General features: G+C 29.0%; 2 protein-coding genes across 3 annotated transcripts; one reads left to right on the top strand and one right to left on the bottom strand.

Moving 5' to 3' along the window:
• Positions 1 to 44,586: 44,586 nt before the first annotated feature.
• On the bottom strand, positions 44,587 to 45,892 carry LOC129912119 (endocuticle structural glycoprotein SgAbd-1). Of its 2 annotated transcripts, XM_055990241.1 has the most exons (4): positions 45,520 to 45,892; positions 45,172 to 45,402; positions 44,927 to 45,093; positions 44,587 to 44,853 (listed from the first exon to the last, which is right to left on the bottom strand). In XM_055990241.1, exons 2-4 carry the CDS (start codon positions 45,399 to 45,401, stop codon positions 44,717 to 44,719), a joined length of 534 nt encoding a protein of 177 aa, XP_055846216.1. In that variant the 5' UTR covers position 45,402; positions 45,520 to 45,892; the 3' UTR covers positions 44,587 to 44,716. The 2 variants fall into 2 exon arrangements, with proteins under 2 accessions (XP_055846216.1, XP_055846217.1); XM_055990242.1 differs by having other exon boundaries at positions 45,172 to 45,892.
• Positions 45,893 to 52,886: 6,994 nt separating this feature from the next.
• Positions 52,887 to 53,835, top strand: LOC129909592 (spore coat protein SP85-like). The gene is made up of 3 exons (XM_055986665.1): positions 52,887 to 53,417; positions 53,486 to 53,652; positions 53,723 to 53,835. The coding sequence occupies exons 1-3, from the start codon at positions 52,939 to 52,941 to the stop codon at positions 53,833 to 53,835; spliced, it is 759 nt and encodes a 252-aa protein (XP_055842640.1). The 5' UTR covers positions 52,887 to 52,938.
• Positions 53,836 to 64,452: the final 10,617 nt, after the last annotated feature.

The following is a 64,452-nucleotide window of genomic DNA, read 5'->3' as shown; positions in this document are numbered from 1 at the left end:
GTATTTCAAAATACAGGGCCTATGAAAAAAATCCGCATTAAACTCCTAATTTTTTTTTAATGTCTTTCTAATGGTGTAACTTAAATTTCTGTGCAAAATTGTTAGTACCTGTAATTAGTCTTTTGTCGAAGGTCTATAACTGCAAAAAAAACCTTCATAACTTGGTTTTGAAATTTTTTTGAATTTTTTCAATACTTTTTTTAACTATACAATAAATTTGTCTATCATTTAAAAAAATTCAACTCTTTACGACTTACCGTTTAGAAAATAACCTCTTTTTAAATTTTTATTTGCACATTAGTTTACAATTAAATTACAAAATAGCTATAGCTAAGCTGTTTACCTGGTTAGCAAAATTTTTAGTTGTGTATCTATTTAATTTTCAAAAAATTTAGAAAACAATAAATATTTAAACATATTCTAAAACTATTAACAATTTATTTATTTTATTATTTATTTTTTTTAGTTTTTCTACTCGAAATTGTTTAGAAGTTGAATTCTATAATTCGTACAACATCTACAAAAATAGCTTGAATTTTTCTATTGCAATCAGTTTTTATAACAAAAAATAAAAATAAAACAATTTTTTTTCCTTCCACTAATCTTTTGTTCATTTTTGTATTCAACAACCTACCGTAAATTTATGTAGAAATGTTGCACTTTTTTAATTTAAGATTTTGCAGCTTGTAGAGCATGTGTTAAGTTAAATCAAAAAATCAAATTTCTAAGTTCTCTATATAAAAAGCTGCTATTGCGTGTCCAAAAAAAAAAAACAACACATATTTAAATTTGTTTTAATAAAATAAAATAACCAATTACACATATTTTTATTTAAATATTTATTTATTTTAATTTTGAATTTTACAACTTTTTATTTTGTAACGACCGACGCGACACCGACGACGACGCTTTTCGGAGCTGCTACTCCATCTTTAGGCCGAATAATTCGACCTGAATTATTATTTTGAAAAACTAAAATCATCCTTAGGTAGCAAATTTCAATAGGTCATGACAAAAACAACTTTTTTGCACTACTCCATCGTCGTAATGTTAGTTTTGATTAAAACCTATAATTTTTTTTCCACACGAAATCAATTCTTGCTCTATAGTAGAACATATTGCGTGCCAAAAACTTTGAAAACCAAATACAAAAAATTCAAAATTATGATAAAAACTTTTCATTGTTATTTTTTTTTTTCTTTTACTGCCTTCAAAACGGTTGAACATCTTAATTTTAAATTCCATTTGCATCATTGAACACTTTTGCTTTTGTTTTTGATTCTATTTCTGTTTCTGTTATTTTTGAATTGTTTCTTGGTATAAACCAACATTTCTACCGAATCATTCGCTAAACAAAAATAAAATTTATTTCCGCAAAAGATTTTCAAACGCAATTCGTTCTCTTCCCAGAAGAGAACTTCAAAGCGCACTTGCAGGGGCGCCATCAAACTTGAAACATTATAACTGTGTGTTCATTCTTTAGCCGTGATGCTGCAAGCAACACTGGCAAAATCCAATGTTGATAAATATTTATGCATCAACCAAAACTCAAAAAACCTTCTTATACCTACCTACTCTTATACATATATAAATCTCAATATTCTTTTCGGAAAGCCATTTGCTTTTGATATATTTCTGTCAACGACAAAGTTTATAATATTTATAAATCTACATACAAAGATATAAATGTATGCACATTTTGCGGGTACCGCATATCAAAGTCAACAAAAATACGACCAACTTTTTCATTTAACCATCCGGATCCGGATCCATGCTGTGCTTTGCTGTGCTGCTGCTGCAGGGTTTAGAGAGAAAGAGCGTAATAACGTATATAGTAAAGCTTTGGTGTAACCCACATTTGAGCAGTTTTCAAAAACTTAAAAGCAATAAACAAAATGCAACAAAACAAAAAAAAAACAAAAATAAAAACAACACAAAATTAAACTGAAACTCTACACAGTGATTGAATTAAAATTGCAAACATCCTGCGCTTCTCAAAACACACAGGCAATAAAAAAAAAATTAACTTTGTGCAATACTCGAACTTCTTTGTATATTTGCATAAGCAAAAGGGATCCTTTTAGGAAGTCTTTATGGGACATTATCATCATTTGCATAGCTCAAAGCTTGGCTTTGAAGTTAAATTTTGCTAGTAAATATATCTTTGCAACGAAGACTAGGTTATGGTAATTTTTGTTTTTTTTTAATTTTTTTGTTTGAAACTTTATTACTATTATATGCATATTTTAATAATAAGGATAAAGTTGTATATAAAGTTCAGAATGAGAATATTTTTCTTATTGCGTTATATTCAAAGTGTGTCGGCTATGTTATTGATTTATATATGTAACTATTTAGAAGCACTTTATTCAACTATTGGTGGTAGCTAAAAGATCTTCGAAGAGTGATGGGAACTATCGAATAAAACTATCAAACTATCGATAGTTGTAAAATATTCATTCATTCGATAGTTTTAAATCATTCATTTATTTATAGTAGAGTAACTAAAGCAAATTATTAATGAACCCGACAGAACAGCTCTGATTTTGACGATTTTTTTTTTCAAACGTAGGTAATTAAAAATACTTTAAAGTCTATAGATTAAAAATTTGCCGGTGTTGCCGTATTGTTTTTTAAAATTAAAATTAAATTTTTTTTTAACAAAACCATTTTTTTTTGCTTAAATTTCATAAAACAAATGATAGCAAAAGATTCTCTAGGTAATTTAAGGAAAATATATAAAAGGCAGTAAGGGACAATCTTCCATCGTTTAAGCGATAAATGCAATTTTCTAACATTCAAACACAAAAAAAATATTTTGAAAACAACGGCAACACCTACAATATTTTAAAATACATTTTTAAAAAGCCAGAAGCTCATTCTTATCTCTTAAATTTAAATCCATTAAATTTAATCAAGACTTTTTGAAAAAATGGTCCTCAAACTCAGAATTAAAAAAAAAAATGTTATTAGAAAAATTTAAAATGACTTTTTTCCAAACTTTTTCTAATAAAATATGAATTTATTTAAAAAAAATTTTTGGCCATAAATATTATCAGTTGAATTTCGAAGCAAAAAAGGTAAAATATATCACACTTTTGAAAAAAAAAATGAAAAATTACTTCATTTCAATGGTTTTTTTTTATTAAAACTGAATTTTTGCATTGAAATAATTAATTTTCTCAAAGACTGTGGTAAATAGGAACTTTAAATTTTTGCTATTTAACTTTCAACAGTAAGGGTTATTAAATGAACAAAAAATAATTTTATGTTGAGATGTTGAACTTAAAAAAAAAAATAAGTTACATTTTTTTTCAAAACTTTTATTAAAAAAATTTCTTCGAAAATGAAATACTTTTTAGTTTTTTTCATAAACCGTAATACATATTGACATTTCCTTTTATAATTTGAAATCGGCCGGGTTCCCTAATATTGCCAATTTTTGAGCTTTAGTTACTCCACTATTAGTTACTATTTTCATTTGAATAGTGTTTTCATTGAAATAGTTTTCTTAAACGATAGTTTTTTCATTCAAATAGTTTTTTTTTATTTGATAGTTCAATCGATAGTTTTTATCCGATAGATTATTCGATAGTTTATTCGATAATTTTTATTCGAATGAATAAATCACTATTCGATAGTTCAAATCAAAATTCAAAAGCTTACAAAAAAAATTATACCATTAAAAAGCGCAAAAAGTTTTAAAATAATTTATTTAAAACAATCATTTGTTATGAAAAAAGTGAAAAAATCATTTCCATCACCCAAAAATTCATTTTTTTGATATAACAACCTATAATAAATTGTATACCACCTGAAAGCTTATTGCTTCAGCTCAAAATATATATATCGATCATGTCTATTAGGGATCTACAAAAAGAGCTAGAACTTTTTGAACTCGATCAATTTTCATCAAAAAAAGCAAAAAAAAAACATATAATTTTATGTTCTCACGCTATTGAATCATTTTTTTTTTTTTTGACAACCTATAAAAAATTTTATATCATGTAAACGCTTATAATTTCATTTTTTCATATAACGTTTCAATCTTATTTCTGCGATGCCTAGAAAACAAGTTAGAATTTTTTAAAGCCAACTATGTCGAAATTCCAAACTGAGATTACGGTACTTCCCACACTGCACTGGTGGCTGTTCATGATCAACAGATCTCCACAGGTGTTTTGAGGTATTTCGCAAGTTGTTTAATTTAATATTGTGTAGCTTGTAGTAGTGAATGTACCAAATGACCAAATTTGTATTTGCTTTAGATCAAAAGATAGAACCTGTTGAATAATAAAACTTTATTTTACCGTTATCTCAAAATTGTGACTACAAAACTGATTGAAAAGATATAGTCCAATCTATTATTATCTATCTACAATATAAATTTCATTTATTTATCTGTTGAAGAAAAAAAGATAAAAATAAAAAACGGTTAAAAAAGGTCAAAAAACTTGGGACAAAAAAACTTGTTTTTCCCGTTTTTCGGTCAAAAACCATTTTGAAATACCAATTTTTTGCACATGTATGCGCACAGTCATAGACTACATGTTTTATAAGCTTGAAATTTTTTGAATGGTACAAAAATTAAAAAAAAAAAAAAAAAACCTCAAAATAAGTAGGTGTTTTTCAAAAATTCATATTTCGAAACGCAGAGATTTAAAAAAAAAATCCATATCAGGCCCCTAACTTTTTTTTATTAGGTATCTTTCAAATGACATTTTTCAAATTGTCAAAAAAAATCACTACTTTGTCAAAGGTCTACCTCATGTTTTAGTTTTAGAAAACCATTAATAGCTTGGTTTTGAAATTTTATAGAATTTTTTCAATACCATTGTCAGTCTTGCAATAAATTTATCTATTGATTAAAAAAAATTCAACTCTTTACATTGTCGCGTTTAGAAAATAGTAAATTTTTTGAAATTCTGTTTTACCCCTATTTATACCCTATGAAAAGATTTAATTTTTTAAAATCCTTCAAATGTATTTAACTTTAGGTTATTATCTCTCAAATAAGCTATAGAAGATTTTTGTATCTCTAATAGTTTATTTTGAATTTTGAATTGAAATTTTTGCCGCACTGGGAAAGTGCGAGGCGTCACTTTTTTCATCGATTTATAACACGTTATCACGTCAAAAAAATATCCTTGACGCTTTGAAAGAGTTATCTTAAGCCAATACTACCTACTATCGCGTATTTGGTTTCCTTTCGCCTTGACAACTATCTTTTACTTACAACCATTCTAATACCAGTGTTGAAAATTGTTTTAAACATCAGATCACTTAAAGGAACTTCCTGCAACTTCGCCTTCCTGTACCTTATGTCAACCATCTTTGTCAATTTGCGTTTGTTTTTATATCCATCTGCCATCTCCTTTTTAAATGTTTCTTCTATAACCTAATATACATATCACTCTTTTTATATATATGTCACTAAAGGATTAAAATCTTTCAAAAGGATTTCTTCTTCAAGAACAAACTAACTTCTGTCTCTGTCATCTTCTTTCAAGTCATGGATACGATGATATACCTATTCACACATTACAGTGCAATAACAACTTTACTAGTGAAAGTGGTTGTTGTTGGTATATATACGTTATACGTTATAGACTGCAGCAACTTTGGGTGTGATGCGAAAAACTGAAATCCGCTTAAGTTTCAGAGTGTTTTATGTTTTCATTTCGATTGGCAATATCCTTCTTCCTTGCTTGCAGCATCCTTCGTCTTCGTTTATAGTATATCTTTCAGTAAAGTTTTTTTGCTTGAAATATAGAAACTTTGTGCGATGAGTAGAGCCTTTGATGAATGTTAAACCAAGCACTGATATCCCTCCCCTATCAGTTTAAGGATTTAGTCAAAATGGCATTAACTATGGTGTCTATGCACTTAGGATGTAGGTATTTAATTTTACCATCAACCACACATCCTTCAGTATAGTTTGATCCTTTACTTAAGTTAAACTCTTTTAGAACATTTTCTATCAATATTTTTTTTTCTTGTTTGTTTTGGTTGTATTTTCGATGAAAATTATAGAAACGGCTCTAACGATTTTGAGTTAACAAAATATTTTTTGGAAATTTACTAATGGTACCTGCCATCGAATCTTTTCTTGATTTCTGACTTTAAGACAAAAACGATTTATAGTTGCTTTGATGTCAAAATTAATACAACAAATTAACAAAAAATAGGTAATTTTTGGGTTTTTTTTAAGAAAATTTCAAAATTTTTTTTTTGAAAAATCCAAGAATTTTTTATGAAACTTTGTTCTATATATGTTGATAAATTTTATAAAAATTTTTGAAAATTAATACAAGAATCAAAAAAATAATTTTTGGATTTTTTAAGAAAATTTCAATTTTTTTTTTTGAAAAATAAAAAAAAATGTTTTGCGTTTTGTTTTTATATAAGTACACTGAACCAAATCCTTACGTAAATACCTACAACGAAAAAATTCGTTGAGCCAACGAAAATTTAATTAATTTTCAGCCGATGAAAAATTTAATTGGCTCAACGAAATGGCTTTCATACGTTAATGAAGAACTTCATCAATTAAGGGGTAATAACACCTTGTGAACCACGAAATCGAGCGTCATTTTCATCAGCGTATAAAACAAAGAAGAAATATTATTTTCTTTTGGTGTTTGTTTAGTTTAATTAAGTATATTAATAGGTAACAGAATAGGCTAATGTTAAATTTTGTAATGATGTGAAATTTTTTAAATGGCGGTGTAGTTCAGGATGATAGTAAAATCCTGTGCTCCCATCGGGCGACCAACTAACTCCTACAGTTCTTAACCGATTGGGCTGAAATTTTGTGTGGAGCTTAAAAATACTATTCTTTAGTGAAGTACGTAGGATTTTTTTGAAATATTAAAATTTAACGATTTTATGGTCTTTTTTTCAACGAATTTTGTTTTTGGAATGAAATAATTTTTTCAAACTAATGCCATTTCTTTAAAAATTAATATTTCAAAAAAATCCTACGTACTTCACTAGAGAATAGTATTTTCAATCTCCATTTCAGCCCGATCGGTTAAAAACTGTAGGAGTTAATTGGTCGCCCGATGGGAGCAGAGGATTTTACTATCATCCTGAAATACACCGCCATTTAAAAAATTTCACATCATTAAAAAATTTAACATTAGCCTATTCTGTTACCTATTAATATACTTAATTAAACTAAACAAACACCAAAAGAAAATAATATTTCTTCTTTGTTTTATACGCTGATGAAAATGACGCTCGATTTCGTGGTTTACAAGGTGTTATTACCCCTTAACGAAAACTTTCGTATTTTAATGAAATTTTTCATAAAAATTTTTGATCGAAAATTAATGAAGTTTTACATCAGTTTACGAAATTTTTTCATCGATTAACGTAAAATTTAATTAAAACTTTCGTAAGCTAACGAATTTTTTCGTAAATTTTATGAATATTTTAATTAAATTACGAAAAAATATTCGTTAGCTAACGAAACTTTTCGTTGTACCTATTAATTATTTTTTTAGTAGATTATAGTATATATTTATTGGACTTGTTAAATTATTAATTAAATACAGTCCAAACCAAAAATTGGCTCTTCGACCCGGTGGAGCTCACTTGGACTTATCGTGAGACACCTTGTCAAAACGCAAATATTTTTTATATTCAGCTCAACTTACATAGATTTTTAAACAAAAACCTAATGTGAACTATATCCAACAAGATTAAATTTTTAATCATTAAAACAGAAATGCACACAAGTCTACGTTTTTTTTTTTGTAAGGCAACGATTTTTTTTCGTTAACTGATGTATTTTTTCATAAGCCAATGTAATATTTCATTAGCATATGAAGAATTTTCATAAGGTTATGAAGATTTTCGTTAATTAATGTTGAATTTCATAAGTTAATGAAAACTTTGTTAAAGTAAGGAATAAATTCTTAATTTTATTCTTTAAAATGAGTATGAAATTTTTCGTTAATTGATGAATCTTTTCATTGAATTGGATTTTTTTGGCACTAAAAAGGGAGAAAAAGTGTATGAAACGTTTTCATTAATTGATGAAGGTTTTCATATTACGAAAAATTACATATTTTCGCTAAGCCAACGAAAGTTTCGTTGGGCCAACGAAAATGTAGTGTATGAAACGATTTTCGTAATTTTACGAAATTTATTATTTTCAGTGTAGTTATGTTAATTAATAATATTTAAAAATTAATTAATAAGAAATATTATTTTTATGTACCTAGGTATAAAACATTTTTTTTAAACGGCTCAAAAGATTAAAAAAAAAATGTATCTCCTTTGGAGGTAAGATTAAAAGATAAATTTTACTCTAGTTTAAAAAAAAAAATTTCGTATCATATTCAAGTTTTAGTTAATATCTAATAAAATTAAATACAAAAAAAATTCTTTCATGGAATCTAAAAAAAACTTCAGTATTTTAGGTATCTTTAAGTAGGTATGAGAGGAAGTACCTATACGTGCATTTTATTTTTTTGAAAAATCAGTTTGTTTTACATTATTTTGAAAAATTAGTTTTTGAAATTTCGTTTTTAAGTGTTGATTAATATTTTCTTAAAAATGACATACACAACGGCGTATACAGGGGGGGGGGGTCACGGGGTCATGACCCCCCCCAAGAACTCAAAACTTAAACAAGAAATTGTTGTGTTCTACTAAATTCTTTTGAGTACGATGATTTTCAAAATGTCGAAGTTTAAGAACAAGAACGAAAATGAAAAGTCAAAAAATTTGTTGGTATTCAACCGAATATTTTTGCCATATCTGGGGATGTGGTCATATTTTTAGCGAACGCTATGCTGGATTAGAATTATTTTAATTCTTTCGATAATATAAGGCATTGATAGGCTACAAGTTAAGCTGTGCTGTAGAGCTTTGTATGGATTTAAAATCCAAACAATTTTTTTAATTTTGACTAAACCGAGAATAGATAAGAATATAGGCAACCTCTTCTAAAGGCAAATTAAATATTTAAGCAAGCTTAGGTCACTTAAAATAATCTCGAAAATCGATTTAAGAAAAACTAATAAATATAACTGAATATGTTTTATATTTTAAACCGCTGATAAACACCTGAAAGCTGATTAAATCAGAGCCGAATATTATGAAATCCTTCGTAAGTGATCTAAAGCATTTCTTTAATTAGTAATGCCGTTTGAAATTTCGAAAAAATATCTAAACTATATAGCATAATTTTGTTTAATATTTTCTGTTACGCCAAAAATATTTTTTTGTCCTTACTATTTTGACAGAGGTACTTGAATCCTGTATCGTCTTAAAAGAAAAAAAAAAAAAAAACAAAATTAAAAAAAAAATGTATTTTCAAATGCAATTTTTTTTTTGCAAAACCTTGCGATTCGTTTGCCTGAGGTTAGGAAGACAATTAATTCGAAAGTTATCAGTGTTATTAAACTAAAAAGATTTTATTTAAACTTGTAAAATAATTCTATACTATCGGAAAACAATGCAGAGTTGTTTAAAGGCAAATTATTCAATCGAAGTACTTGTACATTACACTGTATTTTAAGGACAGGATGGTCTTAATTGGTGAAGATTTCAGGCTAAACAAATAAAAGCAAACGAATCACACAACGTTTTTGTTTGGTTATTCTTAGAACTCTTCGGAACTGTTCGATTTGAAATGCAAAACAAACAAATTTTAATATTTTTAATTTAAATAGCACATTTTCAAGTTTATGCCTACTACCAAAACTTTTGTAAAAAAAATTTTGGCATGACCCCCCCCCAAGAAGAAAACCTGTATACGCCCCTGGACATACCACTTTTTTTTTTTTGAAATATGGTCGCCTGAGAATAATTGTTTTAATCCATACGCCACTTTTGTCGTTTTTTAGTTAGGAATGCATTCTATGGTAATTTTGAATGCTCTTTCTAAATCTGTTATCAGATTTGCGTTTTATCTTAATCGGTTTTGTTCCATATCCATCAAAATCAACACTATTTAGAATTCTTTTGTGTCATAATTAAATTTTTGCTGTTTGGGACAACTTTTCAATATAATTTTTGGCAATTTTTGTTTGAGTTTTTTTTTTCACTTGTGCATATGTAATGTCATTGTGACAAAGTAGATTAAATGCTATATTAGAATTACAATATTACAAAACAAAATTTAAGTATAAGTTTATCCCTGTCTAACATTTTGTTTTGTGTGTTTGTTTGTTTTTTTTTTTTTTTTTTGTTTACTCAATGTTAATTTTTTATCAATTCTCAGTCGACAAAATTTTGGAAAAAATTAAATTGAAGCTCTCTCCTGATGACTGAAAAATGAACATGTTCTTAGTGAAGAAACGAATTTGTGTGTGTGCATATTTCTTTGACTCAAGGCCGCATATTTTCAAGCTAGTAAGTTAACCTTGGTCCAGACTTACATAATCAGGTGTAATAGGTAGGTACATATAATGTAACTTCATTTATATCATTAATTTTTCAATTCAATTTTGATTACATTTATTATTTAACTTTCAAATGCAGTTCGTAATAATTCTTGAGGGGTATAAATTATAAAAAAAAAAAATCGGACATGTAAACCGATTACATTAAAACTATATTTTTTAACTCCTACACCTACATTATCTATGTACTTTCATTCTTACACCCAACTAGAAATTATTAAACAAACAGAAAATATTTTTCTCCACATGAAACATTTCCCACACAATTGTAACAATTTTTTTTTGGTTTTCTTTTTGAAAGCATTAGGGATTCATCCATATTCGATTTAACTGAATATAAAATAAAAACAAAAATAACAAAAACATTCACACCCACTTCAAAATATAAATGGATTTATAGGTTTTCTGTTCTGGCTCATATACAATTCAAGTTACTAAGGCCATAATATTATAGTAGGCATGAAAAAAAAATTAAAACAAACATTTTTTCAGTGTTTTAGTCGGTTTTATCAAGTTTTTAAAAACCTTCTGTGTAAGAAATTTTATTAAAATCACTTAAGTGATTTTTTTCTTGTTTTAAAAAAAGGTTTATTGATATTCTACAGAAGGCTTTTCTACAGTAACAGCATTTGAGAAAAAGGGTTGATTATAATTATCACAAAATATACTTGTTTTTTTACGAATACAAAACCTGCCCTATAGTTTGTAGGTAAAAATGGAAACATGTTGGCGAAAAGAGAAAAGGCTATAAAGCATATTCTTGCAATAAATAAAACAACACTTGCAATTTTTTCCTGGAACTTTTGAAGTTGAAGGCTTATGGTATTATGGTGTGAATTTCATGGAAATGCATTTTTCATGGAAAGATGATTGCGTGGTTGGATGAGTAAATTAAAAAAAAAAAATATGTAAAAATGCATAAAATATAATAGGTATCTTTTATTCATTGAAGCACGAGGATTTAAAATAAGATACTTTTTTTGATATATAAAATTGTGGAACGCTAAGGCTTTCATTTAAAAGAATTATTATTATAAGCTCGCGGACATTTAATTTTTAATCTACCTGTATGCCTACTTAAAGGGATTAAAAACTCTTATTTGAAAGGGTAATTTTTCATAATGAATTAAGAAAAACTAAATAAAATTGATGTTTAATATGTAGTTAATACATGGTTTGGGTTGAAAAACCAAACATAGGTACTTCAAGATGAGTATTTTTTTTTTTTTTTTTTTTTAATTAAGTTAATGTTATTTTTATAAGAAAGTTTTTCTGAAATGAAAACAAATTAAATTTGTATCTGCAAACTGTAACATAAACTCATAAAAAATTATGCATGTCAATATTGTTTATAATAGGAATAGGTATTATAAAGTAGTACTCTTTTGATGCAACGAATCCTGATAGTTTCAACATTCAATTAAGATTAACACATAAAACACTTAAAATTAATGAATTAAAATACTTAATTGTATTTATTCATGAACTAAGTGGAGTTAAATGATTTAAATGACGAATTTAAATATTAATGACTTATTATGCGGAAACAAGACTGCAAAAAAGTTTTTTTTTTCTTTATAATGTGTAAAACTTTCAATCAAACAAATTTTTGTCGGGAATGTGTTAATATTGTGTTTTGGATGATTCAACGAAAATGACAGTAAAATAATTACGAAGTTGAGAGATTAAATACAAAATAATATCAGTAATCTTCGCCAATTAAGGCTAATTTAAATTGTTTTTGTTTTTAGCATTAATAAAATATAAAGAAATACTATAGAAACACTTAGAAGTTTAAGTCAAAACATTTTTAAAAATCGTTTTTTTTTTAGGGTTTTATGGTTAATTATTGGGCCTTATACTTTGCCGAGGGTAATTTTTGACAAGATAGGTGAAAAGATAAATTAAAAGCTAAGCATTAGGGTGGGTCAAAAAAAATCAAAATTCTCTTTATTTTTTTTATTTTATTTTATACCCCAAAAAATCGATTGCTAGACACCTCTAGAATATACTCTCGAAATATGAGCTATATATATTTATTAATAGGAAGGTCCTCTGCTTCGCAATTTTCCATTTTTACACCAACCTTCTACTAAAAAAACTCATTTTTTTATAAATCAACTTTTTAGCAAAATTTATTTACATATTCTTGTAGCAAATTGAATGATTTACAAAAAACGTCTTATGCACTTTTTTGTTTATCTAACCGTTTAAAAGATATTTGAGTTCCAAAAATTGAACAAATCTTTAAAAAAATCATTTTTTTCTTAATTTTGTGTTTTGTAACAAATTGAGCAATTATAATAATCAAACGGGAAAGACATATTCTTGTAGGAAACAGATTGTTCCACAAAAAAGATTTAATAAACTAAAACTTAAATATCTTTTAAACGGTTACACTGAGGGAAAAAACAACCTAAAATCAACGAAAACCACGTTGATTGAACTATTTTTTGGAATGATTTTGCGTTGAAGACGAAAATTTTAAAATCGAAGTAGAACATCGTTAGTTAAAAAAGGTTTACCGTTATAAAAAATCTTTAAATCAAAGTTGTTTCAACTTTGAAAAAAAAGCATCAATTTATTAAAAAAAAAAGAAAAAATTAGCAGCCGCTGTGGATCGAACCTACAACTCTTGGGTGTCTAGGCGAATGCTTTACCAACGTGCTATCTCACTGTTGAAAATGAGAGTGATAAAATGCAACAAAAGCTGAAGTCCGACAAAAATAAAAAAAATTCTTATGTTGTTTCAATTTTATTTTAAAAGTGTTTTATGTTAGTTTTTTCAACATATTACATTTTACGTTGCCGTTTTTCCCTCAGTGTATTATTGTTGAAAACGCACACCAAGTGCAGGTTGTGATGTGCTCTGTTATCAAAGACTGAGGTTTCCCTCACTGAATTCCAGGTTACAAATTATAGTAAGCACGTAAGCTTTAATTTCAAGGTTGTTTCTGCGTGTTGTTTCCTTGTTAAGAATATGATAAACATCAAAGTTGGGTATTTTCCAAACACATATAGCTGACAACACTAAAAAACATCATCAACAGTTTCAGTCATGAAGAGCCGATCATTTGACTTTAAAACAGCTAAAACACTACACAAGGATAATGCCGATTATTTTGTGTTTTGTGTTGAAATCATAAAACGGACTCCTTTTTCATGGTTTGATCATTTTACTAAGTACTAAATAAGTAAGAAAGAACCTCAAATACCGGAAATATTATATAAAACCAACCCGTCTGTCGCAAATAATTATAGAGGGATATCGTTTTTGAACGCAGGAATGAAGATATTTACAAGTATGCTCTTTTCCAGATTATCAGAATGGGTTGCTGACAAGAAAAAGCTTAGTGAGCTTCAGGCAGGATTTAGACCTGGCTACTCGACAATAGATCAGGTGTTTTTACTAACAAATATTGCTGAATTGCATCTTCGTCGAGGTAAAAAACTTTACGCTTTTTTTATCGATTTTAAGGCTGCTTTTGATAGTATAGATAGAGAAGCACTATTTTATAAACTATCGAATATTGGTTTATCTACCAAAATGTGCAGAATCTTACGAGCTCTCTACTCTAAGGATTGCATATCTGTTTGGGACGGTGACAGTCTTTCTGAACACTTCAGTTCCTCAATGGGACTTAAACAAGGTTGTGCTTTGAGCACTCTCCTTTTCACTCTATTCATTGATGATTTGCCAGAACATGTTGGAGGTGGGGTGAAGATTTTGGAAGAAACAATACCAGGCTTATTATACGCTGATGACATCGTTCTTTTCGCAGAATCGCCTAAACAACTAGAAGAAATGATATTTAGACTTGAAACTTATTGTGATACATGGAACTTGACAGTTAATCTTGAGAAATCCGATATAATGATTTTCAGAAAAGGGCATGGAAGGTATTCTCGAGAGGAAAAATGAAACTTCCAGAGGCAGGAGATAAAACTAGTCAAAGAATTTAAGTACCTTGGAGTGACTATAACAAGTGATCTATGTATGAAAAAACACCTAAAAGCTAAACTTCAGGAAGCCAAAGCTGCACTATGCATTTCTTGGAAAAATTGCGTCGCTAACAAAGCTGTCAATCACTCAACCAAATACAGACTCTTTCAAGCAGTGGCCAAATCGATTATGCTTTACTCTGCGCAAGTGTGGGGCTATAAAGAATATGAAGATGTCGAAAAATTGCTTCGGTTCTTTTTGAAGCGAGTTTTCTCGCTCCCGGCAACGACTCCAAACTACATGCTTCATATTGAAACAGGGCTACCTCCGCTGTTTATTGATACTCTTAAAACCCACTTCGACTATGTGCTCAAAGTACTAAAAATGAGCTCCTCAAGGCTGATCTTTAGAGTTTTAAACTATCTGATCACAAACAAACTGAACTTTGTCGCAGCTTGGTTTCAAATTTCGAGTTCCGTGAATGAAACACTGGTAATCAATTTACACGATCATTCAGCATTAAAACAATCTCTTTATCAGTTGGTGACCAAATTAGATGAACAATCTCACCAGAGTTTCATCAACCAGGCCAAATCATCGCAATATAGAGATTTTTACAGCAACCTGCAGTATGACCTTGGACCTCTTAGTTATTTTAATGATAAGAATCCTACAGAAATGATATCGCTGATACTACGAGCTAGAGGGGAAATCCTTCCTCCTAATTTCATTCCACATAGACCTGATTTGCCTCTCGAGTGCGACATCTGCAACATGCATGCCAGAGAAAACGTGGCACACTTTCTAGGATCATGTCCAATTCTCCAAGAAATGAGACGAAATATTTTTGGAAAAAACCATTTGACATCAGAGGAAGTTATTCAAATTTTAAATGGGGCAAAAAGTTGGGAAAATTTGTACAAATTTGTTCGTTTGGCGCTCTAAGTTATAGAAAGAAAATACAAACAGAAAGCTTTTGATCTATCAGTTTTGATTTTTAAAATAAGAAATTCAAAGAAAAACAAAAAAAAAAAAAAATTGTTCTTAATATTGTAAACTATTATATTCTATTTGAAAAATTAACACAAAACGCATTGTATAAAATATTATATTATATTCTGTCAATCTGACCGACGGTTATATACCAGGTCGTAATCGACTTGTATTTAAATATTGTATTTATAAATTTATTTTTTTTATGCTTTAATAAAGTCTAATCTAATCTAATCTTATATAAAACCAGAAATAAACCCAAAGATGTAAATTTAACTATAAAAACAAACAATTTCTTAAATATTAAAATTATTTTAAATTACTTTTTCAAAAAAAAAAAAAACTAAATGACCATTCTTCACCAGAAACTTTTTTAATTTTAGTTTTTAATAACCTATACAAAAATAAAAACTCTTCAAAAACTTTGACAAAGATTCAAATATGTACATATATAAAACAATTTCCTCATGCCATCATCATCATCATAGAAACAATCTTGCAGGAAATTGCAATTTCCAAATTATTCAATTGCAAGAATATTTTCCAAAAAAAAAACCATAAATGAGAAATAACCAAGCAAAAACTCTTACCTAACTATTTTCCCTTTTGGAAAATCATAAAATTCCAAAAATGTTTTCTCCCAATTTATATTTTGTTGATTTCTGGAAACTTTTAACACTTACAGTTATACCAGTTTACCTACTAAATCACTAACGTGCAACAAATTTCAATTTACGATTTTAAAAATTAATTTCTTCACACAGGCACACACACACACATATACATAGTGACAGGAAATGGCAATCATACAATATTGGTTGGTATAGGTACAGCTACATAGATTGCCATTCTTAACTTGCAAGTGCACTTTAAATGAAATTTCCCAATGAAAAAGTTTGTAAAAGTTTTCCAAAATTAATGAAAAGGTTACATAGCAGCTGGAACCTGATATATGGTGGAAGGAGTGGAAGGACTTTTCAAAATAAAATTTCCACTGATTTCAGTTTCAGGTAAATGAATACATCAGAGAGTGTGGTTGCCAATCATTATTCAACTCCTTCCCCCTTTCAAAAAAAAAATCAAAAATCCTTAAAATAAAACAACAAGGATTTAGGGTAAACTTTTTTATTTTTTTTTTGCTAAATCTCTGGGATAAACTGAAAATTGTTTGGTCTCTTTGCTTCACACAAGTGTGTATGCAAGCAACAGTTGTTTTCGATTTGGTTCGGTCCTTTTCAATACACGTTAAGGTGCCAAACCGAATTTAACCATCATACCCGAAATAATTGGGGGTTTTCTATTGATTTTGTGTTTAGTTTTTTATGCAATGAAGCATTTTCTCTGATGATCATCACCAAAAAAAAAAAAATAATCTAAAAAAGTTTAAATAGGCTGGGATACTATAGATAGTATAAGTTAAAATAGAATGAAAAGATTCAAGAACCGCAACCATAAATTGTTGGTGCGAGTTTGTGGCCTCAGGCTAGTGGCTTTTATTTTATAAAGAATTATTTTTTAGATAAAAAAAAAATGAAATGAATATTTTTCGTTTATAACGAATTCTGAAAACGGATGCAGCTGATTTGGGTTTTGCATCTCTGTGGTTTTAATGGCAATAAATGGAAAAAACCACAGCATAATTTGTTGATGGTATCTTTTTTTTTTATTTTAAAAGGATTAAAGTGGTTAAGAATGATTGAAAATTATTGTGGTTGACAACTCTCATCGGAGATCTTTTTTTATTTGGTTAAACTAGTGGGGTCATTATTATGAATCAGGGAAAATATGAAAATTTTAAAAGAATGATGATGTATCAACAGAAGGATAACATTTTTGGCTTAGATGATGAACCGGATTCTTTTCAAAAGTTTTCGTGTTCTAAAATTTAATTAATTAAATTATTGGAAAAAAAAACTCAACCTAAATTAAAGCCTAATATTCATTCTATAGCCACGGGGTTACACTTGTACAATGCTTCCCTTTTAGAACCTACTTTTAACAGTACAAAATTTACATAGACAACCATGACATTACGATGATTGGAAAGTGCCAAAAAAGTGGGCCCGGCAATTTTGTCTGTCTATCCGTCTGTATGTATGTACCTACCTCGAGCTACAGCCTGCCCTAAACTACTAAAGCGAATTTCTTCAAACTTGGTAGTTAACAGTTTAGGGTGATTCCCTAGAGGGGAAATTGAAATTTTTGTTTTAGGACCAAAACTAACGGTAAATGTAAAATGAAAATAGAAAAGTTAATTTTTTCAAAAATGGCTCTAACGATTTTGATTAAAATTTTTTTGTCTTGTGTTGTCTAACACATAAGAACCATCTTATGAAATAAAAAAAATATTTTTTATACCGTTATTTAAGATATCTATACCATAGAACGGTTTTTTTTTTATTTATTAATTTCTCGCAAACAAAGCTAATTTCAACCAAATTTCTTATGCAAAACGATGAAATAAACGCTATATAAAAATGTTATAAAGTTAAAAAAAAAAAAAACATTTTTGGATTGAAAAAAAATATTTTAAAATATTTCTTTGAAAACAGGTTGATGTGCTGAAACTTCGTTTTTACGTGTTGAATACCTAATATTTTCTTAAAAATGTCATATACCAACTCTATTTGAAAAACTTTGGCAAATTTAATACCTATGCCTATAAAAAATTATTTAAAAAAAAAACGATTTTGGATTTTTTTTTCTAAAAAATTTCTTTTATACAAGAAATCAAATTGCATACTTGGTTTTGAGTACAAGATCACTTAAAATTAATTATAAAAAGTTCAATAAAAAGCTAGAGTTACTTTTCCTATAAGAGCAAGTACGTACAACCCCAGTCGTGTATTTTATTTATTTTTCATTATAGTCAAAATTTTAAGACTTTGGAAAGCAGTTTTTTGCTAAATTTTTTGACATTGAGTTGGGTTACAATACAAGGAATCTCGTGAATCAACTGAAAAAAAAAATTAGCTGCTATTTTTTGGTTATTTAGGTTTAATATACATTTATAGCTGATACATGAAAGTTTTTATTTTACTATTGTCTCCTTTAAAATGCAAGTGATCTGTGGTCTGTGAAAAAGTCTAACATTTAAAATTTTTCATTCAGGGGACGTGGTATGCATTCATTTTCGCTGAATTTTCATCAAATATTACAAAGCATAAAGTTATTAAAGCTTTGATAGTCAAAACAGAACAAAAGAGGCGAAATTTTATTTTTTAAATATTTTGTATGTTTCCGTTTTCAATAAAAATTCCCTGCAAGAAGCCTCTGAAATTAAAAAAAAATATTTTTTGAACGGATTTAACATTTATCTATTTTTTACTTTTTCGTAAGTGGCAATCGATTTTAACTAAAATGTTTGTACAAAAGTATTTTAGTACCCGTAAAATTAAAAGTTTGCATTTTGGGAAGTACCTAAATTAAATTTAATTATTTAAATAATTATATTTAACCATATAGTATACTATTCTAGTACCTAATTGATTTTCGAAAAAGAAATTAAATTAAATTTAGGTAGGTACTTCAAAAAAATACCAAAAGATTATTTTGTTATATTTTGTTTTTTATTTTTTTTTTTTTAATTAAGGGCCAATTTTTCAATAGTCAGTTAGACAGTCAGTTAGTAGTTATTCCTCAGATAGTGAGAAAATCAATTTTTCAACAGTGAGATATAGCTTATTCCTGGAATAAAACATTTAATAGAGGAATAAAACTATCTGCTTCTTTCAGAGACGAATAAAATTTATTCTATGAAATAATCTCAACAAAAATATTGTGTCAAAAGTCAAAGCTGTTTTGAAAGACATTTTCAAAAACAAAACAAAAATACAGCGATACACAAAAATTTAAAAACAATTACCTAGGAATAAAAATGACGTTTTTTCATTATCGTTATTCTGTAGAATAATTTTTCTTGATTGCAAAATTCAATGTTGTTATCTAGTACAGGTAAAATAGTACATAAAATCAAGAAATTGAAAAAAAAATTGTTACACTCATGAAACTTGGCAATAAGTTTGCTTTTGGGATAAGAACCAGGGACAAAAAAGTCTATAAAAAAAAGTTGGATGGAAGGGTGTAACAAGAGGTAGGGGGTGAAGGTCAAAAATATACTGAAAAAAATTGTTGGTCGAACGTTTTACACGAATCATTGGCTTTTTGTGACCAATTACAGATTTTACTGTCTCTTCGAAAAAAACACCCTTTCATTTAAACTTTTTCAATGAAAACTCTTTATTCTTGCTTTCTATCCCAAATTTAATGTTTTTACCAAATTTCATTAGGGTGACCCATCATTTTTGTTTCCACTAAAAAAAAAACACCCTTTTGACCATGATATTTTTATAGACCCTTCAGATTCTTGTTTCTTATCTTAAAAGTAACATAATTACTGAATTTCAACTGGTTTCAATTTCAACCCAGTTTTTGTGGTACCTATTCCCAATTTCATCATTTTTTGAAAAAAAAAACACCCTTTCACTCAAGATAATTTTTCACTTTTTTTAGATTCCTATTTCTTATACCAACCAAAACTTTTTCACCAAGTTTTAAAAATTACTAAAATTTAAGTTAGCTGTTAAGATACCTTTCTCACACACAACTTAACCTATCAAAAAAACACCCTTTCACCAAAAGTAATTTTAAGAACTATATGAATCCTTTGTCGCTGCTTTATCTAAAACTTTTGTCCCGAATTTCATCAGTGTAGCATGTTTTTCACATGGGTTTTGGTTATATTTCACCTGTTGAAGTCAAAAAACAATCACCCTTGTTTTTATTCGGCAATAACTTTTCCTAGAACAATCGTATTGACTTTATTTTTATGCCATTAGATTCAGCATCAAAAAATACCTTTAAAACATGTGTCATATGATGATATTCGACTAACAATTTTTTTCAGTAGGTATATTTTTGACCTTCACCCCCTCTTGTCCGCGAAAAAACACCCTTCCACCCAACTTTTTTTATAGACTTTTTATGTCCTTGGTTCTTATCCCAAAAGCAAACTTTTTGCCAATTTTCATGAGTGTAACATTTATTTTTTATATGCCTATTTTACCTGTACTAATCTGATTGTTTTTGAGCCTAATAACTTAATTCGTCAAACAGTTAACTGACTGTTTATTAGAAGATTACAAATCGGCTCTAAATAAAAAAAAATATATATATGTAGGTATATAAAATCTTGTCGTTTCGTCTCATAGCAAAATAACTTGAAAAATGTTTCATTTAAAATTTAAAATTAAATAGTATTTAAGTGTTTAAGGATAATTGAAAGCGCATTTTATTAAAACCTTACTGATATCCACCCCATTATTGCTTACAACACAAGAAATTTTACAGGATAGAATATAGACGTTCATTCCAGCAAAAATTAGCGTTTCGTCTTCTAATTTTGTAATATAAATTCAAATTTGCTGCAAAATTAATGACACTTTCAACGACGCACTTTAGATGTTTTTTTTTTTTCATAAGACACTATCAACTATTTATCCAAGACACAAAAAAAAAAAAAAAAAAGATTTTAAGATTAAGGTCGTGCTCATCAGCTAAATATTTCATCCCTAATTGGCCAATGGCGATAATATAAAAGTGTAGCAATTTTACCATTACTTGCCACGGAGTCCACTTAAGATTATATATCTTTGCCTTTTAAGCACAGCGTCATTGTTTTGCAGCAGCCTGCTGTTCAAAACAATTAAGTTATCAAGCAATAATAATGGGCTCTGAAGGATAAGGTCATGTTCGGCACACATCATAAACGAACCCGTCTCAGGCAAAGCCAAGGTAATAAATCATAACTTTGCTGCATGGTAATTGAAGAGAATGACTGTGTGCCGCATCCAAGATAAACCATAAAAAGTGTATAAACACTATGAACACCTTGTTTATAGTGAAGGTTTGTCAATCAATTATTATTATTATCGAATCCAGAGTACATGCCGAGCAAGATGAGACAATTTTCTTGATGTATATTAAAAGGTAGTAGCATCAGATGGAAAGTGTTGCGTTAGCAAATTGTATATTGGAGAAAACTAAAAAAAAAAAAAACAAACACATTTTACTATAGACGACACCTGCCCCAAGTAAAGTCCCATAAATTACAAGACAAAATGACATCGAAAGATATCAGTTGATATCCTCAAAAGCCGGCACACAGACTACTGCCCTTATAGTGTGCTGCCCATCGAATTAATGTACTGGGTACCTAAGCAGCTATAAGAGCTAACAAATCACTGGTCACAGGAATAAGGTCAAATAACTTTGTATATATACGCATTCCGTGTGATTAATCTTGCTTAAGAGACTGACCATTGGAATATAGGAATAACATCCCTTTGAAAATTTTGTGAAGTCGAATTTCACCAGGTAGATATTTTGATGATTTTGTTGAATTGATGTTATATTACTTAAAAAAAAAAAACAAATGTATCGTAGACTGGAAAACAAGTTTTTGAAATACTGTGTATATCGAAAAATGTTGTGAAACCACTAAATTATTGCAATTTGAAAGTCAAAATGGGTAAAATTCTAGGATTGCCCAAGGTAGAGAAATTAAAAGTTATATCGAAACTCAAAAGTGCAAATTAATATTCGCAAAAAATAAAAAAATATTAATACACGACTTGTACAAACTTTTTTTTTAAATATTTTATTTTTTGTATTGATTTTTTATTAATTAATATTTGAAAATGTTATTGTAGCCCACAAAAATTTTTAACAGGCTTGGTGTAGAACATAATTTTTGTCTAAAACCTAATGACTTTTGACCCCTTATAATGAACCTAGCGTACAGAGGAAACTTCAGGACTTTTTACATATTGTAAACTACCCTAACACCAAGCTGTATACCAAAAATCAGCAAGTTAAAATTTTGTTCCTTTCTTTGACAATTTTTCGTCTATTCTTACTAGGCTATTGATACAGAAAAACAATTTGTTTTAATATTGACATTATTGATATAAAATCATGTCGAAATTGTTTCTGTTTCAAAGACTTACTAAACTACGTTTTTATCTATTAGTTACATTTTTGAAAAAAAAAATCTAAATATAATTTTTTGAAGTGAAAACTTCTTTAGTATCGTAGTGATTTGAAACAAGATGAAACGAAAACGCGACACGACTTCAACTTGTTATAACTTTTTTGTTTTAATAGATAGATGAATGAAATTTGTACTGTAGATAGGTAATTAAATAAATTATAATTGTACAAAATTACAATTAATTTCATATTCAAAATTCGAAGATAACGGTAAAAAGATGTTCTTTTCAAACACACGTTATATCTTTTGATCTAGTGCACATACAAATTTGATTTAACTTTAATACGCATGCTGATAACATAACCTTTTATTTGATATATCACACATAACGGTAGGTGCTCTACAAGTTACATCTTTGAAATAAGATTTATGCATCATTATACAAGGTGAAACAATAAGCTTTCATATGGTATAAAATTTTTTATAGGTTGTCAAACAAAAAAATTGATTTAATAGCATGAGAACATAAAAATAAATGTTTTTTTGCTTTTTGGATGAAATTTCATCGAGTTTAAAAAATTCTAGCTCTTTTTGTAGATGTCTCATACACCTTATCGATATATATATTTTGAGCTAAGACAATAAGCTTTCAGATGGTGTAAAAATTTGTATAGGTTGTTAGGGAAAAAAATGGATGTAATAGTGTGAGAAGATAAAAATACGTGTTTTTTCGCTTTTTTTGATGAAAATGATTGTTTTCAATAAATTATTTTTATAATTTTTATGCATTGTAAAAATTTAAGTATGGCTTAATTCTTTAGAAAACTTTGTAAGCTTTTTAATGGTCTATTTTTTTCAAGAAAAATGATTTTTTAAGGTTTCACTTCTACCACGTGTGCATGATGACGTAGGTACACATGATTTTTTTTTTTTTGAACTTGTCTCTATTTTAAAATTAATGCTACCACAAAGTTTTTGTACAAAAAATTTCGTTGAAATCGGTTAATCCTTTATGTTAAATTTGCAAACATAAAAACGGTGATCTGGCAAAAATTTTCAAGAAATCAAAATGTAAAGTCCAAACAACCAATGGTTCATTTTATTTTTTGTTTCGATGACAAATTGGACGCTTATACTTAAGTTCTTAGACGTTTTACACGAATCATAAGCTTTTTAGGACTAATTACAGATTTTATTGTCTCTTAAAAAAAACCCTTTTACCTAAATTTTTTTCATGAAAACTTTTTATTCTTGCAATTTTGTTTTCACTTAAAAAAACACCCTATTAACAATGGTATTCTTATAGATACTTTAGATTCTTGTTTCCAATGTCAAAAGTATCATAATTACTGAAGTTCAATAGATTACGATTATATTATGATTTAGATTTTCCAATACACCTACCCATATTTTATCTACACATCTAAAAAACACAGCCTTTCATTTTGCGAAACAAGTGAAAGAAAAAAAAAACAGGAAAAAAATTGTTTTATTCGATAGACAACTTTTTTAATAAATTTCGTTAATACCATTAAATTTATCGGACCTATCGCGGATTTTCCTTATTTCCCAAAAAAACACCCTTTCATCTAAAATATTTTTAAAGGCTGTTTGACTTTTGTTTTGTGTTATAAATGTATCATTGGGGTAACATTTTTGTTCCAGTTTTTGTGGTACTAGCTAATTACGAATTTCATCATTTCTTAAAAAAAAAAACACCATTTCACTCAAGATAATTTTGTAGATTCTGTTGATTCACCGATCTTATAACAAACAAAACTTTTCCACCAAGTTGAAAAAAATTAACAAAATTTATGTAAGCTCAAAACCTAAAAAAAAACACCATTTTACCAAAAATATTTTCAAGAACTTTATAGGGATCCTTTGTCACTGCTTTATCTAAAACCTTCATCCAAAAATTTGAATAGAGTATCATGTTTTTCATATTTTACTAGTTGAAGTCAAAAAACAAGATCCCTTTCAAAAACAGCTCAAATATTTTCAAACATTTTTTTCTAAAAATTCTTTGTGAAATAAGAAATAAAATGTTATACTTTACTCACTCGGAGGTCAAAACTACTAAATAAGACGATGTAGTTATTTAAAAAAAATCAATATAGTTCTTCTTATTCTTACAAAATTTAATACAAATCTTTTTTGTTTATATAAATATTTATTTATTTAACTTCTAAGACAAAAATAGGTTCAATTTATTAAAATGGTAAATTTTTTTCTCCAACAAATTTTTTACAATTTATTTTTTTTTTGTCTTTGTTATAAAAAAAAACTTGATTTTGTATAAAAAGCTTAAATATTCAAGCAACTTGAGCTCTAAGACCAAGTCCATTTGAACCATTCTTGCATTTATTTTATAAGATAGCACTTTTAAATAGTTTTTTTTTTTTTATTCTAAATTATTTGAAATAAAGAACACAAAACTTCAACATTTTTTTGAAGTGAAAACTTCTTTAGTATCGTAGTTATTTGAAACAAGATGAAACGAAAAAGCGACAGGAAAAATCAATTGATCATAACTTTTTTGTTTTAATAAGTAAATGAATGAAATTGATACAGTAGATAGGTAATTAAATAAATTATAATTTTGCAAAATTTCAAATAATTTCATATTCAAAATTCTGAGATAACGGTGAAAAGATGTTCTTTTCCTAAACACGTTATATCTTTTGATCTAGAGCACATAACATTTTTATTTAATAATAATACACATGATGATAATATTACCTTTCGTTTGATATATCACACATGATGGTACGTGCTCTACAAGTTATATAATCTTTAATTGAAAAACTTGAAAAATACCTCGAAACACCTGTGAAGATCTGTTGCCGATGACCAGCCACCAGTGTAGGATGTAACGTAATCTCAGTTTGAAATATCGACATGGTTGACTTTAAAAAATTCTTACTTTTTTTGTAGGCATGGTAGAAATATGATTGAAGCGTCATATAAAAGGTGAAATAATAAGCTTTCAGATGATTTAAAACTTATTATAGGTTGTCATATAAAAATCTGGATTTAAAGGTGATGGAATAGAATAAGTAGATTTTTTCAATTTTTTTTTTGCAAGAAAAATGAATTTTAAAGGTTTCACTTCAACCACGTGTGAATTGCACACATGATTTTTTTTCCTTATGAATGGTTTCCTTTATTAGGCCCTTTGACCACAATACACTTAAGTAACTTTTTTTTTAAATCAAAAATATTTCTGATTTCATTTTGAAATAGATTTTCCAATCAATTTTCAAAGATCTAATTTTATTGGTCACATACTGTGGCGTATGTGGAACATTTTCTTCTATTAAAAAAATAAAAACATAAAATATATAAATCAGTTTTTTTCCGGTGACTAAAAAGTTAGATAAAATTGTTTACTGAACTTTTTTTGAAATTTTTCTAATCTTTGAAATGGTTTACTTGCTCATTTAAAATTTAACATAATTACGGAAGTAGTCATGGGATTTATTTTTAACTCATTTAAGAATCTTACTGGTGAATTCCGTTTATTTAAACAATCCAAACTGACTCCTGGAAGGCATCTGCCTAAATGTGCCACAACAATAAGACTTTGGGTATATAACACTTAGTCGTTTCTCTACCACCAAATGCCTTAACCAAACCTTAAATCGATACCAAGAGCCAGCGTTATTCTCTCTTTCCAAGTTCTGTTTGTGTTCACCATACTCTCGTACATCCGATGCATTCATCTCTCAACCATTCTATATAAACCGCATACTGGCCTTGGTAGCGGTTGACTAGAATGTGTGCAAAGGCTGTTTACACTGGTCCAGAATAATGTGGCTAGAAACGGATATCCGCTTCCATATTATACCACATCCATGTCTATATGCGATTATTCGTAAAATTTATCTGAATTTGAAAATTTTAGACCAATAATTTCTGAGGACTGCCTACTCATCCGGTATTTTGGAATGCAAATTTACTTCTCTATAACTTTTGTGAGCAAAACCCGAGCCGGGCCGGGCTAGGATAGGTTTTGAATGTTTGGTTTTGGGAGATGTATGTTTTCGAGGTTCCAGAAGTGGCCATAGAACGACCTATTGTATTCACTTCAATTGATGATGTTAATTGTGATAGTGGTGGGATTTTCTCTTGGGCACAGATGTCTGAGGCGAAAGTTGTATTTTGTTTGGACTGAGTTGGGCACAATACTATAAGTTTGTGTTTGTTGGTATGTGTTTGGCATAAATTTTATTCGTGTTTATCGTTCAGTCAGCAGATGGTCATTGGAGTATTTGAGATAGTTTCCGGTTTTTGGGGAGAAAGATTAAAATTGCCACCGATAGCCGAGCCGGTGTGTTTGCCACCGTTATTAACTCACCTAAATGTATGAGTGTATGAGTATAATAATGGAGTACTTGAGGTCCGTTTTAATGTGGAAATGCTGCAAATTCATAATGACTTGGTTTCAAAAACATTTTATTGAAAATTTAGTAGGGAAATATATATCCTTTTGCATACGAGGCTTTGCAATCTGAGGATTATTGGTAAGGTAGATTTATATAACGGCGAACAAAGAGGTTCATTATAAAATAGCTTCAATTTTAGAAATGATTCGGTGTATTGAATGAATGAAAAATACACGCAAACTTTACTCATTAAAATTCAAAAACCATATATCCAGTTTGAAGGTAACGCATTTTCCAAAGTAAAGTGCATTAGAGTTGTAAAAAAAATATCAAATATGGTTTTAATCTCACGAAAACATCTTTTTAAATGCTCTTAAACTAAATTTGCATTTAATTACTTAATAAAATCTCTTGCACAGCTTAATACTGTTGACGAAAATTATTTTTTTTTTATTTTAATAGAACGACCTTACATGAGATAGTACACACAAAACTTGTAATCAAAATCAGGAGAGCCATTTTTGAAAAAAAAAAAAAAAAATAGCTTTTCCATTATGTCATATACCTTCCCATGTTTTTTTAACTTTATCGTTACAATATTATCATCAAAATGTTTAACAAATCGATTTTTAGAAACGGGTTGCTAAATTTTTATAAAGAATTTTGTTTTTAATAATGTTGAATAATAATTTCTTAAGAATTTTTTTTTTTTTAATTTATCAAATTTTTTAAAATTATTTTATTAAGGAAAAAAATTTTTTACCGGCTTCCAAAAAGGAGGAGGTAGTCAATTCGACCGAGTGGACTGAGTTAACCAATTTTGATAAATCTTTTTGTATTGGAAAGCTGGTGGCAGCAGTGTGGTCCAATTTCAATTTCGTTCAGTTTGGCCATAGAAACTATGCGAAAAACTATAAAGCCATTGATCCATGGAAATCGGTTTTGTTTTTTTTTTTTTTTTTTGATAAAAATGATTTATTATACTTTTTCTGCTTTTGTGTTTCGATGTAGTTCTAGCTTAAGACAGTAATGCTAAGCATAAACGTTTCGTTTTTAAATAATTTTATTTTTAATCATTATACTACGGGAAATATGGACCACCATGGGATTTATAGATTATATTAGTTCATATTCATATTACCGTAGTTACATGTATTAAAAAATTAAAAATTATTTTTTCTATAATAATAAAGTGAGATTCTTCTATATATTTTACGACAATTTTAGCTGAACAGTATTAAAGATGAAATAACTTGAACTAAACTTATAACATCAATCAGAAAAAAAAGTTTACTTGTATTTTTATATTTTGTCTAATGAATTGTCGATAATAACCAATAAAATCACAGCAAAACAAACATTTAAAAAATGAAAACTTTAACTTTTGCTTTTTATAATGAGTCAAATTTTCTCAAGTGGGCCACCTAAAACCGACTTCTCGAATTTGATAGTTTTTTTTGCATATATTGTATTTTTGCTAATTTTGAAAATCTTCATTTCGCGATTTGACCTTAAAATCGCGACAAGCGGACATGAGATTTTTCTAGACTTTTGAGATATGTTATAGAATGGCAAAAGGAAGATATTGAGCAAAAAAAATTTCTACTAACATTTATTCCGAGATTTACCCCTTTTTTCTCCTTATTTGACTGTATTAACGGTAATATTTCAAAAACGGAGGCCAATCAAATTTTTCTGACTTCGGATTCGAGTTCAGCACCCCAAAAACCTCTAAAAAAGTATATTTTGGTTCTTGTGGCAAAAAAAAAGTTCAATTATGTTGACCAGTGCTATTAAAAATAAATATGCGGCAAAGTTTAAACATGCATAACTTTTTTTCTTATGAATTGCACTAAAATTTTCTTTCAGATAATGAAAGCTTATAAAATTTCAAATCGAATATAAGAAAAATAGTTTTCCTACATACTCCAGAAGTTAGTACAAAATGCAATTGTTTATAACAAAATCAATTATTTATAAATAATTTATTTTTTTTGAAAATTTTTTTTAAGTAAATTGTTGTGTGTACAATTGGCAATATGTGTACCAAGTTTTATTTATTTTTATCATTTCATTACCGAGATATAGCCATTCTAACAAAAAGACCTGAAAAATTTCATTTGTTTATAACTTTTAACAAAATTGAAATATTTCAAAAAAACTTTGGAATATTATTTTTAACATATAAATCTTCCAATATATGCAAAAAAAACTATCAAATTCGAGAAGTCGGTTTTAGGTGGCCCACTTGAGAAAATTTGACTCAATACTTAAAACTTAAGATGCTATATATGCGTCAATTTCCTATTTGTCAACGCACTGTAACATTCTATTTGAAGGATTGTTACAGTTAAAATGGCTTAAAATAAATCTAAAAAAAGAATCAACCCACGAGTTCTGCCTGAATAATTTTTTTTAAATAGTTGAAGCTGTTTTTCTACAGCAAATAATTTCTAGGGTCTAGGTCCTTCCAAAAATTTTCGAGCGCCAAAAATTGTTTTTTTTTTCAACATTTTTTTTTTTTTTTTGAATGAAAACAAGCCTTTTTATTACATGCGATATCGGAACTCGAGGCATTAATCAGACATGAGACATGAAATTACAAACTTAAAAACATTTAATGAATTCGGCTATTCAACAGCTTTTTTATAAGCATTTTTGATGAAATCGTTTTTTGACGTGATAACGGCTTATAAATCGATGAACAATGGCAGCCACCACAAAAAAGTGACGCCATTTTCTAATGTTACACTCTCGCACTTTCGCAGTGCGGCAAAAAATTTCAATTCAAAATTAAAAATAAACTATTAGAGATACAAAAATCTTCTATAGCTTATTTGAAAGATAATAACCTAAAGCTTAATCCAAATGAAGGATTTTTAAAAATTTCGTCATTTAATAGGGTAAACAGGGGTAAAACGAAAAGATGAAATTTGGGCTAAAATCTTAACGCGAAGTCGTAGAGAATTGAATTTTTTTTTGCTATAGATAGATGAGGCTAATTTAAGAATAACTGCATTTAAGAAAAAATTCTAAAAAAATTTGAAACTAAGCTATAAAGCTTTGTTTGAACGTTGTACACGTGTTGGGGCTATGACAAAATGATGATTTTGGGTAGGGAACAATTTTTTTTTTGACAATTCTAAAGGTGCCAGGTGAAAGATGAGAGAAAAAAAAATTAGGCGTCTCATACGAATTTTTTTTTAAAACTCTGCGTTTCGAAATATGAATTTTTGAAAAACACCTTGTTTTTTAAGGGTATTTTTGGATAGTTTTTGATTTTCGCTTTTTTTTTAGCGTTAAAAAAATAGGACATGTAGGTTTTGGCCTCATGCATACATGTGAAAAAATCGTTTGGAATCGTTAAGTGAATTTTGACTGAATAACGGAAGAAATAAGTTTTTAAAAACACGTTTTTTTACCGTTTTTAACCGATTTTCATCGTTTTTTCTTTTTATCTTTTTTTCTTTAATAGATACAGGAATAAAATATATGGAGTAATGATAGACCATAACTACGATCATTTCATTTCAATCATTTTCGTTAACACAATTTTGAGAAAACGGTAAAATAAAATTTTAGAATTGAACAGGTTATAACTTGGTCAAACAAGAGCAGATAGAAATTTTATTAAACTTTTATGAGCATCCTAATACAATTACCTTTCATTTGGTATATCACACATAACGGTAGACTAACTACAAGCTACACAATGTTAAATAAAGAAACTTGCGAAAAACCTCAAAACACCAGTGGAGATCTGTTGCCCCCCGAACAGCCACCAGTGTGGGAAGTACTGTAATCTCAGTCTGGAAATTCGACATGGTTGACTTTAAAAAAAATTCTAACTTCTCTTGTAGAAATCTTTGAAAAGAGATTGATACGTCATATGAAAGGTGAAATAATAAGCTTTCACATTGTATACAATTTTTTATAGGTTGTCAAACAAAAAAATTGATTCCATAGCGTGAGAACATAAAAATAAATGTTTTTTTTTGTTTTTGTTTTTTATTGAAATTTGATCGAGTTCAAAAAATTCTAACTCTTTTCCTAGATGTCTCATAGACCTGATCGATATATGTATATATTTTGAGCTAAGACAATAAGCTTTCAGATGGTATAAAATTTTGTATAGGTTGTTAGGGAAAAAAATGGAATTAATGACGTGAGAAGATAAAAATTCATGTTGTTTTTGCTTTTTTGATGAAAATGATTGTTTTCAATAAATTATTTTTATACTTTTTGCGCTTTGTAAAAATTTAAAAATGATTTTATTCTTAAGAAGAAATACTTGGCTTTTAAATTGCATAATTTTTTTTGTTAGCTTTTAAAATAGCTTTTTAACTTTTTCTTGTAAATTATGATTGTTTGAAATAAGTAAACGCTTCAATTGACTCATTTTAAACAGAAGCACACAACCTGTTTTCATCGTTCGTAAATCGGCTTTACAGACAACCTCTTTTTTTTAACTTAATTAGGTAATTGAAAATTAATGATTTTTTTGTTGAAATGTGGTATTTAGGTATTTAGGTGTCATAGTTATAAGCTTTAGAATTACCAATTCTTTGTTCAAAAATGTGTTAAGATTCTTGTCTTGTACATAATTTTTTTTTAATTTTTTGTTTCTAAAATTCTTGTACAAACGATATGCTTTGTTCAAAGATTAAAACAATACCTAAAATTGAAATAAATATATTTTTATTTTTTTTTTTAATATTAATTTCATTCTACATTTCTTATAACATTAAAAAAAAAGGAATAATTAATTGTTAATCTTTTTGACTCCATTTTGTGTTTTTAAATGTAAGGGCTCAAAAATGGCTTAAATTGGTTCCCGAGTTCCCGTCAATATGGTTATAGTGCCAAAAATTCCAGAGAACTAAGTTGGATACTTGATGAATATGCACATATGTAAATGGTTTTGAATAACGGTTTAGCATATTCGTTAAATTTTTTAATACTTTTGGTGCTAAGTTAGTCAAAGCCGGTTTATTCTTCATTATTTTTTTAATGTTACTAATGTGAATATCTCTTCTAGATATATAAAGTGCCATTTCAAAATAAATGTGTTTATTAAAAATTAATAAGAGTTAATAGAGCCCCCAAGAAGACAACTCTCGATATGGGCAAATCCAAACCTTTAGTTTCCAATGCCACTTCCATTTTTGTAGTGAAAAACACTGTTAAAGGACTCAAGCGCCATGGGCATATGAAAGGACTATAAATATAAAAAAACAATTCTTCATTATTTCTATTTTCAACTGCATCAGTAGAAATATAGTTGCTCCCACACGCTTCCGGACAGAATACATAACCTATATTTCTCTAAATACATTACCACCAAGGGAAAACTTTTATTTTTCCGTTTAAACATATAAATTGTGTTATGTATGGAAATGTCCATTAATTATAACCTATGTGTTATTATTCAGCCGAAACGAGTAGAGGATTCTAAAATAGTACTGCAACGTTTGCATTTAATTTTTTGTATGTTTTCCAACCAATTTTTTTGTTTGCTAAATCTAGCTTTTGCCAAAGTTTTTTTTTTCGTTCTTGTTGTTGTTTTTCTTTTTATACACATATTTGGACACTCTGATGGCTTTTGGTTTTCGTATTTGAAGCCATTTCCAATTAACCATGTCCACTTTGTGCCAGCACATTTACCCTTGACCGGACTCATAGAATTTTTATGAATACAAGAGTGGTATATAGAGGATAACTTCAAGCAATAATCTTGTATTCTCGAGCTTTTCCAGGACAATCATTTGGACATACGAATGAGAATATGTTTTTTTTTTTGTTTTTGTTTTCTTTTTAGAATTCTCTGTCTACTATCCCAGGGGACAATCCATGTTGATATGACGAGGCCGGCCGCATACATATATATAAAAACAAAAAAGGACGTTAGTATCCCTTCGTGGTTTGAACATTGCAGCTCATTCACTTAAAACAACAAGAAACAAAACAAAAGAAGAGAAAAAAAAACTAAAAAGAACTGGATGACACTGGTGACCCACTGGGTACATCCTGTGTGCCATGAATAGTATATGCGGGCATAAGGCAGGCTTTCAGGAAAGAAGCGGGCTGTTATACAAGTGTGCAGGCAGCTAGCCACTGGAGCATTTAATAATCATAATTGTTTGCAAACAGGTTGAATAAACGGAATTTGTGAAACATAAACATGAGATTGTATGTGTCTTCTTGTTTGGTGTCCTAGTTTGGAAATTCTGGCGCATGTGGTGGATATAGTTTTTATTTTTCTTCCTTATTTTGTTTTTATTTTGTGTATGGAAAATAGGCAACAGTAAATTGTTTGAAAGTGACTATTTATGTAGCTTTCCTGGATATTTTGTATATTTTTTTATTTAGGAATTTAGGTATAGTTATTTTGTTCCAAACTAATTTTGTACAATCTACTTATTAATAAAAAAAAATTTCGGTTGATGATTTTAAATGAACTAAGTCTGCAAAAAATTAATAATACAATCAGGACAAATGGATATTAACACTGATTTTAACTGACTTGGCAAACTTTGTACCGCCTCAAAATTAATTTTATTGATGCTCTAACATTTAAGATGATTTAAATCCAGTTCTTATGAATACTGAAATAATTAAAATTTTTAACTTTTCCTCTTTTTGACATGTTCGATATTCAAAAGAATTTTTTGTGAAAGAAGAAAATCAATTTCAAAAAACTTCCAGAACATCAGGTAAGATCTAAATGGGACAAGATCTGGTAGCTAATATAGAATTAGTACCTCCTTCTTTGAAGAGCTCTTCCTTCGTGAAAAAAATTTTGAATACTCGGTGAAAACCAATCTTTTCGATTTTTCTAAATGGCTATTACCATAATCTAAACTGAACATAAATTCAGACTCTCAAAAATCTGAATGGATGTATACAATATAGTGGATTTATATTGCATTACTTACTTGCTCTTTAGGTCAGGCATTTGTTTTGTGTCAAAAAAATTTCGATGTAATTTAAAAGACCCATTTTCTTTTTTATTTTTTCAATATCTCATGTATCGTTTTAGTATTTGAGGCATTTCATTTTTACTTGCTCTATAGGGCAAGTATTGGTTTCGTGTCGAAAAAAAATTGAGGTTTTAATCAAAACCAACATTACGAAGTGGGTCCCGCAATTCCGTCCGTGCGTCTGTGCGTCCATCTGTACACATTTCCACAGCCTAAACGGGTGGATGGATTTTCTTCAAATTTCGTACAGATGATTTTTACGGAATTCTGAAAGTTGGTTTTTTTTTGTTTTTTTATATCTCGTTTAGAACGTATACCTCCCATACAAAAAAATACGATATTACGAATTTCTCGAAAACGGCTCTAACGATTTTGATTAAACTTTGTACACGTAATATTTAAAGCAGTTGCAATAAAACTGCATTTTTATTTTTTCTCAAAAAAGTCAAACAAAAAAATTTTTTTTTCATTTAAAAAAATTTGGCCCTAAATGTCGGCTCTTCCCCAATATCAATTTTTTTTTTATTTTAGATCCAGTTTTTAAAATCTACAAGTAGATTAACATAAAAGTGCTTAGAGCAAGTACGTGCGACCACAGTCGTGCATTTTATTTTTTTTGAAAATGAAAATTTTTTTATTGTATTTTGTATATTTTGTTAAAATCTAAACCAATTTATTTCAAAATTAAGGGACTGATATCTGTTTTTATTTCGAAAAGTATAATGTTTTCAAATTTTCAAAAAAAAAGTATTGCAAGAAAAAAATTTAAAAAAAATTACTTTATTTTTACTCAAATAAATCCTGAATTACAATCGATTTTTTTCTTCTAGAAACAGATATTGGTTTTTGAAAAGTGAACGGGGCAGTGGACAGTGAAGTAAGCTCTTCGTATTTACTGTTACTCGAAGAAAGCTCAGATTTATAAAAAGGACTCTGTATACTTGCCTATTTCTAAAACGTTCTTCATTTTACAAAATCTTAAACAAAAACTTATGATAAATTAACATAAGCCGTGTTTTTTTTTTTTCTATAAATTCAAACCAAAAACAAATCACACTAATAAGTAATTATTTTGTTTCTATTTTGCTAATAAAATAAAAAAAAATTATAGTTACTGAGTTGTATACAAAATTTGGCTATAGTATTTGATGTCTTGGAAAACCTCACTATGAAATATGGATTAAGTAATAATCATTTTTATCAAAAAAAAAAAAACAACACCGACTTCCATGGATCAAAACTGGGTTTTATGGTTTTTCTAATAGTTTATATGGCAATAACTGAACGAAATTGAGATGGGACCACACTGCAGGCACCAGCTTTCCAATACAGAAAGAATTATCAATTTTGGTTCACTTAGTCCAAAGTTATGAGGTAACAAACATAAAAAAGTAGATAAAAATACGTCCACTAGCTCTCGATAAAGTTGGGTCTATTAAAATTCAAGAAGATGGAAATAAATTGGGTTAAGTTGCTTCCATATTATGTTGTTTTTTCCTCGATTCTACCTCCACTTAGCTATTTTCAGAAGGAACACACTGTGAATTATCAAAATAGAAAAACAAGAAACAGAATATTTATAATTTTTTTTTTAATTGATGTCTGCTGGATGACTTCAATAATTAAATTATACTTAAAGTACCAACGGGAAAGTTAGATTTTATTATTATGGGGGTAGGGGAAAAAAATCATAAATGCATTTCGACTTCAGGACTCGAAAGAGTATCAAGACACAAGTCAAAAACCACATTTTGCACCACTTTGTTTTTTTTTTTTTTAGGTATAAAAATTTTACTTTTTCAAATAACTCGCGTATTTTTTACCCTATTTTAAATTCCTACAATATATATGTACCTATGTCAAAACTTTTTCCGACTATCCCTTTGGTTTAAAAGTTAGGGTGCTTTTTTGAAACACGTCAAAGGGTGGATTTTTTTTATTCGTCATAAAGTTTTTATTAGAGTTTCTTTGAAAATTAGTTCGTAATAGATTTAAAATACCGTTTTCGATCTGTAGGCAAAAAACTTCAAAAATAATGCTGTGGTGCATTACCATTTTCTCATAACCTGCATAAAATCCATTCGTCTCAATCCTTTTACTTCGTGTTACACTGTCATGGTCCATACTTGACTGTTGACTTAAGTACATCCCTATCAAATGAACTGATTAAAAATTAATAACGAAAAAATACTCTTCTACGAATGATGACCTTAACAACTAGTCTGTGTGTTTTCCCGTTAGTATATTTACTTTATATATACGGTTTTATAGTTCTTACAAAGAAAGTAAAAAAAAAATTTCCTCTCCTTTCGTTACTCAATATTTTTTTTTTTTTTTTTACCTTTCAAAGAACACCCTTCCGGTACATGGAAGTTTAAAGAGACCACTTGGGGGCTTGTTCTAAATGAAAAGCGACTTTTATTTTTTTTATGTAGGTAATAGGTATATTCTCAAACATAAAGGCGGGAGAAAAAAAAAGTGAAACACTCGCAGCTAGGTCAAGATTAGTGGTAATTTTTACCATAGGATTTTCATTTTAAATGACCTTGGATTTTTAATGAAAACTAGAAAGGAAAGAAAAAAATTAAATCAAAAGCTTTACACCAAAGAGATTTTTTTCTCCCTTTCAAAAGAAATAGAAAAAATACAAAAAAAAAAAAAAACATAATCTCCTCTAGAAAATATTACTAACTTGAGGTAGGTATAGTTTTTGTTTGTGCTATAAAGAGAGATGTCAACTTGAGGAAAAGGTGAATGAATGAAATTGTTAATTTTATTTTTTATGTTATTATTTTTTTTTAAACACTAAAAAAAAACCCTTGAGTAAGCCCTTGAAAATTCTTAAGAATATAAAAAGAGTTCTTGTGCGACTTTTACAAGGAATAAAAAATTTCTTTCATGAAGAAATATTTGAAAAAAAAATGGTGTACTTGAGTCAAGAAAGTTTTTGTGATTAAAAAAAAACGTGTTTGCATTTAAATTGGAAAAAGACTTTTGAATGATGTATACACGGAAGGCAGAACTGCTTATATGAATTTCCACTTTATTTTTATGGCATTAATTTAATTTAATTAATTTTTTTTTTCGTGAAATGATTTTCAAAGAAAACAGAGATGAGTGTCGTTTTATAAAGCAGGATTTGTTAATTAATTTGTGAGCGAAAAAATAATACCTATTAAATTTTCGACTTGGTTGGCTTTTCACTTTTTTAATCAAAAAAATTTAATCAAATTAGTCAAAAGCATTTTTAAGAAAAATAAGGTTTTTCTTATAATAGTTAAAGGGCAGGTACCGTTAATTTCGACATTAAAAAACATGGCATTCTCTCAAGAATAGAATCCATAGAGTTCCATAGAATTCTTTACTTGAAGCGTTTTAAACTCTCTCTGAGCTGAGAAAAAAAAAATATTTCATTAATTTCCAGAGTTTATCCTATAAGCGTGGGGCGTGGTACGTGTGACAAGTCATAAATTTTAATTTATATGCAATCAGAAATCAAATCAAGCACATTTGTATCATTATTTTACCTACTCCTCCAATCATATCTAAATTTCCCACGCACCTCAGAAAATGTAATAAAAAATAATTCTTAAACACATAATAATTTGGTTGAATATAAATCAAAATGTGACTCACTTTTTTTCCTATGATAACTCTCTGATAAATAATAAATCTTAACTTTTTATAACTTAATTTGAATATCACCATTTTTATATCTATTTTGAAGATAAAAAGCCCGTCACGTTGAATTTAGGTATACAAAAACATTTGGTCAAGCAGCAGTAGGCAACATATTATAGAGGCTTATCATGAAAAACAACATCAGTTAGCATCACAGCAGCAGGCTTTTAACATGTAGATTTGGAATACAAATGGAATAACAAATTAGGGGTTTTTATAGACTAAAGTCGTCTACCTTCTTAGTAAGACCGAAAGTGGAACTAATGTGATATAAAAGTAGATTTAATGATTTATTGCTTAACGCTTGTTGACTTTTATTTTTTTTTTTATTTTGATACTTTTTTTGGTGTTTTATCATTTTAATAGATAACTGAGTCGAATAATATTTTTTTAATGTAGATATTTTTGGTAGGTAGGTATCTACTCTATTTTTGAATACATGTATAAAATTTGAAATAACTTCAACAAAATTTGAAATAACACAACTTCAAAGCACGTACTTGCTTTTAAGGTTCAAGTTCTTGATATTTATTTTATTTGTTGTTTAAATATTTTAAAACATAAACTTAGAAAAAAGAATAAAAAAATATTCTTCAAATTAATAAATAACCACAGTAATTTTATCTAATTAAAGCATACAAAAAAAAACATTTTTAAAAATAATTTCGTATTTTTAGTTTGTTATTGCTATTTTAAACCTTTCATTATTTTAAATCTTAAATCAAAATTTTAGAACAATATTAATACAAATTTTGCGCGAATTTTTATTTTCACACCTCAAAACTGATTTTGACATGGGTAATACTTTTTTCCGCTTCGCATTTTGGGTTTTGAAAATTATCACCAAATGTTTTTCTGCTTCGCGTTTGCCATATAGTAATTTCCAAAAAAATAATTTAAAAAAAAACATTGTTTTTTGAAAAGTTTGGAATGAAATAAGCATTATATGGGTGTCATTTTGTTTTAATAAAGAGATTTTCTCAAAAAAAATTTGCTTTACTTTACTTCGTGAAAGTTAAATAAAGCCAACTACTGTGGATGTATCTTTTGAAAAGTGAAATAAGATGATCTTATTTTACTTGGCCTTATTTCACATTCACGGTCGGTACCCTTACAAACAGAGAAGTTTTACCAGAAAATTGCAATTACTCAAAAATTTTGTAAAAAAAAAATAACCTTGGGAAACACGAAAAAATTATCTGTACAAAATTTCAAAAAATCCGTTCAGACTGCAGCGTCACGTACAGATGGAAGTGGCGACGCACAAACTGACTAACATAATAACGAAAACCACTTTTTTGGACTTTTCCATCTCGTAATGTAACCTAGAGCAAGTAAAATTCTAAATTAGGTTAATATTTCTGCAGAAAACGACACGGAGCAATGTTATTTGACTTTTACAAAATTGACGATATTTGAAATAACAATATCTTAGAAACTATTGCACATACAGCGATGAGTTTATGTTTCAATATAATTGAAAATGGCAGTTTTTGCAATTATCTAAGAAATCGATTTAATTATGACTTAAAAGATTGGGTTGTTGTCATGCAAATTTGAAAATGTTCCTTTCGTTCGACACTCGGATATGAAAACTTAACGTGTTTAATGAAGCTATAACTAAAAACAACTGGATCAAAAGTTTAAAAAGTGCACTAATTAAACTTTAAATTGAAATAGAAAATGACTTAGGAAAATTTGAAATTTTTGAACAGCAAATTTTGTTTTGCAAAGCGAAAATTTCGAGAAATACAAAAATTTTAAAAATGGAACGTTTTTAAAAATTAAACCGCTTTACATAAATATACGAGATTTTTAGTGAAATTTTGAACAACAAAAAAACAGCTTGAGCTACAAAGTAGGGATTTTCGCTTTTCATCTGAGTCTAGGTAACTTCAAATGTCTGCAAAACTTTTTTTTTTTATTTTGAATTTCTCATTTTTTTGGATTTTGAAATTTTACTTTTGAGCTAACTTTTTTTTAACAAAACCTTGAATTTTTCAAAAAATTGTTGAAGCTACAAAATTGGGGTTTGCATCAAAAATTTTGATATGAAAAGCAACAAATATTGGACAAAATAAAAAAAAGAGTGTGTGTACACATGTACACGCGACTGAAGTTATACTTCTCATTCAGTATACATATTTAAATGAATTTCATTTGATATTTTTAATTTCTATTATTAAATTAATTAATCCACACATCGTTTTTTTACATTTTTATCAAGTGAACAATAAATTAATTCTTTCATCCTCCTTGCGTCCATGTAGTTTTCAATTTATTCTGTGAAATTTACACATGTTGTGCGGTTCAGAACGTACGGTATACGCTTAACGAAACTAAATGAATTGAGCATAAAATGTGCGATATGGTTATTTTATGAGAATTGTGTGTGCTTCAGCACTACACCGAAAAAAAAACCAATATCAATTTAACATTTTTTAAATATCAAATTAACATTTTTTAAATATCAGCCAAAAATGCTCTATAAAATGTGTTTTATGGTATTTAAAATGTTAAAACAACATTTTTATTATCAGGATGATATTTAAATGTCACATTTTGGAATTTTTTTTTGATATTTTATTATCATTTTTTCATATCAATTTCTCATTCCAAATTATTAAAAAATATTAAAAAAAAAAATTCTTAATGTGTACTAATTTAAGGGCGCTTTGTGTTTTTTCGAAGTAAAATGTATGTTTTACTGAGAAAATTTGATCGGCACTAAGATTTTACTTCACATAGTTTGGGAGAAAATAACAAAACAATTATATCACCTATAATTGAAAAAATAATATCACTATTATTTTGTAAAGAATATTCCCTTTCAGTAATGTTTTGAAAAAAGAAAGAAAATTCTTAAAATAATAAAAATGAAAAGGAAAGAAATAGGATTCATTATAATAAACTAAAACGTAAAATCTAGTCAACATTGATATTTTAATTGTCAAAGTGAAATTTTCACTATCCACTTAAACTTAAAAAAATGTCAAAATGATATTTTAATTGTCAAAGTGAAATTTTCACTATCCCACCTGAAATTAAAAAATGTCAAAATGATATGATAAAATATCAAAATTGATATTTTAATTGTTGGACGACTTTTGTCACTGAAAAATGTTATTTTGATAGCTGTTATTATCAAATTTTTTTTTCGGTGTAGTAGTAGCAATATGGAACTTGCAGAGTTGCTACAAAGCTCAAAAGTAGAGCTGTAGCAAACCGTATGTATTCGTTACTTAAATGCGGGTATTCACTTCAGTAACGAGTAACGAAACGTTACTGCCCAAATAATTTCGTTACTCGTATGTTTCGTTACTATAGTACTGAACAAGTAACGAAACATGCGAAACATACGAAACGTGCGAAACATACGAAAAATACGGAACATACGAGTAACGACGATACTCCAATTCCAATACCAATTTGGAAATGCGAAACGAAAACAAAATGGTACACTGCATTTGTCGTGTGCGCATTATTTCGCATCTCGTATCGGTTCGGTATCATTATTTATGTATTTTACGATTTTGTTGTTCTGTTTTTGTGTATGTTTATCAAAAGGGGTAAATAAGAATTCTGTTTCTTTCTCTTTCGTACCTTTTTTTTATGGACATGTGGGTGTGGAGTGAATTATGTGAAAGTGTGTTTGAGTGTAGTGTAGATACATTCCAATAGTGTAGATACATTCCAATTAGAATACCAATTTGGATAGGTATACGAAATGTGAAACAAAAACAAAATGGTACACACTGCATCTGTTGGGGCGTAGCCGTACTTGTATTCTGTTTTCTCCTTTTTTCCTTTTGTAATTAATAAAAAGAATTTTTCTTTTCCTTTGTTTGATTTGTTTAATTTATTTTATTCTTCAGTTTGATTCAAACAAATAATTACAATTTTGGTTTTATTCATGGTTTAAAGTTTTTGTTTTTTTTTTTTTTGATTTCAAGTAGGTACTACTTTCTTGCTTGTGTGTGGTGAGGTGGTGTCTGACATGAGTGACGACAACTTTGAATGAGAATATGGAATGAATGTGATTGAATGAAATGATTGAATGGTTTTTTATTTTAGGTTGGCTGCAATGACAATTTTTAAGTTTGGACCGGGAGGAAACGAAACATGGGCGTATTCGTATATTCTTATTTGAATCTTGAATTGTTTGGTTTCTTAATTATGTAAGTTATGATTCTATTTAACTATATCTGGTAAAAACTTTATTCAGCCCCGGCACATTCATATCTTAAAAAAAAAATTACTTTTAGGTACATCGAAAATCTGATATTGAAAGCAGATTCTTGAAAACTTTACTCTTTGCTAAGCTAGTTGAGCTAGAGAATATTTGTATACCATTTTAAAAAAGATTTCTTGTCATTCAAAATCTTGCATTATTAAATTTTCAATGTCGTTTTTACTTTTAATATATATTAAAAAAAAAACAACCAAAATAATAAGTTCTTAACGTAAATCGTGAGACATAACAAAAATACCAAATGTAGGAAATATACGAAATATACGAAACATACGAAATATACGAAATATACGAAGGATACGAAGCATACGAAACATACGAAACATGCGAAACATACGAAATATACCTAAAGTAACGAAAGTAACGAAAGTAACGAGTAACGATATCGTTGATGCGGGTACTAAAACCAAAAGTAACGTATACATGCGGGTACTCATTTTGTCGTTACTTTTACAGCCCTACTCAAAAGTGAGCTGAGCTCAGCTCACAGCTCAGCTCAAATTTTGAGCTAGCTGACTTTTGAGCTATGTACCATAGCTCAGCTCATTTGAGCTGAGCTGAAAGTCAGCTGAGCTGATGGTTGAGCTGAGCTGTTGGGTGAGCTAAAGTAAAGTGAGCTGAGCTGAGCTGTGATGGGTGAGAGGATACATTGATTTTTATTTGGAAAGTATAATGAAATATGAAGATATTTTAAACTTTTATAAAACACCATAGCTCAAGATGTTTGGTTCTAGTTATTAATGGAATTATTTTAACACATGGATATTTTTATAAATAAAACAGATAATTTTTCGTGATCTTTCTCTTGGTTTTTTTAACCCTAGAAAGATAATCATAATATACGTCTCAGAGACGTATGATTCTAAAAAAGATTTTTGGTCTTATGTTAACACTTTTTGTCATATTTATTTAACTCATTACTTAGATTATTTTAAAGAAGTGATATAATAAATGAAATCAATTTAACAAAAACCCAGAAATTTGAATTGAATTAGATAAAACAGTTCTTTACACGCCATACGTCTTACAGACGTAGATTATCTTTCTAGGGTTAATAGTAAATATATTTCTATTTTTTTAGTAAAATATTTCTTTTTTAATCATAAAAAAAATCAGGTATAATCCGGTTTTACGACTTTTTTCAAAATTCCGAGAAAATCGCGTTTGAAAGTTGGGGTAAATTTTTTTTTCGAAAAATCCCCGAATCTTTGAACGCTCCTGGAAGCTAAACCGCTTGAGAGCAATTTTTCGGAGTGGTGCCAAATGATAGCTTGTCTCATGGGCCTACGCTTTGAACATTATCAGATTTTTAAAAAATCGCCTTCCATGTTAAACCGCCACATCATGCCTTTTTTTTCAGAATCGGGCTTAACTTTTTTTTTACCTTTAAGTTCTCCTGGTTTGAGAACGTGTACCTACAGGGATGGAATTTGTACCCAAATGTAGGTTAGAGTCCCCGCTACCTTTTGGCATCAAAAAAATTTTTTTCATTTTTTTCAAAATTCCGAGGTATAGGCGTTGGAAGGCTTTGATCTAGAGACAGGGGATTGGTGCCATATGAAAGCTTATATTCTCAGCTACCCGAAAGTGGTATAATCCGGTTTTTCGATTTTTTTCAAAATTCCGAGAAAATCGTGTTTGAAAGTTGGGGTAAATTTTTTTTTTCGAAAAATCCCCGAATCTTTGAACGCTCCTGGAAGCTAAGCCGCTTGAGAGCAATTTTTGGGAGTGATGCCAAATGATAGCTAGTGTCATGGGCCTACGCTTTGCACATTGTCAGATTTTTAAAAAATCGCTTTGCATGTTAAACCGCCACATCATGCCTATTTTTTCAGAATCGGGCTTAACTTTTTTTTTACCTTTAAGTTCTCCTGGTTTGAGAACGCGTGTACCTACAGGGATGGAAGTTGTACCCAAATGTAGGTTAGAGTCCCCGCTACCTTTTGGCATCAACAAAAATTTTTTTCTTTTTTTTTCAAAATTCCGAGATATAGGTGTTGGAAGTTGGGGCGCTCACTTTCAGCTCAGCTCACTTTCAGCTCAGCTCAAATGAGCTAAGCTATGGTACCTAGCTCAAATTTGAGCTGAGCTGTGAGCTGAGCTGAAATGTTAGCTTTTTGCAACCCTGGCAACTTGCCACACGCAACTCTCCACATACAACTTGCCACATGCAACTTGCCACATGCAACTTGCCACATACAACTTGCCACATCCAACTTGCCACATGAAACATGTAACTTGCTACGTGTTGTGTGTTTTATGTTTGCCGTACTGTGGCTTACTGCATTTTTAAATACTAAAGTACTGCGTACTCTAAAGGTGAAACGACAGCCCTGCTACCCAGGGTGATTGCGTCATAATCCCTTTGACATTCTTGTCAAAAAGTAAATTTTCATACCCACCCTCCCATAAGAAGTATAACTTCAAAAAACTTATTCTTTAAAAATGTCTACACGTACACTTCTAAAACTTTAAATAAATAGCAACAATTAATTATGTAAACTATTTTTTTTTTTTTTATTCCGCCACAAAAATTTCCGCCAAAGTAAGGGATGTCGATATCTAATAATTCTGTTGAGATGTACTTGAAATTCAATTTGAAGGTCGTAATTTTATGCTCAATATAATGAAAAACCACTATATCAAGTAGCCCGTGTAAAATTTTTGTTATCCACTATTTTGGATAGAGGAGGTTCACTGTATATCGATCGTCTACTGAAATTTGAAATTTTGAGTTAAAATGTGTTGCGAAGGTGTTCTTCTCTGTCCACTTGTGTTCCAAAAATGGCTTCAAGTTCCATATAATAAGAATTTATTCAAATGAAAGAGTTGATATAAAAACTTGATTTTGACTTTTATGACAGGAGTTCCATATTTTGTCACTATTATTTTTATATTCTCATTGTTTTAAGGAAATTGTTAATAAAACTTTGAATAATATTTCTAACTCACTCTATCTCACGAGTATATTTTATTATTTTAAACAATAATTTACACTCATATAAATTTGGCACAATTCTTTCGCACTTAAAATTATTTTTTCATATTTCACATTCATCCTCCAGCACTTTTAATATTTCTGTCTGTTATATTTTTGATCTTCTTTCTTCCTCAAAATTGGCTGAGAACTCACAACATTTTGCACAAGTTCTTGGTCTTGAACATCAATCGTCCTTGGGAGGTCTGGCCATCCTTGTGAGGTTGTAGCTAAATTTAAAACGAGACAAATTTCTTGATTAATAAAACATCACACACACATCAAATCAACGAGTGATCTTACAAGCCTGTTGTCGGTAACCATTGTGATCGGCATTATAAAAAACAGTCGTGTATCTTCCATCATCCAAACGATAGGCATAGTAACCGGTAACAACTAAGCTCGGAGTGTTATTGCGATTCAAAAAGTATCCACGTTCGTAGCGTGTGTTGCCATCACTCAGCTCATATCTGGAAAACAAAGAACAACACACACAAAAGTTGCAGAGTGCGATCCAATTTACACACTTTTCCATCTGATTATCTCACCTGAACTCGTAACTGCCGTCAGGATTCCTATGATTGAATTGCTCAATTATCCTCGGTTGATTGCGGTAATCTTGTCGATCAGGATCTGTCTGATGGATTGCAGCGGGTCTATAAGGGTTAATTGTGGGTTTCGTCGTCGGCAATGTTGAATGCTTTGAGATTGAACGTGCCGTAACACTTAGTGCCATTTGCATCACGCAGAGTAAAATAATACAAATCCTTTTATCCATTCTTATAAAAATATAAAAAAAAACAATTTTGAACACGTTATTGCCGGTTGAGGTTGCCGATGGTATTGTACAAGTTCTTTGTACCGTGCGATGGTTTTTATATGAATTCTCGACTTACTCTTGAGCTCTTTGAGAGCCTCTGAAAGGTTGCGCACGCGTATATTTGCGAATTTTCTGTTGACCAAACCCGCACTTGACTTGGTTTGGTTGTTGTTGTTTTTTTTTTCTTCTTTTTTTATGATATGGAAGGGCGGAGGAATGTATCTGTTGAATGATAAATGGATGGATGGATGCGAGTTTGGGTTTTGGGAACTGAGCGCCAGCACTCTATTGTTGACCTCTGATGGAGAAGATACAACTCATCATAGTACTTAAATCAATTTGAGTGATGATTGAGTGAGTTAAGAACTTAATCGTCTTCCACTTTTAGTTGATTATATAGTTTTTTTTTTTTTCGTGGATGTTGTTCGGTAGGACAATTAAGTTTATATGCGGGTTGGGCTAGTGAATAATATCTTTTTTTAATTTTAAATTTTATATTCGCTTTATTAATTTTTATTACTTTTACGTTTTGTGGGTAAATAAACCTTATAGCTCAAAAATATAAAGAAATGTTTTCCATTTTGGGAACACAAAAATGGTGGGCATGGGCAATGACTTGGATTCGGTATACTGAAAAAGACAACATTTAAAAATAAATGTTCTGTTTCGAATGACTGTGTGGAATCTAAGTCATTACTATTTTTTTTTTTTTTTTTTTTTTTTTTGAAATGCAATAATTACATACAATTTATTTTTAAATAAATGTTCATAGGTATGTTTCATCGTTACTTCTAAAATACCTACTTAACGTAGTTTCACTAATGAAGTTTCATTGGATGCGTTTGCTTGATCGCAGATTATAGGGTATTAGAAGCTGCATAGCAAAGCAGATTATAAGAAGTGAAAATTTGAAGTATGTGTCCGTTTATCTTAAAGTTAATACTAAGCGTAATTTTGTTTGTACTCTCTGAAGGAATTATTGAATTCGATATGGAAAATAGGAATTTTTCGTTTGTAAGATTTATCGTTCGGAACCTTACTTACATATATTTTTTTTAAGAGCCAATTTTTCAATAATAAAATTTTGGATTAATAAAAATTAATAAAATTTCTTTGGGTATTTTGTTTTTGAATAGTTACATACTTATGTATAAGCATTATTACAATTTTTACAGCTTCAATTACAAATTGATTTTAAAATCTTAATTTCCTTGGAATAAAAATCCATCAGACATAAACTAATGATCGTGCTTTTTCTGGAAAATTGAATGACAACTAAGAAAGGCTCTTAAAAAGTACGGCTTTTTTGCCAGAATAATTGCTGCCCATATGAACATTTTATGATTCATGCTCATAGAAATGTTTTGATGATTTTATTTCCAAATGCCCAATGGAGCATATAAATTCATTATAAAGTCTAATTATTATGATTTCATATTATTGGCCGACTTTTAAAATACTGATGAATCAGTGGCAAAATTCTATTATAGATATTGCATACAAACTTATAAGTCATCACAAATTAAACTAGAAAAAAAAAACAGAATTTGTAGTAGTCAAATTATGTGAGCTATTTTAGGTTAGGGACAATAAATAGGATAGGGACAATAATAATAAGATTTAGAAAAAAAAAAAATTAAAACATGTTAGAGCTGTTTAAAAAAATATTTTTTTTCTAATGCAAACATTTTTCAGCATTATTAAAAAAAAGTTCGTAGGTATGCTATGTAGGTATGTTAAGAAAAATTCTAATAAACACTTAAAAACGAAATTTCAAAAAAAAATCATCTTCCTATCGGGTTTCGAAAATTGATTTTAAAAAATGTGTTGTTTTGGCAATTAATAAAATTTAAATATTTCGTTTTCGTGGAAATCATCAGTAAGATAGGTATGTATAAAACAAATGTTTTTTGTTTTAGTTTTTTTTTTTTTGTTTTGATATTTTTATAATGTTGGGGTTATAATTTGCAATGGATTGGGTCAAAATACTGCATGGGCCATAATACTGTCCTTAAAATAATGCAAGTCAAAAAGCTGGGTATGCCACAACCGCAAATCCAAAATCTGAGTAGGTATGAAAGAATTTTTTGCTAATTTATTGTTAATTTGTTACTCCAATCTCGAATTTGTTGCTCCTGCCCTTACCCTTAGAATTTGTGGTGTACACAGCTTCACGTCGGATCTAAAATGCTGTAAGTATTCTAGAATTCTGAAGTTTAAAATTTGCTATTTAAAGTGCTGTACATAAATAGTTTTTAAAGTTTTGATTGTATATAATTATGTCACTCGTAGAAAAAACTTTTTTTAAAGTTTGGTGCCATAACAATTTTACTATTCATTTAATCAATTGCAGCTGCGAAATTACTAAGGCTTTGACGAAATAAAATTAATAATTCTAACATAATGTCTTCTTCTTTTTATGATCTTTTCAATAATTTTTTTTTTTTTATAATTTATCTTGTTAATTTTTTATGTTCATAGATTTGGACATCAATTCCAAGCGGCATTACATCTGAATTGTATTTGATTTTAAATGAGACAAGATTATTATTATATTCTACTAAATTATGTTTCTTCATTGAGAATAGAAATTAATAAAATAAATCAATGTATTCATGTGATGACGCATAGTTAAATTTCCTTCGAAAAAAAAAATTCTATAGTATGAAAAAAGTAAGTATACACCAGAGTGTACTACAATGTTTTGCGCTTTTGTATGAATTACAAGTAGGAAAGTTAAGATAATAATGAATATACTCGATTTTACATCATTCATCGAATTATATAATACGAATTGAGTACAAGAAAATATCAAGTCATGAAAAGGGAGAGGAGAGAAATATCTTTGTAATTTCAAACATAAAAAAAAGGTATCTTTATGAATAACAGTTTATGGGCTAAGAAAAAAAAATTCAAGGATACAAAGCAAACATTTTCTTTGGCCTCTTTTCCATTCCATTCCAATGTTCCTAAATTTTCATTTAACTCTTAACTCTTCATTTTAACCAAACCATAAATACGCACATCATAATTTAAAGCTCATCCAAATACGCACAATAACTCGAAGAGAAACGCTTTGATTACTAACCACGATATACAGCATTTTGCCCTTTGGCGGCATCAACATATTTAAAGACTTGCTCTTGGTTTATTTACTCATTCCATTACTTTGATCATGACAAAAATTGACGAACCTGTCAGCGAAATAAAAAGTGAATGTATGTTAGCAACATGTTACAGATAAGGCAGATTTTTATTACTGCCGCTGTTTCATATCGGAACAGTGTGCCAATTTTTGGCGCTATGAACCCTCATAAAATACAAAAGCCAAAAAGAACACAGCACTCATAAACAGGTAGAGTTGTAGGTACCTGCCCCTTTTTTTGTTTGCCATCCAGAAGGAGATTTCGGTAACCTGTCAGAACGATGTGTTACATCGGTATTTTATTTGCAATTTATGTGGGGTATTTTTGGTAAAATAAATTGCAATGAACATGATTGGGGACATATACTTTACCTACCTGACGCTTGGGAGTCTTTTCTGTTTTGGCCAACAACAGGCGCGCAGGTGAACGTATGTCATCGTCCGTCGTTTGTAGTCGACGGTTGCTTTTTAATGACAAAGAACTTGCGGCAGAGCAATTTGTAAAGTAGGGTGACTGGTCGTTAAGATTTGTTGGTACTCTTTTATTTTTAAGGGGGAAATAAAATGTATGTTATAGTGTCTAAGGGATTGCCAATCAAAAGGCTATATTTAGGTGACATCTTTGAGTTTTTTCTTTAATTTTTTTTGGAAAATGCGGAAATGTGAATCACCCGCCCTGTCAGATGGCATCGTTTTGGAATTTTAAGATATCAACCTTCCTGAGCTGTTAGCGGATTGACAGATGAGATAAGCCGATGAATTTACAATTGAATTTGTTTGGTTTTCGGTTTTGATTACTAGCAAGAGTTAAGCTGTTAAAAGGCATTTAAGGTGATTTTTTTGTAAATTCAAATTAAATTGGTTGTAAAATGTAATGTTTAATAAAAATAATGAGACCGTGAGAACAAAGTTGCACACCTGATTTATATAGGATTTTAAAAAATACAATTACATTTTTATCACCTCGAGAATAGTTCGGGAAACATTGGAACACATTCGGGACACGTTCGGGACATATTCGGGATAAGTTCGGGACACATTCGGGGAACACTTACGGGACAAGTTCGGGACATTGTCGAGACACATTCCATCAACGTGTCCCGACTATTTGCAGTTAATTACACGGAGTTTCAAAAATGAGGTTTTAAAATATACGCGGGCGGAGACCTATCACGTTTTGTAACGTGAAACGGTATTTAAAAAGTCCCTAACATCCCCAAAATCTGGAGTTAGGGGCAAAAAACGGTTTTTTTTTACTTTCGCCCATTGAAAAAATTAAGCTTCGTCAAATGTTTACTCATTTTCGATTTTTTATAGTTTCTGATACCTTTTCAACATGAGAAAATTGAAAAATAAAAACAAAAAATATTTTGAAAAAAGAAAAATCTGATAAAATAATTTTTCAATTTTCTCAAAAACTAGAAGACATAGAAACATATAGTGTTCACTGTTTGATAAGGAATCAATTGAGGCAGTTTTCTGTGTGAGTAATTTTTTTTTATTAAAATTCACAGTCTGGACAAAGATAGTATAAAATGAGTTTTAAAAATTTTTGTTTCGCTTATTTTTAACTTTGAAATCGATTATTTCAAAAACTATTGGTTATAATATATTAATTTAAAAATTAAAATTAAATGTACAATTTTGCCTTTTGGAAATGGTATCATTCATTACTGTAAGTGTTGCCGTTGTTTTTTAATAATTATTAGAAAACTGCCCCTCCCACCTAAACGGGGGAGATAGACTCCCCTCCCAAAGAAAAAAAAGTTTGCATTGAACTCCTCTACAAAAACCCGTTATCAAATCCTGGAGCCCAAATTATCTTAACTACGTGCCAAAACAACATTTTAGTTCTATACCTAAAAGTTCGAATTTCGGTATCTGGGTTGAAATCGTAAATTTTTTTTTTCTAAACCAATTTTGAACTGATTTTCATAAAAAATACTTCGTTTGATTTGGAAATAAATATTATTTTAGAATATATTTTTAAAACAGCATGTTGTTGTGAAAATACAGGGTGTCCCACAGTCACCGCCCCAAACGAAAACCATGGATTCCTGAGGTCATTTTAAGTCGAAAAACTTAAGAGGTAATTTTCTCGTTTTCGTCCCGTTTTCGAGTTACCACGGTTTTTATGATTTTTGTTCTCTTTTCCCTTATCTAGCTTTATCTTTGCCAAACTAAGTTTGATTTGAAAAATTTTTTTTACAACCAATCAAGAATTTATTACAGTTTTAGTTTGTCTCAAAACTTTTTTTTCTGCGGACAACCGTTTCTCCACAATTTTGCATCAAACACAATTTTCTTCGTTTTTTAAGTTGTTTTTTACACTTTCATATCATTTAAGTCAAAAAAACACGTTAATGAGTATTAATTTTTTGTGCTTTTTATTAAAGTCCAGTTTATTTTTATAAAAAAAATAAGTTTTATTTCATAAAAAAGGCTACTGAAATTAATTAAAAAAAAAATAACCAAACTGAGTGAATTAAAAAAAAAATAATTTTTAAATACAAAATTTATTTAAATGAATTAAAACTTTTTCTGAGCTTTATTTATTTGTTCTTTTCTTAACCACAATAGCTCAGAAAAAGTTTTAATTCATTTAAATTAATTTTTTATTTAAAAATTATTTTTTTTTTAATTCACTCATTTTGTTTATTTTTTTTTAATTACTTTCAGTAGCCTTTTTTATGAAATAAAACTTATTTTTTTTATAAAAATAAACTGGACTTTAATAAAAAGCACAAAAAATTAATACTCATTAACGTGTTTTTTTGACTTAAATGATATGAAAGTGTAAAAAACAACTTAAAAAACGAAGAAAATTGTGATTGATGCAAAATTGTGGAGAAACGGTTGTCCGCAGAGAAAAAAGTTTTGAGACAAACTAAAACTGTAATAAATTCTTGATTGGTTGTAAAAAAAATTTTTCAAATCAAACGTAGTTTGGCAAAGATAAAGCCAGATAAGGGAAAAGAGAACAAAAATCATAAAAACCGTGGTAACTCGAAAACGGGACGAAAACGAGAAAATTACCTCTTAAGTTTTTCGACTTAAAATGACCTCAGGAATCCATGGTTTTCGTTTGGGGCGGTGACTGTGGGACACCCTGTATATACCTACTTTAATTAAATGACGAAAAAAATGGAATTTTTGAACTTTGACAGCTTATAAATTCCAGGTGGCTTAACCGAGTTACATGTTTTATACATTGTTGAAAAGGTATATTTATCTCCTATCAGAAACTGTAAAAAAAATTGAAAATGGGTAAAAATTTGACGAAGCTAGTATTTTTTCAATGGGTGAAGGTCAAAAAAACCATTTTTTGCCCTTAACTCCAGATTTTGGGGGTGTTAGGGACTTTTTAAATACCGTTTCGTAATCAGTGCGACAAGCTCTACAAAATTTGATAGGTCCCCGCCCGCGTATATTTTGAGTGTTTCCCAGTGTTATTATAAATAATGTCAAAACTCCTGCAACAGAAATGTTCTCAATTTTTTATAAAATTTACTTTTTATGTTTTTTCATTTTTATTTTAACATATTTTAACCCACAACATGTAAAGGCTTAATAAATCTGAGACCATTAAAGCTTTAAGACCAAATTAATGCGTTCCAGTATCTTGCATTTAATTACATTTGCTCTTATGCTAATGAGCCGGCGTATCACAAATTGATTCGTCACTAACAAATTGTTACTGACCCTGAGTATTATGTCATCAAAAAGATTTTTACAGTTTTTTTTATATTCTCCAATTTTGTCTGACTTGCCCGCGTCATTCACGAAAATTTTACATTTTTGTTGAAAACCAAAAATATAAAAACACACACAAAATGGACAATAAAAAACAATAAAAAAAAATATGAACCATATACAAAAAATGAGTAAGAATAATTTCACTACACAACTCATTTTTTGTCTTATTCGAGATTTTAAACTTTTATCTTTTAAATGACATCTTATTTTGGCCAAAAAAAAAAAAAATAAAAAACATTTCATTTAGACTGACACAGATTTGTATTTTGTGCAAACTCGCAAAGCAATTTTACGTTTTCAAGTGTGACATCAATCTCGGAGTAAATTCATTGTTCTTTTGGTTTTTATGTGAGATGTGGCCGTAAAGGAGGGAAGAACAAATAAATTTTGGCATTTTGTTGTGTGTTCTGGATTAAGGAATTTCATATAGGTGACTACGAGCTGATCTGATCTGAGATTAGTCAAGAAAAAAAAAAAAAGAGTTTATACAAACTCTCGTACATAAGTTAATTGCAAACTTCAATAAACCGGTATAAAAGCTTGAAGCATAAGCTCAGAAGTTATCATTAGCATTTGAAGTTCACATCAGTTGAAATGTATCTCAGAAATAATATTTTCATTGTTCTTTTGGCCTTTTTTGTTGGTCTTACCGTGATTGAAGGGGTTCAAGTTTTCACTGGAATTCAAAGCACCAAGCCATCATGGATACAAGGCAGTAAAAATCCCCATCTTCAACCTCAGTATCCAACTCAACCGATACCAGAATATCCATCGGAATATCCATCAGAATACACGCCATACTACCCACCTCAATACACACCGCCATATCCAACACAGGGTAGACCTCAGAATCCACCGCAACAGAAACCAACATTTACAACCCCGACTAAGCCTCAACAATCAACGCCTTCACAGCCACCGCCACCGCCGCCAATTCAACATCAACATCCAGTCCATCATCATAATCAAATATTAAATCCGTCCATAAAACCAACCCCGTCGTCAGCGTCGTATCCGATCCCAGCTTTGGAACAGTACAACCATAGATTTCCCGATGGCAGTTACGAATTTAGGTATGAAAATTTACTCTCTCATCTCAGCAAAGCTTTCCTTTCATGGAATAATACATTTTTTTTGTCAGATATGAACTTCCCGACGAAACCGTTCGCTATGAAAGAGGTTATTTCATCCAATTCCATCACAAGAAAAGCATAGTCGTGAGAGGATATTACTCTTATAGGCTTCCTGGAGCAGGCTATTTGACTGTGTTTTACACAGCCGATCAATATGGATATCGACAAGATTCATGTAAAAACGATTGTTGCTTAAAGGTTTTCGAAATTGTTCATAATAATTATTTTTAATTTTCATTTTTTAGATGGAATAACACCACAACGACCTCAATTGCCACGTTCTTTGGGTGAGAGGAGAATATTAGATGGTGAAGAGTCATTAAAAAGCGAATCGAGTATCAATGATAACAAATTATAATAATTTATAAATTTTTTTTTTGTAAGCAACGATTTTCGAAAAAATAAATTATTTAAATTATCATATTTAAAGGTGTTTGTATTTTTGAATGAACTAAAAGAATTATCCTATCACACGTTGATGATATAAGCAAACGGTCTTAGTTATTCATTCAAAGGGTTTTTTTTTCCAAATTTTCACTCGTATGCTGTTCTAACATATAAGAGAACAGCATAAGAGCAAAATTTCGGAATAAACCCTACGAAATGCCTAGTTATAACGATTTTCCGAAAGTTGGCCGGAAACTGGAGACGGCCGGAAATAGGCAACTCTACCCTAACCTATTTCCCATGCATCGATCGTCATGACAAATGGCATTTATTAATGAGAATTAGACCAAAAATGGTCCATGAAAAACTGTTCCTTTCACAAAAATTGCAAGTTCATGACTATTTTTTGATAAAATTATCGACATGCAAAACAAAGAGTTTCATAAAAATTCAGTGACCCGTTTGAGAAAAACAGGTTTTTCAAATTTTTAAACTTTCCTATCAGTTTGTATTTATTTAATTTTTTTCTTATTTTTAGAGTAAAATTGTTTGAATTGTTTAAAATTAAGTTATTAATGAAGTAAACGTGTCTTTGGCAGATACCGTTAATAACGGTTAAAAAATAGGAATTTTGTAAGTTCAACGTTTCCAACGTTGCGTTAGTTGCCACGCAAGACCAACATTTTTTTGATAATAACAGCTATCAAATTAATATTTTTCAGTGAATAAAAGTCGTCCAACAATATTAAAATATCAATTTTGATATTTTATCATATCATTTTGACATTTTTTTAATTTCAGGTGGGATAGTGAAAATTTCACTTTTACAATTAAAATATCATTTTGACATTTTTTAAGTTTAAGTGGATAGTGAAAATTTCACTTTGACAGTTAAAATATCAATGTTGACTAGATTTTAATTTATTATAATGAAACCTATTTCTTTCATTTTTATTATTTTAAGAATTTTCTTTCTTAAACATTACATTACAAAATAATGGTGATATTATTTTTTCTATTATAAGTGATATAATTGTTTTGTTATTTTCTCCCAAACTATGTGAAGTAAAATCTTAGTGCCGATCAAATTTTCTCAGTAAATCATACATTTTACTTCGAAAAAACACAAAGCGAATTTAAATTAGTACACATTAAGAATTTTTTATTTAATATTATTCAATAATTTGGAATGAGAAATTGATATGAAAAAATGATAATAAAATATCAAAACAAAATTCCAAAATGCGACATTTGAATAGGATTGGGGTCAAAATTCTGCCGGGGTCAAAATTCTTTTGTCAAAATTCTGCTTTCAAAATTCTGCTTTACAAAATTCTGCTTTTCAAAATTCTGTTTTCAAAATTCTGTTTTTCAAAATTCTGCTTTTCAAAATTCTGTTTTTCAAAATTCTGCAAAAAATTAAAAAAGTGTTTGGAAAATGTTAAAAAGCGCGCGCTTTTTAACATTTTTCAAACCCTTTTTTAATTTTTTGCAAAATTCTGTAAAATCATCTTCTTGAAAAATGTTCTGCTTATGTGATTACTTACCTACATAGTTTGTCATTCTTTGAATGCATATTAATTTTTGTTTTATAAATGAAAAAAATTGAAAATATTAAGAAAAGATTTTTAATACTATACCTAAACATTTTTAATTTATCAAATAAAGATGGATATTCAAAAATTTGAATAAGGAAATGAATATTTTGTATCAAACATCATCGGTTCCAATAAGTTATAGATTTTATTTGAAAGAAAGTCTGTCTATGCACTTAAAAAAATATTTGCGACACTTAAACAAAAAAATTTAGGAAAGTACCAATGTTGAATTACATTAATGAGGTGTATTTTTCTTTAGTCAGCGTATATGCTATAAAAAAAAAAAAACAGAATTGGCAGAAATTTTTTTTTTAAGTATAATACTGGCAGAATTTTGAAAAGCAGAATTTTAAAAAGCAGAATAGAAAAAAAGCAGAATTTTGAAAAACAGAATTTTCGTTAAAAAAGCAGAATTTTGAAGCCAGAATTTTGACCCGATCCCATTTAAATATTATCCTGATAATAAAAATATTGTTTTAACATTTTAAATATCATAAAACACATTTTATAGAGCATTTTTGGCTGATATTTAAAAAATGTTAATTTGATATTTAAAAAATGTTAAATTGATATTTGTTTTTTTTTTTTTTGCAATGTACGATTATTTTTAACAAAGACACGGATATTTAATTTTTTTTTTACTAAAGTCGATAGAAATTATTCATGAATAACTTAAACCAAATTTTAATATAAACTCAATAGGTTCTTTTTCGAAAATATAATTTTCCAAACAAAAAAAAAATTTTTTGAAAAAATTTCAAAAAATATATTTTTGAAAATTTCGCATTCTGTATCATCGTAATGTCCTGCCTGATTCTCAATCCCAAAAAGAAAGTGTACTCACGAAATATTCGAAAAACCAACTTAAGGTCAGAATTTCTTAAATCCTTACGAACAAACCAAAACAGTAATAGAATTTGAATTACCATTGTTAATTGTACTGAAAAAAAATCACACACACACACAATGAGGTGTTCAGAATAATAATGGGTCAAGTTTACTTCCCTATAGGTTGGAAGTTTTAAGGTTTTAAATATTAAAGGTATCGTTTTATATCAAATTGAACGAAAGAAAGAAATTCTGGAGATATAGAGCTATTGATTTATGAAACATTTATTTCAAAAGATCCTTTAGTTCCTGAGAAAAAGCTTTTCAAAGTTGACCCATTATAATGAGGCATTCAGACTTATAACTATTAGTCTGAACGCTTCATAATGTTGTTACTTTTGAAAAAAGTTTGAATACATTACTTATACACTGAGGGAAAAAAACAACTTAAAATCAACGAAAACCACGTTGATTCAACTATTTTTCGGAATGATTTTGCGTTGAAGACGAAAATTTTAAAATCAAAGTAGAACATCGTTAGTTTAAAGTGGTTTATAGTTATAAGACATCTTCAAATTAAAGTTGTTTCAACTTTAAAAAAAAAGCATAAATTAATAAAAAAAAAAAAAGAAAAAATGGACAGCCGCTGCACATATGTAGGGGTATTTGCCAATTTTACGCGGACAAAATTATTTTTCCGTTTTATCTTCATCAACAAGGTAAAAGCTTGTATTTAGTACTGGAATAAAGTGTTTTAAGTGTTGATTTCAATGAAAACATTTTTCTTCCTAAACCACTTTTTGATCAAACAAAAAAGTGTCAAGAATGGATCCCAAAGGTTTGTTAAAGCGCTTATAAATGGAGTTCTATTAATGGTATCGCCAAGATAAATTTCATAAAATTTAGGAAAAATCATAAGGATTCAGGTTCTGTAACTCAAGAAGTTGAATCTTTAAAAGAACTTAAAATATGGATGCTGAATACAAGGTAACCATTTTTCAAAACCTAAAATCTTTAAGAAGGGCAAATGTGTCGAAGTTGCACTTAGTTGCACATGTTTTTGACAGATTCAATTAGATAAGAGTTTAACCTTTAGAAAACATTAAATTTTATCACACAATAATGTGAAATTGTATAACTTATCTCCTTACCAACACAGAAATTTAGTTTTTTTTACGATTAATTTATATTAAGATTCAACATATCACTTTTTATTTATAAAGTAATACAACATTTAGATACAACATCTAGTAGACAGTTTAGTATCTCCTTATCGATATTCCATAAAAACTTTTGTCTACATCCACTTAAAAAAAAAGTACTTGCTTAAGCACAGTCGCTAAATTACCAAAAAAAATTTAATTTTATCTTTGGGTTGAAAACTTTAAACTCTAGACCGCTGCTGTTAGTCACCTGAAGGGATAATCAATTTTAAAACTATAAGAAAATGCTAAGCAAGTTATCTACTTTTAGTAGGATGTTGATTTTTTACGTTTAGATCAGTTTAAAATTTCGTGTTTTGTCCGCCGAAATTGACTAAATACCCCTATGTCTGGGGACCGAACCTACAACTCTTGATTAAGTAGGCGAATGCTTTACCAACGTGCTATCTCACTGTTGGAAATGAGAGTGATAAAATGCAACAAAAGCTGAGGTCCGACAAAAATAAAAAAAATTCTTACGTTGTTTCAATTTTATTTTAAAGAAGTTTCATGTTAATTTGTTCAACGTTAAATCAACTTTGAACATTTTACATTTTAAGTTGCGTTTTTTCTCTCAGTGTAACTAAATATGCTCCCTTTCTTAGGTTTTTACACTAGCAAATGGTTTTTACACTTTCAATGGTTTTTACACTTGAAAAATATATTTTGAGGTTTTTAAGGTTAAACAAAACAAATCCGCTTAAGCTTGTGACTGAAAATGAGATGACGAAAAAAAAGGTGGTTTAGCCTATGGGCAAATAATACCACAGTGAAAAATCCACGATTTTTACACAAAAAAAAAAAAAAAAAAAAAACAAAAAACAAAAAAATTATTATTTTTTGTGGTTGGCCACTAAATCATAACATGAGTTATTCCTACTATTTGCAAGAACCCACTCGGAAATGCACCTGGTGATTTATGATCCAAAGATTACCCGGCATCTTCAAGGCGTTTTCTATCGATAAACGATGCAAATCAAACCAAAGAATCCTTCAAATTTTTGCTGATGTAGAAGATAGACTTGACCGATCCTTCTGCGATGGCCTGCCTTTAGCAGTATTTTTCCAATGCCTCACTAAAAAGGTATATGTGAGTTGAATTATAAAATAATAATCTTTATCACGCTATCACGGTTATTCCATTACCCAGGTTAGTTCCTTTTTAAACATCAATTTCGTCAAAATTTCTTAAATAACTACTTGGTGAATAGGTGGAATATTTTATTCGTTTTACCAAATAAGAAAAAATCATCTGAATTTGAAGGCATTTCATATAGTTACGTTAAAGTTGATGGTGTTGATAGGTATAATGGATTGCAGAGGTCAATATATGACAGTCCTGGCTGGAAAATATACAGGATTGCAGCAGAGACTGAAAGACAAAACCCCAAAGCAGAGTTTATAACCTTCTTCAATCACTTTTTGAACTTGATTTATTTAAATGATTTTCTGTTGAGCCAAATTCAACTAATTTATTCAGTGACTTTAAATGTTAACTACTATACAATAGAGTGGGCCGAAAAACACTTTTTTTCGAATTTCAAATCGTAATAGCGCGGAAAAGTTGCGAATGGTGGGTGATGACTAATAAGGGTTTAAAAAATAATCAAAATCAGTTCATATCTTCCGGTCGCGCATCGGCTCTGAAGTATGAAAAAATTTTTAAAAAATGGTATTTTTACAAAAAAAAATTTACCACCCTAACATATTATTTTTTGAACATTATAGCTTTAAAAAACTCTCATGTGAGCTAAATATTAAGCAGAAAAAAAAATTGGCTCAAATTGATTAAGGACTTCGGTGGCACATGTGTTTCAAAATTTGTCAAAAATGGCAAAAATCATATTTTTGCGATATTTTTTTTCCTTTTTATAAACTATTTTTAAAATTATTATTTTTACCAAATAAGAATTAAAAATGAAGTTGACACAATCAGTGAAAGCCGTGAAGTCGCTGAATATATAAAAATCTTTCGGTCAAGTACGCTTTGGCTATTTATTATTCTCTTTGCCGCACAGTGGTGCCTTTGGTGCTTTTTTGGCTTCAAAAATCATTTTCACGGCCATTTCTTGATGAAAAGTCATGAAATTTAGAACACTGAAATATATAAGTATAAGATATACGAAAAAGCTACCAACTTTTTTTTTACTCAAAATGGTGGTCCCAAAATGGCGATCAGAATAAGCATTTATAGAATCTTCTTTTGCGAAACTGTTTATAAGCTAAAAATTTAGCTAATTGATGAAAAACAGATGTTCGACTTTTGAATTAGGTACAACTGTTCATATTTAATGAAAAAAAATTCAAACATTGTTGAAACAAAGTTCAAAAAGAGTCAAAATAGTAAACCGCACTTTCGACCTTTTTTTGTGCTATTTTTTGATTTTTTGTTTATAAAGCTCAATTTTTGATATCTTCCTTCTTTATTTTCATAAAAAATTGACTATTTTGGCTTTATATAATTCCCAACTATGTTTAAAAGTAGATATTAAGAAAGAAAAAAAATGAAAAGATAAAAAAACTGTGCTAACTTCAAAAGGAAACAAAAAACAGCACAAAAAAAAGGTCGAAAGTGCGGTTTACTATTTTGACTCTTTTTGAACTTTGTTTCAACAATGTTTGAATTTTTTTTCATTAAATATGAACAGTTGTACCTAATTCAAAAGTCGAACATCTGTTTTTCATCAATTAGCTAAATTTTTAGCTTATAAACAGTTTCGCAAAAGAAGATTCTATAAATGCTTATTCTGATCGCCATTTTGGGACCACCATTTTGAGTAAAAAAAAAGTTGGTAGCTTTTTCGTATATCTTATACTTATATATTTCAGTGTTCTAAATTTCATGACTTTTCATCAAGAAATGGCCGTGAAAATGATTTTTGAAGCCAAAAAAGCACCAAAGGCACCACTGTGCGGCAAAGAGAATAATAAATAGCCAAAGCGTACTTGACCGAAAGATTTTTATATATTCAGCGACTTCACGGCTTTCACTGATTGTGTCAACTTCATTTTTAATTCTTATTTGGTAAAAATAATAATTTTAAAAATAGTTTATAAAAAGGAAAAAAAATATCGCAAAAATATGATTTTTGCCATTTTTGACAAATTTTGAAACACATGTGCCACCGAAGTCCTTAATCAATTTGAGCCAATTTTTTTTTCTGCTTAATATTTAGCTCACATGAGAGTTTTTTAAAGCTATAATGTTCAAAAAATAATATGTTAGGGTGGTAAATTTTTTTTTGTAAAAATACCATTTTTTAAAAATTTTTTCATACTTCAGAGCCGATGCGCGACCGGAAGATATGAACTGATTTTGATTATTTTTTAAACCCTTATTAGTCATCACCATTCGCAACTTTTCCGCGCTATTACGATTTGAAATTCGAAAAAAAGTGTTTTTCGGCCCACTCTACTATACAAGTTATGTTTTTCCTTAGAGAGGTTCAGTGCTGAAATGCAGAGCAAAGGAACAGTTACAAAATTTGGTGACAAAGTTTGAGTTTCTTACCTCGGTCAAACTCTATGAAAGCAGTTCAGTTCGAGTAAGATTTTGGTAATGAAGAATTTATTATCTGAATTTTTTTTTTTCCTTTGTGAACTAAATTTAGGGGCTGCAAATGCTTAAAAAGAAACAGGGGGAAATTCCTCTGGATTTTTTTTTGCATTATTTTTTTGTTTGCCTTGTAAATTCATTTATCAACCGTAGAAACTGTTTTCAGTGGTTTTAGCCTTAAATGAAGCCTCAAAAGTCTCTAGATAGTCCCGATTTTGTTTTACATATAATATAACTAGCTGACCCGGCGGACTTCGTTCCGCCATTTCTTGTATTTATTTCTAATTTTCAAATGAGAAAGAGAATCAAAACTTGAAAAGTTCATAAAATGAGTTTAAAAATGTTAACTTTTGAACTTTTAGCAAAAGTGGCCTATGCAAAATACTTAGGCATGCGCATAACTAAAACCTATATTTTCTATTAGTTTGAGATTTTTTGCAGGCTTTTAAAAATTCAAAAAAAAATTAAAAAAAAACTACTCAAAAATATTCCTAAATTAGTTGTTTTTCAAAAACTCATATTTCAAAATGAAGTGCCTATGAAAAAAATCCGTGTGAGACACCTAATTTTTTTTAAAGTATCGTTCCAATGGTGTAACTCTTATTTGTGTAAAAAAATTTTCCTACCTGTAACAAGACTTTTGTCGAAGGTCTACCACATGTTTTCACTGCAAAATACCCTTCACAACTTAATTTTTAATTTTTTTAGAATTTTTTCAATTCGTTTTTCAACCTAAAAATAAGTTTATCTGTCATTTAAAAAAAAATTCAACTCTCTTCACCTTACCGTTGAGAAAATAGCCTCTTTTTTCAATATCGTGTTACCCCTTTTTACCTTATAAAATCATTAAGTTTTTAGCCTTAAGCCTTCTACTGTTATTCCCCTTTGATTCAAAAAAAAAAAAAAAAAAAAATAAGGAAAATAAGTCAGCCGGTGTTGCCGGTTTATATACCTATAAGATAGCAAGATACCCGACCGATTCGCAGGGCGTTAAAAAACTGTTTTTTTTTTTTTAATTTTTTTGTATATGTATGTATTTTATTGATTATTTTTTACTCTAATGCTTTTTTATAAACTATATTTTTGGTTTTTCCTTGGTTGGTCGAATAAATGAATAAGGCTGATGGCTTACCAACACGTGAACAACCAACATAAAGTTGACCATGGGAGAAAACTGGATGTTCCAAATGTATACCACAGATTTCAAGGGTTTGACCTTGAGATTTATTTACGGTCATACCAAAAGCAACACGAACCGGCAACTGCAAACGCTTAAATTCAAAAGACAAATCAGATGGAATCATTGGTATTCGTGGTATTAAAACATGTTCGCCCTTAAATTTACCAGTTAAAATTGTTGCTTCTATAAGATTATTCATTTACCCCTATTTACCCTATAAAATCTTAAATTTTTTTTTGCCTTAAACCTTCTCCTCTTATGCCTCTTTGATTTAAAAAAAAATTAAGAAAATAAGTCAGTCGGTGTGGCCGGTTAGCGAACGTACACAAAACCAAACTTATATAATAGATATATTTAACTGGAAAAAATTTTCTTTTTTGATTATAAATAATTTTCTGGACCCGGGCATTGCACGGCGCAAACTCGAGGCGTCAACTTTAAAGATCTGTAGAGCCGCCATTTTGTTTTTTTTTTTACTTAAAAAAAAATTGTATCAATATTTCATAATGTCAATAATATTTTATATTTTTCCAAATTTCAATAAATGCTTTCGGTTTTCTAAAAAAAATTATTGAAAAAGCTGTCGTCCCGAAGGATTTCCCCCCTTAAACATAGAAATTACTATGAGGATTTTTCTCACTTATCACCAACATTTCAGCTACAAACAAATTGAATCGTTTATTTCAGAAACAGCATAAGTCCATGAGCACTTACTTTTCAGGAGCAACAAAAAACTGTTTTTTATGTTAAAACTCCACAACACTTCAAATTTAGAGTATGCCGAGTTATAATCTAGCTAAAGACGCATTTAAAAAACCTTAAAAATATAAACTTTTTTTCAAGTCTTAGCGGGTTTTTAAAACTTCAAAGTCGATGGACTTATGTCGTTTCTGTTCAAAACGAATTTTTGTTGGTAAAACTTTTGTTTTCATCTAGCTATAGCTTTTAAACCCTGCTTATGATTTTAATGAATAAAATAGCAGTAGACAGAGTAAATATTTACCTCTTCATTGAAATATAATTTTAAAGCTTGAGTGTCATGATGGCTGCCAAAATAATTTAAAACTGGTAAAATGTCATATATTCAACATTTAAAAAAGTTGCCACCGCGAGAAATCTGGCTATAACTTTTAAACCCTGAGTTCAACTTTAATGAATTAAATAAATGTAGATAGAGTAATTATTTCTTACCTTTTTATAGATGTATAACAAAAGGGTGTGCGTGTAAAGATTGCTGCCAAAATAATATAAAACTGGTAAAATGTCATGTATTTACTAGTCAAAAATGTTGTCACCAGGTGAAATCTTTCCATATATTTTGAACCCTTTCCTATCAATTTTCGTATTTTGGGGGGTCTGACATACTTAATTTTTTTCCAGAAGATGAATAAATATATATAAATGAGAAAATTCAAACAAAAAAAATTTTGGGAAAAATGGACTTATGCTGTTTCTGAAATAAACGATTCAATTGCAATGAAGACATGGAAGGAAGAAAAAAATATCTTTGATCATTCGGTTATTTACTTATGTTTTTCCTTAAAAAAAAATTCAACAAAATACATTCATCATAACCAGGGATAGGATGTTGTGGAATTTGCCTTTTTTTCTTGCTTAATCGTACGACATTATAGATTAAAAACAAACACGTTTCACGTCCCCCTCGTGCCAAATATATGTATTTTATTTTGCCTTTTTTTTGCCTTTTCTTTCGTTATTGCCTTTTTTTGCCTTTTCTCTTGTTATTGCCTTTTTTTGTCTTTTCCTATGTTTTTTTTTTATCTTTAAAGCGTCTTAAAGGTAATTCCTACACACAAAACACTCAAAAATACAAACAAAAAGCTAACTAAATTAAATTACCCCACACAAACAAAATTCGAATGAAAAGATCTACCTATGCAACTTGATTGTCTGCTATTGCTACCATTTATTGTCTTCTACGTTCTATTGCGCGGCCGAAAACCGACACGTATCAGAGTTTAAAAGCTAACTTACTGAATTTACAATACTCGATTTGAAGAAGTTCTCCAGATTTTGGACATAATCAAGAGAGATTTGGAAGCTGCGAAAGGGGCAGTCGCAAAAGATGTTTTTGAGAAATACAGATCAATTTTTTTTGGCAAATAAGGGACTCGAAAGAGTTGAACAAATAAATTGCGTAATACATTGGAACACAAATCCAGGGTTCGAACTACGGCATACGTACGTTAACGTATTGACGCTT

Source organism: Episyrphus balteatus, chromosome 2 (assembly GCF_945859705.1).
Source record: "Episyrphus balteatus chromosome 2, idEpiBalt1.1, whole genome shotgun sequence".
In the NCBI taxonomy this organism is placed as follows: domain Eukaryota; kingdom Metazoa; phylum Arthropoda; class Insecta; order Diptera; family Syrphidae; genus Episyrphus; species Episyrphus balteatus.
Note: the sequence above shows the minus strand (reverse complement) of the source record. Positions and strands in the feature narration are given on the sequence as shown.

Coding starts and splice junctions, on each gene's coding strand:
- LOC129909592 (XM_055986665.1), top strand. CDS start 52,939: ATGTATCTCAGAAATAATATTTTCATTGTTCTTTTGGCCTTTTTTGTT. Junction 53,418..53,485: donor GATGGCAGTTACGAATTTAG/GTATGAAAATTT, acceptor TTTTTTTGTCAG/ATATGAACTTCCCGACGAAA. Junction 53,653..53,722: donor TGGATATCGACAAGATTCAT/GTAAAAACGATT, acceptor TTCATTTTTTAG/ATGGAATAACACCACAACGA.
- LOC129912119 (XM_055990242.1), bottom strand. CDS start 45,401: ATGGATAAAAGGATTTGTATTATTTTACTCTGCGTGATGCAAATGGCA. Junction 45,094..45,171: donor GACGGCAGTTACGAGTTCAG/GTGAGATAATCA, acceptor TTTGTTTTCCAG/ATATGAGCTGAGTGATGGCA. Junction 44,854..44,926: donor TGGTTACCGACAACAGGCTT/GTAAGATCACTC, acceptor TTTTAAATTTAG/CTACAACCTCACAAGGATGG.